Consider the following 72,089-nt stretch of genomic DNA (forward strand, 5'->3'; position numbering starts at 1 on the left):
CTGCGCATAGACAGTAAGCCAGGGTACTCTGGAGCCATGAAGGTGCAATGCCACCCAATGAGTAACACTACCTGATATCATAGACCTATTAGACATGTGATTCATAGTCATACAACATTACAGTAGACCCTTCCATGAAGGGAAACCTACAACATTTTGAACCCTCCCTTGAAAGGAAAGCACCTTGTGTAGTTTTTTTAATTTTTTATTTTTAAAACATATCCTCCAGAAGGAACAAATCAAAAAAGTATCTTAAATTGCACTACAAAGTACCTTTTCTTTTTCCTAAGAATGTACTTAATTAAGTTGAATGAACTGCAGTGTAGTAATAGACCTATTAGATAGCCACATATGTAGCCATGCCACATTTATATCTATCTATCTATCTATCTATCTATCTATCTATATATATATATATATATATATATATATATATATATATATATATATATATATATATATATATATATTTAAAGTGTGTGTGTGTGTAAGTGTAAAACATTTTTTTGCATTCACCATTTCATTGAAAATTTACATTTTGATCGCGCGTGCGCATTCTGCACGTTTTGAGCGCGGCCACGTGTGCGTGCGCGCTCTCGTTAACTGTTTATTTCCAAAATGGCGGTCGCCGCCGGATCAGGTAAATCATTTCCCTCATTTTCAGGTCTGCTTTAATGCCTCGCATGGGAATGTTAAAGACCTTCTGATAACCAGGAGATTAAGGCTGTGTATTTGTTTAGGCATGTTTACAATAAATACATTCATAGAAGTGTAAATGCGCGTCAGTTCCGCTGAGCAGCAGCGCACTTTGCTGGTATTAGCAAGGCTACCGGCTAACAAGCGGATAAATTAATGTTGGCTATCTTATTTCTGCGTTCCTTCAGCAGGCTTCTTGGAGAGACAGATTTTATTTTTTTTTAAATAGTGGCTAAATGTGAGCTGACCTCAACTGTAAAACTGCTTGGCAATTAATTAGAGGAATGGGGTGTGTAAATGAATCGTCAGCTCATTGTCATGTATGTGTTGTGCTAGGTTTATTTATTCAGCTGCTTTGTCCCTTAAGCTTTGTTGATGCTACTCAGTGAATAATATTGGGCGTTGGATTTGATACTTTCGTAATTATAGTTGTATTGCTTGTAAGTAAGCTTATTTAATAATGAAAAAAATAAAACACCCAGTGTAATAACCGATTAATGGTAACAGCACTGCAGCACCATTCATTCAGTGTGAATGATGTAAGCCTTAGTCAAGTGCACGCGTTTACCTTATTAACCTTCATTTTATATTTAACCAAAAGCATGCATTACAAGCATTATTTCTTTAAGTAGAATAATCAGTGCCAGTGGTTTGGCAGTATTCACACAGCTGATTCACATATGAGTGCCATTTTCTGCAAAGGCACTACCCAAAAGCCTCATCTGAAATCATGTGATACCTTAAATGTAATTATGGGTTTCATTTTGTAACATTACTCTAAAGCATTTATCCTAATGTACTCCATTAAAAAAAAGAAAGAAAAGTTAGTATGATTCAGCAATATTTTTTTAGGCCTCTGCATCTTACTCAGCATTTCTGGCTATGTCCTTTCCTTATCTTGTGTTTTTTTTTTTTTGTTTTTTTTTTTTTGTGAAAACTTTGATGTATATTATACTGCAGCTTGCACATTAAACATTTCATCACTGGAATTAAAATCAATATGGAGCAGAAGCCAAAGTCAGCAGCTTCACGTGCCTCTTAATTTGTGGAGTCACTCTGTGAAAAAGTTCTTGCCAGTTTAGGTGTGAGCTAAATTACTCAGGAGAGACTTTGCAATGAAAGTTTAAAAAAAAAAAACCCACCTTGTTTGCGTTTGCATGAAATCGGACTATATAAGTGAAACGAAATGCACATACCCTCACGCTGTCGATGCGACTGTGGTGTGCACAATTTACACTGGTCGTGTACGCTGCTGGCTTTACAAAATCGAGGGACTGCAGTCGAACTGTGTGTGTGAAAGACAGATGAGGTAATGCAGATGGCATCCCAGCTTTCCGGTGATGCTTGTGCAAACTTGCAGGGGGGAGAAAGAGATGAATGAAGTGCACCATGACAAATGCACGTGGCTGATGTGTAAAGAAGAATGTCACAGGTTTAGGCCTCCTGGGACAGATGCCCTTGAAAGAAATAGTGAAGGTCCTTTACGCCCGCAACAACAAAACACTGCCACTGAGCTGAATCGGCTACAACTTAACCTTGCCTGGCTGGATTCTGCTTTTAGCTAGAACGTGGTGATCAGCAGTGTTTGGTTGATGAGCAAGTGAACCGTGATGCATTGCAGGAGCAGTTGGATTTTTCCGAGAAATTGAATTTATACATCAGTCCGTACAGGATTTTGCCGAGTTTTTTTTGTGTGTGATTGTTGCGGCAAAAATGCTTGATTTTACTGTGGCTTTTTTTTCAAAATTGCCGATGCAACTTGTGGAGTGTGTTGTGCTTTTTTTTTCTCAAAATTACTCGAATTGACAGAATTGCAGTTGCGCAAGATTGTTTTGCATGGCCCAAATATCACAGTGATATTTGTTGGTAAATGAGAGCTTTTAGCTGTACTCATGTTCGACACATGGGATTCGAAGAGGGCTTTGGCTGAATGTGCGTTATGATGATGTCAAATGACACGTCTTGGCCCAAATCTGTGGAAGAAGATCTGCAGTAATTTTGAAAAAAATTGCAATCTCCTCTGACTATTGCAGCGTTCGCTTGATTTTGCGTTAAATTCACTAAATCCTGCGGGTCTGATGCATGCACTTAACTCTATTTAATAAGACATTGCAGCTCCTGAGTAAACAATATGAGATGCTTTAAAGTCTGAGTTTGTTATTAGATAGCTTTGGTAATTCTAGCTACTTTTTGAAGCTTGTGTTTCCAAAATGTTGTGATGTGTGTTTCTGTGGTCAGGCGTGAAGGTGCCACGCAACTTCCGGCTGCTGGAGGAGCTGGAGGAAGGCCAGAAAGGAGTGGGGGACGGAACTGTGAGCTGGGGTCTGGAGGATGACGATGATATGACCCTCACACGCTGGAGAGGCATGATAATCGGACCACCACGGGTAACATGCTACTGTCATAATTAGCCTCCTATGGGTTACACGCTTTCATAAGCATACGTAGTTATGCTGGGTAATGCACAAACACACTGTTTTGGTAAAGAAACAACCATTAAGTCAATATTAGCTCACAGCAAATATGAAAATGATTTGGCCACTGTAGGAAACATGCATGTGTAATTCAGGCATCTCCTGCTTCTCTTTGCCTCCTGTTTTTTTCTGTATTATTGCAAATAGTTGTAGACTGGCTTTTGCTGTGCTTAAAGTGCATTCAGAAAGTATTCAGAATTCAGACCCCCCCCACATTTTGTTGTGCAGACGAATGCTAAAATGCCTTCAGTTATTATTTGTTTTCACATCAATCTACACTCCACACCCCATCATGACAAAGCACAAACCAGATTTGCGATAATGAAGCAAATTTATTAAAAAGAAAAAAAAAAATAACATTGGCATATAACATTGACATAAGTGTTCAGACACTTTGCTATGTCTCTTGAACTTTAGCTCAGGTGCATCCCAATTCTCTGGATCATCTTGGAGAAGTTTCTACACTTGGATTGATTGGAGTCCATCTGTGGCAAATTCGATTAATTGGACATGATTTGGAAAGGCACACCTGTCTCTGTAAGGTCCAACAGCCGAAAATCAGGGAAAAAACCAAGCCACAAGGTCAAAGAAACTGCCTGCAGAGCTCAGAGACAGATCTGGGGAAGGCTACAAACCATTTCTGCTGCATTGAAGTTTCCCAAGAGCACACTGGCCTCCATAATTCTTAAATGGAAGAAGTTTGGAACAACCAGCACTCTTCCTAGAGCAGGCTGCCCGGCCAAACTGAGCAATCGTGGGAGAAGGATCTTGGAGAGTTGACCAAGAAACCGATGGTCATGCTGGTTGAGCTCCAGAGATTGTATGTGGAGAAGGCCAGCCATCACTGCAACACTCCAACGATCTGGGCTTTATGGCAGAGTGTCCAGACGGAAGCCGCTCCTCAGTGCAAGACACATGAAAGCCTGTTAGGAATTAGAAATTGTTTGTAGCCTTCCCCAGATCTGTGCCTCGACACAATCCTGTCCCTACATTCTGCAGGCAGTTCCTTTGACCTCATGGCTTGGTTTTTCTCTGATATGCATTTTCACCTTATATAGACAGGTGTGTGCCTCTCCAAATCGTGTCCAGTTAATTGAATTTGGCACAGGTGATCAACATGTAGAAACTTCTCAAAGATGATCCAGAGAAATGGGATGCACCTGAGCTAAATTTCAAGTGTCATAGCAAAGGTCTGAATACTTATGTCAATGGGATATTTCAAATAAGAAAAAAAATAAAAGAAATTTGCGGTATGGAGTGTGCTTTGATGTGAAAAGAAATTAAGGCATTTGAGCATAAATGAGGAACATAAAATGTGAAAAAAATGAAGGGGTCTGAATACCTTCTGAATGCACTGTATATGAATCAGTCTGTTTTAAATAAATGTTTGCTGCAGCAGAGCCCATTCGACACTGTTCTCACAACAGCAGTGTCATACCAGGCCTGCATACTGTATGTTAAATACAACTTACTGTTATACAGGCGGCATTTCCCTTGACCATAAGGTAGGAGCAAGGTTTATCGGATTACTTATGACGCTGAACATTAAATGATGAATTATATTTCTCCTTCACTAGCCTTGGTCTGATTTAGTTCGGTACTATATGACTTAGAGACTGACAGTCAGTACGTTTACATGGACAACAATATTATGATATTAACCCGAGTAAGATGATACTCTGATTAAGAAACTAGCATGTAAACAGCGATTATTGATGACCTTAATCCGACTGAAGTCATACCCGAAGTAAACACAAATTGAATTTAGACATTTGGAGTATTCCTATTTTAGTCATATTATCGACGTGCATTACATACATGTACACACCTTAATCACACTATTAACATCATGTGGGAGTTTTCACCGTATTTTGCTACAGGACATGTACACACATGGCAGCGCTCAACCGTTTGATGGCAAACGAGAGCACGGTTGTGTCCGAAATACATGTGAAATACACATATTTCAGCTACTGTATAGTAGGTTAGTACGCGGTTTCGGACGCAGCCCATGACTTCAATCAGTGGTTTATTTGCAATTGAAGCACTTGCGCTTATAGCATGACAGATGATTAACTGCACTTGAAGCTTTCGTAAAAATTAAAAATGAAACAGCCAGAACACTATATGGTACCATAACGAAGACGAACTGCATGTTGAGACGTAAAATTCTGGACGGAACATTGGACGGTGTGGCGTGGGGACGTAATGAAGTGTGCCGTTAATTGATCTATGTTCTATAACATTTTAAAACGGGAACATGAAAGGAGTATTCTAAAAGCAACTCACATAAAGTCCTAAATAACAATATTGTCTCATTCAGAATAAGGTCAATAATTAGATTACTGCTGTCCATGTCCATGTAGTCAGTGTCAAATGGGTTCAGTTCTGAAATGTGCTTATAAAGATGTAGGAAGTGAAACTTCCTGATGAAAGTGAACATACTGTTTCTCTGGAAACTTTGTGTATTATGCTAAAGTAAAAATTCTCTACATTTACTACTAAAATACTCTGCAGTTGCTTTCTCAACATTTCTGTGCAAAATGGCTATCAACGTTTCTGACAACTCATTCAGAAAGACTAGTGTAATGTGGATGAAAGATATTGTAATACAGTAAGTAGCCCCCACTTTTACTCATTTGCACTTAAGCAAGAATAAAGGTGTTCTTTTTCTTCCTCCTAAAGGTAATTCATGTTTCAGTGTGGTGGAATCAAGTTGGCTTCTTTTTTGGACAGTCTATGCTCATATCTAACTACATTGAAAAGTTTTCTTCTTCTGGGTTTAACACAAAATTCAACTGCTCAAGAAGCGCACTCTGGCCCACTGTTATAAAGTGTCAAAGTGTTTGACCTACAAACTTTTTCGATGTTGGCCTCGTCGTCACTGGTACTTGTGAGATCTTCCCACTGCTCTCTTTTGTAAACTAGGAATTCACTTTTCTTAGCCCTTCCATTGCTCTCTCAGACCCTTGACTTGTCATAGGGATCTGCTAGTCATATGGAACACTTGTCACCTGCTTTATAAAGAATGATGACTCACATCCTCTGTGTCAGTTTGACATTTCTGATATGAACCAAGCCCAGGGTACCAGAGTGTGTGAAATCGAGCATATCTAACTTAACTTTTTATTAAGGCTTAAAATAGATTACTAACCCATTTTTTTTGTTTGATGATTCTGACCTTTCCTGTTTGCATACAACAAAAAATTACCTGGTCTAAAACATCAACATGGCCTTTTCTTGTATGACTGGCTCTCTGATTAAAGTGCAAATTTTTTTCCCTCTGCTCTTCTTTTTAGACCATCTATGAGAACAGGATGTACAGTCTGCGAGTGGAGTGTGGACCCAGATATCCAGAAACACCCCCGTTTGTGAGATTTGTGACAAAGATCAACTTAAACGGAGTACACAACTCCAGTGGTGTGGTGAGTTTCTTTTTTCTTTTCCACTTTAGGAACATGCTGAATTATTTGTACTGTTCTGTGGTGCCAAAATTTGTTGCACTGGTTACTGATTGAGCCTTTAAAATGTAGATAGAAAAAAAAACAACATCTAAAGTGCCCATGAGATTGATGTTTCAGTGCTTTGTGTGTGGTTCCATTTGTGTCATTACATACCTCTGTATATGGAACAAATAGCTACAGTTATTGTAGTTATTGTCATTTTAATTGTGAAATGGAAAAAAATGGTGCGCGAATCTGGATGACTCATCCTGCTCTTCATGGACTAAATTTGTGTTCAACTGATCGCTCACTACAGTGCTTATATTTGATGTGATGTATCTTGAATGTCATTTGCTGTTGTGGAAATACAGTGAGGGGAAATAAATATTTAGATACTTTTGTTTTTGTATATACTTCCACTTTATTTAATGTACTTCCACTGCAGGTACAGTGCCATCCACTAATAGTTGCACTCCGGTTAAATATAAGCAAAGGAGGCTGTGGAAATTTGTCTATATTGTTGAACCCTTTGAGCTTTTGTTAAAAAAAAAAAAAAATCACAAAAATACTATGCTCTCATGGATATCAAACAATTGCAAACACAACACAGGTTTATATATATATATATATATAAATATAGATGTGCAACAATTATTGCCACCGCTATGAATTCATTAGAAAAATATATTTGAAGTATATTCCCAATTATATTTGACATTTTTGAATTGGATTTATTTTTGTTAGCTTTACATGTATATTTGTAATATAGTGTCCCAATACTTTGTTCCCTACGAATGTTTTTACCTTCTTAATTGCAGATTTTGTTTATTGCACATTTTAGAATGTAACCATCTATTGTATATTTTAGAATTATACACATTCTTGCAGATTTTTTTTTTGTTCTGTTGCAGATTTTAAAATTTCACCCTTTATAGCACATTTTTATAATTTCACACACTAGTGCACAATTTAGAATTTTGCCCTCTATTGCAAATGTCAAACATTTAATCTTGTTACACATTTTCAAATTTCTCCCTGTTGCAGAGTTTAGAATTTTATCCTCCTAGTTGCAGGTTTAAGAATTTCACTCTTTATTGCAGATTTTTTATTTTTACATGCTTTTTATTGTACATTTTTGAATATCACCCATGTAGTTGCACATTTTAGAATTTCACTCTCTTAGTTGCAGATTTAGAAATTTCACCCTCTAAGGATGACTTTGCACTTTGCTCTCTAATGAAGATTTTAAAATTTCACTTTATTTATCGCAGATGTTTAGAATTTTGTCCTGTTGCAGATTTCAGAATTTTACTTTCTGTTGCACATTTTAGAATTTTACCCTCTTTATGGCAGATTTCAGAATTTTATGTTCTCTTGAAGATTTGAGAATTTTGTCCTTTATTACAGATGTTAGAATTTTCATGCTTTATTGCACATTTAAGAATCCCTCTATCTTTGCAGATTTATTTATTTATTTATTTTAAAATTTTTTCTCTTTCTGCAGAGTTTCACCCTCATAGTTGCAGATTTTAGAATTTTACACCGAGATAGACAGAGTACTTTATTGATCCCTGAGGGAAATTTTGTTGCAGCAGTACAATAAACAACAAGGACACAGACAATGGACAGAAAACACTGATTACAGTACCCATACATCAGTGAACTACCCTTAGTGCTACCCTTAGTAGCAACAAAAGTAAGTAAAGTGCTTGTAGTGTAGGTGATGACCATCAGGTGACTGTCATTAGAATGTGCCAGTAATTAATAAAAAAAAAAAAGAATAATAATTACAGTGCAGTACCCTTAATTGTAGATTTGTAATTTCACTATTATAATGCAGATTTTAGAATTTCAGCCTATTGCAGACTTTTAGCCTTTATTTCAGATTTTAGAATTTTACTATCTGATGCAGATGTTAGAAGTTTTTGGCTTCTCTGTTATAGGTTTTAGAATAATCTTTGCAAGTTACTTTACTGAAGAAGATTTAATAATGTTCATCCACTGCATGCATTACTCTTACAGCTGCAAGTACATGCCTTTGGAATTGTAGGATTTAAGGCACTGTCCCAAACCAATGTGCAGCAATGGTGTAGTGACATGCAATACTACTTGTATTGAGTGTTATGAGAAAATGACTTTATTGTGCAGACCTGTCACAGGTACTGAGTAGGCTACCTGATAAAAGATGAAAAGCTCTGAACAAGAGCTTGTCTTTTTGCACTCGCCTTTTTTTTATTACAGATTTTAGAGAAGTTGCTGCAGTAACATCCTGCTAACTAGTGACAAGAACACTGTAGTGATGCTGTTTAGCCAACTGCACATCTTCCCACACAGCAACAGATAAATGCTCAGTGTTTTTACATAGTTCTGCAGTAACGTCTGTGAAGGCAGTGTGTTTCTTTATGATTAGAAATATGTTATGGTGGTGTGATTATGTTTCTATGTGTGTTTTAAGGTGGAACCGAGGGCAGTGTCATCTTTGGCAAAGTGGCAGGACTCCTATAGTATCCGAGTGGTGCTGCAGGAGCTTAGACGACTCATGATGTGCAAAGAGAACATGAAGCTCCCACAACCGCCTGAGGGACAGATTTACACCAACTGAGACTGTACTATACTGCAAATACACACACACAGTCTGCCTTTAGCATTTTGTTTTCTTCTCATTTGTATTCATTTTCATTCCTCTCTCCGATCAGTCATCCTTGAATTCATAAATGTGCAAACTCTTTCTTGCTCTATCTGTCTCTTAGACTTTTTCTGTCCCTCATGCACATATACAAACCCCATCTGGAAAGAATTCATGCCTCAACTCGCACACATCCCACTACTGTCCCTCCCTTTTCTCATTTTTCTGAACGAAAGATGAGTGTTCAGTTCTTTGGTTGTCTTGGGACAAATCATTTGAATACTGTGCATCTTACTAATCTTTGTTTTTGTTATTGTTTGTTATAAATTCAGATTGTATAATATCATAAATAATCTTATTGAGTGTGACTTGTGGTTGTATTTTTGTCATTTTCATATCGAAAATCTTTTGCTTGAGTGCAATTCAGCTCAGCTTTATGCATTGTAATGTCGTTGTAGATGTTCGGTAGTAAAGTTGGTATTTGCAATCTGCAGTTGTCAAATGATATTTAAACCTGGGTAAATATAAAATGTGTTCTCTGAACCTCAGAAGTCCATACACGTTATGTTTGTCTTAACGTCATTTGCAAATGTGCACATATTGCAGGCAGAAACTTGATAAACAAATGAAATAAAAAGAGAAAAGTTTAATAAAAAGTGCCTAAGAAACAAATCATGATTGCGAAAAACCATTGAAAAACATTATTTTTAGAAAGTGTACCGTAGACCAGTTTGTACTCATGTTTCAAATGGGCCTGCCGTATGAATCGACAACATGACATCAAAGCTGTCTGCGCACAGGTTTTCTCCGGGTTCTCTGGTTTCCTCAAACTTCCCAAAAACATGCTGCTATGTGAGTTGGTGAGTCTAACTTGCCCCTAGATGTGAATAAATAATGACTCATTGAAAAAGTATTTAAAACAGTTTATTGGTAGAATGGTCTATACTCTAAGACCAAGTGCCGAGCTTAATAATATCACATTTCAGTTAACGTTATTTGGCCGACCTATTTTTATGGTGTTTTTAGGTCATTGTTCACCGAACTATAACTGTCAGGTTTATTTAATAATTGGTGAAATATGTTCAGCCAAGAATGACAAAATACAACCCAGTCAAATATGAAACAAGTTAGTTAAGCAACTTTCCAGTTTGTGCTTGTCTGAAATCCAGTGCTAAGCAAAAAAAAAAAAAAAAAAAAAAAATAGTTAAGGTGTGTCATAACAATTTCAAAAGTGTCCACTAGGAGACAGATCTGATGCACTGAAGCAATGTTCCAGTTCACTTGCCTCATTTCAAGGCTTGTTATAAATGAAATCCTGGAAGACAGTGAGAGTTAGAATACATACATTGGTGTGTGTGTGTATATATATATATATATATATATATATATATATATATATATATATATATATATATATATATATATATATATAGGTATGGTTTCTAAAAGGAAACCCTCTATGGCTTCAGAGTTCCCTCTGAAGAATGCTAATTGGAATTGTTTTTGAGCATACATACATATGTTTTCCTTTGCTAAATGAGTGGGAAGATAAACACAATGTCCATTATATATATGGTCAATTAAAAATGTTTTTCTTCTCAAGAAGTTCAGGGTGTCAGTACTCACACGCCATACTCACCTTTTCAATATGAGTTATATACCGAAGTTTCCCTTGACAGGGAAAAAAGGAGTTGCACAGAACTGCATATACACCTTTCAAAATCTTTGGAACTAAACTACCTCTCTCATAAATCTGCATACCTATATGCAGGCAATGTGTCTTGCAATTCTAAAGGATCTTCTAACTATTGTAATTAGAGCACAAGAGTAGAGAACATTGTAAAAGAAAATAAAACACTGCCTGGATTGGCATGTCTACTATAGTCATACTATACTATAGTCATACTATAGTCAAGTGTAAATTTTATATGTCTAATCTTTTTAGAAGCTGGCCATAAAAAAGTGCAATTTCATTAAGTATAGGCTAATATAGTATACATAGTCATGCAACAGTGCTATAAATGTAGTCATAAAATAAGGTTAATATTGAATTGAATGCTACACTAGTAGTAAAATAAGAAGCAGTCACTTACACTCCTCCTGCCATGCTCCAGAATCCTAATTGAATATTTGAGAGCAGGATGGTCGTGCTACGTTGTTGTGGTCCTGAAGGTGTGTTGGAGTATTTCCTCACTTTTGCTGCTGTTAAAACTCAACAGTGCTGTGAATTTGTGTGACCTAACACAGGACCTCTGGACTTCGTTCCTTCCACTATCTCAAACTGTGAGTAAGAAATTTATGAGCTGAGAGTAGTGAAGTGAAAAAGGTCCAAAAAAAAAAAAAAAAAAGGAATTGTATTGTAGATTATTGAGATTTTTATAGTTTAATTTTTAAACAATATTTTATACATGTCTTAGTCACATGTAGAATGTGTGGCTCATAATCACTATGTGCACAGGCCAGATATATTGTTGTATTTGACATTGGGTTCTGCTCAAACATTTCCTTAAAATATTTATTTTCTACATCTAGATATCCTTTTGTTTATACAAATGGATCTCATGAGGGGCCAAGTTACTAGAAACAAAATTTCCATCAAGCTGAATATATAAGATAAACAATATAAACACTATTATGTTTTACTTTGAAAGTAAGCTGATGTTGGAAATAATACAAGTGAAATTGTTCCCGTTTGAAATAGAATAGATCGCATTTATAACAAGAAAGTTTCTAGCAAGTCATTTCATACAGTATGTTCACCTGGTTGACTGAAATATTTTAGTCCTCTGAATGACAAATCTAGCCAACAATCTAATGTTTGTACAGTTTGACACTGATATGAGGTCTACTGCTTGTAGCTGGATTTCACAAAGTAACAGAGGGTGACAAATTAAAGGAAAAAACATTGTGCATTAATAAAGTGTTGTCATTGTGAGCCACTAGAACAATTCAATGTCTCTGGAACTGTACAACAGGCCAAACGCCATTTCTCCAAAAGAGAATATCCTTAAATAGTGCTTTGATGTTGGTTGTTGAGAACGCTGTGTACCATGTTGGTTCAATATCTCCCTTAGGTTTTCTGTTGCATTAAGAAGGTCATAGCATATGATTTGCCTCATTTTCATCCTCATTAAACAGTGCAGTGAGTCCTCGTGCCCCTTGTCATCCTGGAAGAAACCAGTCCCATCAAGATAGAAACATTTTATTGTAGGGTAAATGTGATCAGTCAGAAGAATATTGCCAGCATAACAGAGCCACTGGTTTTTGCTTTCATTTGTCACTTGTTTGAAGGTGCTAAATAAACAGTACAGTGGTGCAGTGAGTAACATTGCTGCCTCACAGCTCCAGGGTCCTGGGTTTAATCCTAAACTTAAGTTACCATCCAAAGATAACACATGCATATTTTGAAAATAGTCATTTTACAGTCACTTCATTTTATGTTACTCACAGCTCCTTATTGCAGAATGTTGTTACTCAGTAACGATGAGATATTAATGTCAGTGAAACTGATCAACTTTGTCTTCATATTCATATATCTTCACTTGGTTCCAATAGTTTCTTTGGAGAGAGGAAAGAAAAAGCATGGCATGCCACACACAAGCCCTTATTGCAGAAAGTGGTTAATAAGTAATAAGGAAAATAAAGAAAATCTGAAAGGAGACTTTAACACTGCTAACCTCTGTAAAAGTGATAAACACTGCTGGTGCCCTTTCACCTACTTTTGAGGCAGTAATTCAGAGGCTAGATTCACCTTCTATACACTCACGTCAATAATGTTCACATCAACCATCAGAATGATGAAAAATTTGATCTCAGTGACTTTGACTGTGGCATGGTTCTTGCGACAGGCTGTTTTGAGAGTTTCAGAAACTGCTGATCTCCTGGGATTTTCATACACAACAATCTATAGAATTTACATAGAATGGTGTGAACAACAACAACAACAACAATAAATCCAGCAAACAGCAGTTCTGGGTCAAGGGAAAATGGCCAGAATGGTTTAAGCTGACAAGAAGGCTATGGTAACTCAAATAACCACTCTTTGCAAAACATGTCAAACCTTGAGGTGGTTAGGCTACGACAGCAGAAAATCACATTGGTTTCCACTCATGTCAGCCAACAACAATAATCTGAGGTTACGGTGGGCACAGGCTCACTGAAACTGGACAGTTTGAAGATTAGGGAAAAAACGTGATGTGTTTATAGAGACTATGGTGTGTGCAAATCCCAGAAAACCAGCAGTTACTGAAATACTTAAACCAGCCAATCTGGCACCAACAACCATGCCAGGGTAAAAGTCACTCAGATCGAATTTTTCCCCCCCATTTTAAAATTTGACGTGAACATTAACTGAATCTCTTGACTATCTGCATGATTTTATGCATTGTGCTGCTGCCACATGATTGGCTGATTAGATAATTTCATGAATGAGCAGGGGTACAGGCGTTCCTATTAAATGGACCAGTGAATGTATATTAACAATATTTAAATGACAGCAGCAGTAGGATTTTTGAACTTGCTTTTTATAAATCTGATCCTATGAATATGGGTCATGTATGTTTCTGAGAAATGGAAATCAGTTCCAATTTCCAAGGTTTGGTCTAACCACTTTTCCTTCTGAACAGTGAAACTGTTGAAACAAACTGATAATGAAAAGGTATAGAGTAGGACTACTGACACCCTGAACGTCTTGTGATACTTCAGAAGGAAAAAAATCTAGTGGACCATATTTATAAAGAAAATTGTGTGGAGCTTGAAGCCATGCACCTGCTAAGTCTCAGCCTCCTGGTTATTTATGATCACTTTTTTCTAGTTGGCTCTCCTTGAAAAGCAGTGTAAGCATCTATGTGATATCCTCTGGGATCTTTTCTACCCTTTTTCAATAGTTTCTATTCTTAGTAAAATTCTCAAGGGTTGCCTTAAAATTTATTACTCTGCTCTTCTTTCAGGAGTGGTGGACTGATATCTTCACTAAGCAAACAGACAAATACCAGCCATACAAAAAAAACAACAAAAAAAAAACATTCCTGACATCTCAGACTATTATTCAGTTTTCCCATGATGTCTCTGTATATCCACGTGCTGGCCTGCGCCTTTGGCCTTGGCTCTTGGGTGGCCGTTAATGGAATGTGGGTGGAGCTGCCACTAATCGTCAACGTTCTACCAGAAGGATGGGACTTACCTTCGTACCTTACAGTCATCATCCAGCTGGCCAATATCGGCCCTATCCTAGTTACCCTTGTGCATAAACTATATCCGGGTCGACTACGTGAGAATCTGGTGATCTGTGCAGTGCTGATGATTGGTATATTAGCATGCATCCTACTGACAGTGTTCTGGAAGAAGACAACGGTGTTTTTTGGTCAACCGAGAAGCACTGCATTCTTTATTATCACATTCTTTCTGTCTCTGGTGGACTGCACATCCTCTGTCACCTTCCTGCCTTTCATGATGCAGCTCCCAAACAAATACATCACAACGTACTTTATTGGTGAAGGATTAAGTGGGTTTTTGCCTGGGCTGGTAGCTCTGGCTCAAGGGGTTGGCATGACCAAATGTGTTGATGTCTCCCAAACATCAGGGAACCTCTCAAACCCTGGCCATGAGAACTTCACACTAGAAGCTCAGTACCTTCCTCCTAACTTCTCCACAGAGATCTTCTTCTCGTTTCTGGTGGTCATGATGGTGATAAGTCTTGGTGCTTTTGGCTTGCTTAACCATGTCCCTTGGTCGTTAACACGTTCCACTGAAGATCTGGTGTCTGAACCAGGTACTGTGGTAATGGTTAGTGGCGGTCTGGAAAACCAGGCAGCAAACAATTCAGGGATGAACAGCCAGGAAAGGGCCACTGGAGACCAGCCCAAGCCTTTGATAGTGAAGTCATACTATTCCAGATATGAGCTTGCCTTCATCTACTGCATGGTGGTGTGTGTGAATTGTGCAACCAATGGACTACTGCCATCAGTACAGACGTTCTCGTGCATGCCCTATGGGAATATGGTCTATCACCTCTCAGCTTCTCTGTCATCACTTGCTAACCCACTGGCCTGCCTTATTGCCATGTTTGCTCCCAAACGGTATGCTATGATATCATAATCACTCACAGTGCATCCGGAAATTATTCATAGCGCTTTACTTTTTCCACATTTTGTTATGTTACAGCCTTATTCCAATATGGATTAAATTCATTATTTTCCTCAAACTTCTACAAACAATACCCCATAATGCCAACGTGAAAGAAGTTTGTTTGAAATCTTTGCAAATTTATTAAAAAAATAAAATAAATAAAAGCACATGTACATAAGTATTCACAGCCTTTGCTCAGTACTTTGTTGAAGCACCTTTGGCACCAATTACAGCCTCAAGTCTTTTTGAGTATGATGCCACAAGCTTTATTTTTGGGTGGTTTCTCCCATTCTTCTTTGCAGGACCTCTCAAGCTCCATCAGGTTGGATGGGGAGCGTCGGTGCACGGCCATTTTCAGATCTCTCCAGAGATGTTCAATCGGGTTCAAGTCTGGGCTCTGGCTGGGCCACTCAAGGACATTCACAGAGCTGTCCTGTAGCCACTCCTTCGTTATCTTGGCTGTGTGCTTAGTTGCCCTGTTGGAAGATGAACCTTCACCACAGTCTGAGGTCCAGAACGCTCTGGAGCAGGTTTTCATCAAGGATGTCTCTGTACATTGCTACATTCATCTTTCCCTCGATCCTGACTAGTCTCCCAGTTCCTGCCGCTGAAAAACATTCCCACAGCATGATTCTGCCACCAGCATGCTTCACTGTAGGGATGGTATTGGCCAGGTGATGACTGGTACCTGGTTTCCTCCAGACATGACGCTTGCCATTCAGGCCAATCTTTGTTCAAACTTTGGTCTGAGAGTCCTTCAGGTGCCTTTTGGCAAACTCCAGGTGGGCTGTCATGTGCCTTTTACTGAGGAGTGGCTTCCGTCTGGCCACTCAACCATACAGGCCTAATTGGTGGAGTGCTGCAGAGATGGTTGTTCTTCTGGAAGTTTCTCCTCTCTCCACAGAGACATGCTGGAGCTCTGTCAGAGTGACCATCGGGTTTTTGGTCACTTCTCTGACTGAGGCCCTTCTCCCCCGATCGCTCAGTTTGGCCAGGTGGCCAGCTCTAGGAAGAGTCCTGGTGGTTCCAAACTTCTTCCATTTACGGATGATGGAGGCCACTGTGCTCATTGGGACCTTCAATGCTGCAGAAATGTTTCTGTACCCTTCCCCAGATCTGTGCCTCGATACAATCCTGTATCGGAGGTCTACAGACAATTCCTTGGACTTCATGGCTTGGTTTGTGCTCTGACATGCATTGTTAATTGTGGGACCTTATATAGACAGGTGTGTGCCTTTCCAAATCATGTCCAATCAACTGAATTTACAGGTGGACTCCAATCAACTTGTAGAAACATCTCATGGATGATCAGTGGAAACAGAATGCACCTGAGCTCAATTTTGAGTGTCATGGCAAAGGCTGTGAATACTTCTGTACATGTGCTTTTTTGTTTTGTGCTTTGCAAATTTTTAATAAATTTGCAAAGATTTCAAACAAACCTCTTTCACGTTGTCATTATGGGGTATTGTTTGTGGAAGTATATATTTTGAGGAAAATAATTAATTTAATCCATATTGGAATAAGGCTGTAACATAAAAAAATGTGGAAAAAGTGAAGTACTGTGAAGACTTTCCGGATGCACTCTATCTTATGACATTGATATTTACCTATTGACAATATTGATATTCTAGACTCTTAGAAGATAGAGTGGTGCTTAAAAGTTTGTACTTTAGAAATTTCTATATATCTGCATAAATATGGATATATATATATATTTTTTCACACAAGTCCTAAAAGTAGATAAAGAAAACCCAATTAAAAAATGAGACAAAAATATTATACTTGGTCATTTATTTATTAAGGAAAATGATCCAATATTATATATCTCTGAGTGGCAAAAGTATGTGAACCTCTTGGATTAGCAGATCATTTGACGGTGAAATTAGAGTCAGGTGTTTTCAATCAGTGGGACAGCAATCAGGTGTGAGTGAGAATCCTGTTTTATTTAAAGAAGAGGGATCTATAGAAGTCTGATCTTTGATACACATGTTTGTGGAAGTGTATCATGGCATGAACAAAGGAGATTTCTGAGGGCCTCAGAAAAATAGTCTGAGATGCTCATCAGACTGGAATAGGTTATAAAACCATCTCTAAAGAGACTGGACTCCACCAATCAGTTAGACAGATTGTGTACAAATGGAGGAAATTCAAGACCATTGTTACCCTCCCTGGTAGCGGTTGACCAACAAAGATCACTTCAAGAACAAGACCTGTAATAGTTTGCAAGATCATGAAGGAGCAATGGTAACTTCCAAGCAACTGAAGGCCTCTCTCACATTGACTAATGTGAATTTTCATGAGTCCACCATCAGGAGATGACAGGGTTGCAACGAGAAAGCCACTGCTCTCCAAAAAGAACATTGCTGCCCCTCTGCAGTTTGCTAAAGATCATGTGGATAAGCCAGAAGGCTACTGGAAAAATGTTTTGTGAATAGATGAGACCAAATTAGAATTTTTGGTTTATATGAGAAGTGTTTGTAGAAAGGAAAACACTGCATTCCAGAATAAGAACCCATCCCATCTGTGAACCATGGTGGTGGTAGGATCATGGTTTGGGCCTGTTTTGCTGCATCTTGGCCTTGATGAAACAATGAATTCTGAATGATACCAGGGAATTCAAAAGGAAAATGTCAGGACATCTGTCCATGAACCGAATCTAAAGAGAAAGTGGGTCATGCAGCAAGACAACAACCCTACGCACACAAGTCAGTCTACCAAAGAATGGTTAAAGAGGAATAAAGTTAATGTTTTGGAATTTCCAAGCCTGACCTTGGGTCAGGAAAGTCCTGACCTTAAGTCAATAGTTCATGTGAGGAAACCCACTAACATCCCAGAGTTGAAGCTGTTCTGTACTGAGGAATGGGCTAAAATTCCTCCAAGCCGATGTGCAGGACTGATCTATAGTTACCCTGAAATGTTTAGTTACAGTTATTACTGCATGAGGGGGCCCACACCAGATACTGAAAGCAAATATTCATATACTTTTTCCACTTACAGATATGAAATATTAGATCATTTTCCTCGATAAATAAATGACCAAGTTTTTTTTTGTCTCATTTGTTAAATTGGTTTCTAGTTGTCTACCTTTAGGACTTTTGTTAGGATGTTTTAGGTCATATTTATGCAGACATATAGAAAAGTGTAAAGGATTCATAAAATTTCAAGCACCACTGTAGTTACTCAAGGGTTCTTTGGGGGTTACCACAACCTGTTCTTTATGGGGAACTCACAACCTAGTGGTCAGTGATGGTTCAGTGATTAGGGATTTGGACTACTGTTTCCATCAAGGCGGGCCCTTGGTGAGGTTCATAACCCTTATCTGCTCAATCTATCTGTCAGTTTGAAATTCCTTCAGATGAAAGTGTCTGCAAAATGAATAAATGTAAAACTTGGAAGTGTTAGTGATTCTTGCAATTTGACAGAGCAAAGAAGCCTTTATTTTCTCTAAGGATCTAATTTCATTCCACTGCAATTTCACCATCAAATCTTCATTAGTGTGACTGTCCTTCAGTGTGCCTGTAATAATTAGCTAATAAACACTATTAGGTGCAATGTTTTCATGTTCTTATGTTCTCATTGTTTTTCATAGCTCGCTGGTGTTGCTGGGTATTCTGTGCTTGCTGGGTACTGGTTTCGGTGGATACAACATGGCTATGGCAGTCATGAGTCCTTGTCCAATTTTGCAAGACTCACCACTAGGAAAAATTCTAATTGTAAGTCAAATACACCTGAACCACGGTGACTTCTGCAAAGTCCTGTGATAGGCTAATTCAGGGGTGTCCAATCTTATCCGCAAAGTTCCGGTGTGGGTGCAGGTTTTCATTGCAATCAAGCAGGAGCCACATCTGATTCCACCTGTTTAATCAGTTGATCTTGGCTTTCAATAGACACAGGTGTGGCTTCTGCTTGGTTGGAATGAAAACCTGCACCAACACCGGCCCTTTGCGGATAAGATTGGACACATTCATTATAATTCTTTACATTTACTTATTGTACACACATTAAGATTCAGCCATCTGAAGTAATCTGCAACTTGTTGTTCTTGTTATTCTAGCAAAATAGCAAATTCTAATTTGTCCCTTACACCAGTCCCTTGTCCCTTACACCAATGGCTTCTGCTAAATGGTATGTGATTGGTAACTAATTACATTGGCTGCACAATGCAGCATCTGGTACTCAGTGTTCTCAAAAATGCCCAACATCTCAATCCACATTATAATGCAATCTAAACATTCGTACATGTGTCCTAGGTCTTGTCATGGATTCTCTTCACTGGCCTGTTGTCCTACGTAAAGGTGATGGTGGGAGTCATTCTAAGGGACCAGAGCCACATTGCCTTGGTGTGGTGTGGAGCGGCAGTACAGGCCGGATCTCTCTTAGGATCATTCATTATGTTTCCCCTGGTCAGCATTTATCATCTGTTTAAGTCAGGGGATATCTGCAACAACAAGTGCACATCATTCTGATCCTTTCCTGTGTGCATAAGGAACATGATGTGATATAGAAAACGGATGATTATGAATGAATGATGAATTATAACAATGTAATAATACAAATACAAGATACATTAGACTGTGTACACTCCAACTGTAGGGTGACATTAATACATGATTGACACAGTACAGAAATCCTGTACTTGAGTAGAAGTAGGATCATCCTTTGTGGTCTATTTAATTTTTGCACTTGCTTTTAAATATGTGTTATTTCATTGATCTTCAGTAACAGCTTAGTCAAGATAATCATGGGAACAGTGGGCACAAGGCAGAAACACACCCTGGATGGAACTCTAGTGAATTTATGAAAGCAAATATTTTAAAGTTAGAAAAAATACATTTCATAGTTAACTCAGTTTGTTAAGATTTAACACAACAAAACACATTAAATGTTAGATTTCATTTTTAAAAAATGTTTTTTTCCTTATAGATATTTTTTAATATGTTCTTTAAAATATACCACTGGTTTGTAGTGATGTATTTACACTAATGTATTATATTGAATGAGACTTCACAGGCTTTGTTGATAAAAGTACCTTATATTGACCATTTAAAAATTTTAAATTAAAGGCCCCTTGATCAAATCAACACTTAAATAGAACTTTTTCAACAGCATGAAGTTTGGTAAACGGTCTTACCCAGAAACACACAGAAATGATGAGGAAGAAGGTGATTGAAATACATCAGTCTGGGAAGAGTTACAAAGCTGTTTCAAAGGCTCTGGGACTCCAAAGAACCACAGTGAGAGTCAGTATCACCAAATGGAAAAACTCGGAACGGTAATGAACCTTCCCAGAAGTGTCGGACCTTCCAAAATTCCAACAAGAGCATAGCAACTACTCATCCAGGAAGTCATAAAAGAGCCAAGGACAAGATCAAAGGACCTACAGGCCTCTCTTGCATCAGTAAAGGTCACTGTTCATGACTCCACTATCAGAAAGACACTGGACAAAAATGAAATCCATGGAAGAGTGGTGAGGTGAAAACCACTTCTAACCCAGAAGAACATTAAGGCTCGTCTGAATTTATCCAAAACACACCTTGATGATCCACAAAAAGAGGATCATACCTACAGTCAAGCATGGTGGTGGAGGTGTGATGGTGTGGGGATGCTTTGCTGCTTCAGGGTATGGCAACTTAAATAATTGAGGGAAATTGTACTCTCTACCAGAAAATCCTAAGACCTGTCCGGTCTTCAGTCTGTAAAATAATGATCCAAAGCATAGGAGTAAATCCTAGTCCTAGAAATAAGTGAAAGACTAATTTACAGTTATCGGAAGTGTGTGGTTGCAATTATTGCTGCTAAAGGTGACACAACCAGATTTTAAGTTTAAGGGGGCAATTAGTTTTTCACATCGGTGATAGGTGTTGGATAACTTTTTTTTTCTTCAGTAGAAAAATAAAATAAATAAAAACTGTATTGTGTGTTTACTCAGGTTGCCTTTGTTTTATGTTATATTTTGTTTGAAGATCTAACTATTTAGTATGAGATATACAGAAGAAATTACAGCATTGTATGTATATATTTGTGTTTTCATATTGGTAGGTTTTAAGAATAGAATCAGATTTTTTTTGTTTAATAGTCTGGGTTTTTTTAAATTTATTTTTATTATTTATTTATTTATTTAATTTTTTTTATTGTTTCATAGTATGCCTGCAGTAGCATGTAATGAAAAAAGAGCTAAAGCTAGAATGTACATGACTTAGCGACAGAACACTGCTCACATACCTCTATTTAAAAATGCAAATACAGATAAACTTGCAATAATAATTGCAGAAAGTTTTAAATGATTCATAAAGCCACAACATGTCAGTTACTGATGTACAGACTTCAGAATTTCCATATGATTAACTTTGCTGCTAAGGTAGACATGTAAGTGCCTGATTAATTTCCTGACTGGAAATAGGCCTCATGTGTGCAAAGAAGCCTTCTTCATGAGAGGTGCTGGAGTCATCACCATCATCATCATCATCATCATCATCAAACCACTGCTGCAAGAGCTCATTTTCCATACGGCCTTTGATGTAGTCCTGACCTGAAATGGAAATTTCCCTTAGGCTCCAAGAATCATTTGAAACCTTTTGCAGGGTTTCAAGCAGAACCTCTTTAGGACGCGAAGAACCCTTAACTATCCAAAGCACCCTTGAAAAACTCTTTTTTTTTTTTTTTTTTTTTTTTCTAAGAGTAACTCGAGACCTGTGGCTGAAGAGGGCCCCACATACTAATTTGTTTTATTATTATTATTATTATTATTATTATTATTATTATTATTATTATTATTATTAGTAGTAGTAGTAGTAGTATTAGCATCATTAGTATTATTATTGTGAGATCAGAATGCATAACTGTTTACAGCTTTGTGATATTTATTCACTAATTCTAAATTGTAAGATCATTGGGTTTGAAACAACAAGGGGAAAAAAAGACAACATATCTACCACAAGGTGGCAACAAAGAATCACTTTGGTCTATTCATCTGACCGAATCTTTTTACAGGAGAAGGTTATAACTGAAAAAAACAAAACAAACAAACAATACAAACAACAACAACAAACCCAATATATTAGGGTGCTGAGATTCAGGTACTATTGTTCAGATAGCTCTATTTGGCTGACTTGTGTTAAATGTGCTTGTTTTTCTCACTGGATACCATCACAGAAGCTGCAAAAACCTTCCAGTTGAGGTCTAAACCACTCGACAAGTGTGTTGAAACTTGTCTGGCTGTGGATTTCTCTTTCTCCAAATGAAGATGATGGTCTGATCAAAAGTGAAGACATGATATGGCAATTTAAAAGCAGTGTCTGTTACAGATGTTCAGGCAGGCTTTGTGTATGGGGGAGGTATGATTTTATATTTATTTTCTATCCATTTCCACAGGGCTTTTAGATTGTAGGCATAGCATTAATTAGCTGCTCTAATAATTAATGCATTGGAAGGTCCTCACAAGAATAGCAAGACAAATGTTTGTGTGTGTGTGTGTGTGTGTGTGTGTGTGTGTGTGTGTGTGTGTGTGTGTGTGTGTGTGTGTGAGAGAGAGAGAGAGAGAGAGAGAGAGAGAGAGACTGGGGGTCTAATCCCTAGCCTGTGTCACTTGTTGACCCCATTAAGCATTAAGATGATACAGCTCTTACTGCTGTTCCTGCAGACAAAGTCTCGATGGGAACTTTCCTCTCTGCTTGTGAGTGTCCGGTCCACAGCTGCTCTGCTTCCTCTTCCCATCCACATGGGCACATGGGACTGTACTGACTCATGGGAGGTGGGGGTGTGACAGACACACTATAAGAAAGAAAAATGGCAGCATAGTAGCAGATTTGGAATTATGAAAAAGTAGTCATGCATTCAAATCAAGCAGTCGTGAAATGAATCAAAGATTTAAAAAGCACTGATGCAGTCATTAACAAGGATGATTAGTATGTATAAAAGCATGAACATTTTGCTGTTGGATTTATCAGCTGGGAGCAATCATTGACAGCAGAGCTTCCACCAATCCAGTATTTTCTGATAAGTTAGATGCCCTCAATCTGTGTTCACCCACACCCATTCTCATCTCAATAACAGGTGGATGGGACTCCATGAGAGACTGATGGGGGATTGATGTCAGCTGCTGACCCTGGCTTCTGGTCACTCGGAAATGCTTGACTAACCCTAATACCGGGCTTTAAAAAAAGACTCCCAAACCCATGCTAATCTTAAAGGTGAAAAGGTCATGGAGATACCACATTCTCACTGTAGCCAGGGTCCCACAAGACTTGGAGCTTCTCCTGGAATCACTGCTGCTCAGCAGCTAACAAGCTAAATGAAAAACAAGTCTGTCTGCCACGTCACAACACCACCCATGCCATCATAACACAATCAGTGTGACTGCCATTGTACTGGACACCACAAACCAGATATCACTTAAATGCATTTAATTAAAGGAGACATTTAATTACTGATTATATTGTGTAGTGTGAACCTGTAAGTATTTAAAAAAAAAAATGAATTGCTGCTTTTTGTCTGTCTGTAGTACACCGGCCTTCGCTCTATATCAGTTTAGTGCAGATATTGTTCATTTACATTATGGGTTTGTTATCTCATTATCCTCTTGGCACTGTGCTCTGTCTCGAGTGCTCGATTGTGCTCCGATGAAAAACAACTTTAAAAAAAAGAGCAGACTGTCACGATAATTAGCTCCATTCCTTGATTGGCCTCCCTTTTTCTGTCTGTGCGTTTTATTGTGCCATGGACGTATTGACATGCAAAGTGTGCAGTGTGGAAAGTGTATCATTTTCTCCCTGAATGTCAGATGGCCCATCACTCTCGCAGCTGGTCCGAGGGGCCGAGGCCACCTGGCTCCCCTCTTGCTGCTCATGTGGGACTGCAGCGGCCCTGTTGAGGGGCGAGGGGTCCCCCTGAAAAATGCTGCTGCGAGGCCCATCTGCTCCGACCATCCAACACCTACACTACACTAACACAACCTGACGCTTTCTAGACAATCTATGGCGCTCAGTCAAGCTGGGAGTCAATATAAATGCAATTTTCCTGTTTCTATTCATTAACTCTGACTTAATAAGAGCTGAAAGTGTACAGAATAATATGGATGCTGTTAACTAATTGCAGATTGAACTGAGCCGAACAAACTTTTTTTTGAACCTGCACTTTGTAATGCACCGTGTTCTGGACTGTCATGTCTTTACAGATGTTTATGATGTTGCTATTACAATTTACAATGTGAGATTTTGCACAGTTCAGTTTGTGCACATTTGTTTTACTACTATTTATGAATTTATGACCTTATACATTTTGCAATTTTGCTCATCTCTTGCACAGAATGCTACCAGTACACCCTCCTGTGCTTCTGTTATACTGTGGGTTGCACCATGGTATTGGGGATATATATATATATATATATATATATATATATATATATATATATATATATATATATATATATATATATATATATATATATATATAAAAATCTGACAGAGGCTGCCAACCTAAGAACAAGCTTCCATACAGGTTTCGAATGGTGGCATTTATTCTGCATGGCTGATAACTGACATTTACAATACTGTAGAAATTATAATATTGAGCATCACAACTACATCTGCACATTGCTGAGCTGGTTTGAGTGTGAGAAACAGTAAGCCTGAGCTTTCCTGGACAACATTGACAAATATATTGATGGTTTAGTCATATCACATCATTACACTGAACATTCTTTACTACTTCAGCAATATATCATAATAAAAAGAAATATGTAAACACCTACATAATCTACAGTACATGTTAAATATATGGGGTAGTAAGGACTGTCAAGCTAGAAGAATGATGAGGCTGTAATATACTGTAGGCTGTATTACTCCTGATTTAACAGCTCATCCTATTGTTGGTATTGACAGCACTGCTCATTGTTCTGTATGTGTACAGTGCAGTTAGTTTAGTTTATATGTGTAAATGTTTCCCCATTCTATAGTGCTGCACAGGTTCAGCAAAGGTCAGCACTCTTCCCCTGGGAACCTTTATACTGTGAAGGTTTACAGTACCACATATGGGCTCTGCTTATGGTGTGACACAAAAGGGGAGGGAAAGAGAATGTTTAAAGTCTTTGTATTGAGCTCATTATTACTCCATCATGTTGTCAAAAGCCCAGATTGGTCCAACTGTGCTCGAGGATAGCCTTTCAGCAAGAACCCAGTATTTTACAATTTTACTGGATAATTGTCTCTGGAGAAGCATAGAGAGGATAGAGTTCTGTTTAATGAGGTGTAGCATGATATCCTTCATCTTTACCTACATAGCATTTGAATTAATAAGCCCAATACCCAAAAGTAAACACCACAATAAACACTTTTCTGTATAATTAAATTTAATCCATATTGCTCTCAATTTATCATAGTGAGCTCAGAGTATACAGGCTTGCTGCCACACAGCAGTCACAATTTAATGAGTGTGAAACTCATAACTTTGAGGCCTGAATATCTTCCCAATACTGAAGATTTATAATTGTTAATACTACACTGCTACTGAATTTTCAAATCTGATTGGTCAGAAGGTGTTGATTATTTTTTAGCTAACAACACAGCTTTTACAGCAGTCTTGGCCCCTAGGCAAATCACAGCTTTATATTAACACTCATGCTAATACGTAATTGTTTCTATAATAACTACTCATTCACAGGGATTTGAATGGCGGATGTTTCACAGAATCTAAACCTAATTATAAATAAATTAAAATGTGCTGTTATTTAACAGACATTTACTGTGGGTATATAATCACTGATAATGTAAAGCTTTATGAAAAGAAACATTTATTTAACAATTGTGGAAGGAGGTGCTTTCTAAAAGTTTTTTTTTAAAAACCCCTTAAAATTGCTATGCCATAAGAGGAATAAAAGTGAAATAATAGAAAATAATACAACCGTATCTCACAACCCTTGTTGACAATTTTCCTGTAAAAACATCCCTTTTGTTTTGTTTTATTCATTACAAAGCTTATAGACAAATAACAACTGTGTATGCAGGAACAGTGACCAGAAAATGCACTTTATCCTACTGGGAATTAGCTACGGGACAATGCCAGCCAATGCTTACATTGGGTCAATTCATTGTGGAAAAAAAACTGTCATCCACAGATTGTTTAATTTTTAAATTGAAAAATGGCTGTTGAAACAGTTAGTGAAAATTCACCTTGTCTCACAACAACACTATTACACAAATACACGTAAATCTAGAAAACCCTTGCAACTACACATACATGATTGTATATCCACATAGGAAACTCAGCATTGCACAATACACTGCAACTATTGCATCTTTACCCTGTATTGCACAGTAGTTATTTACACACATATAACTATCTGTCTAAACAACTGCCCTCTTATAAGCAAAATAAGATTATTTGAGTAATATTTCCTAAACCTGGATGTCAGGACACTTAACAGGACATTCCAGGAAGCTGTCTTAAGCTGACATACGATCTTGGAGCAACATTTTGTAGTGATCTAAATAGTCTTGCCTTCAATTTAACTATACCACCTTGTAACCCAGTATTGCAACACATGCAGAATTACTGATGTATACACTTGAATTACTGAGAGTTACTGATGGTATTGATAAAGAGAGGGTTTATGTGACACTATTTCACTAAACTATTAACACGCTAAACTCAGGCAAGTAAAAGGACACACAGTGTCCACATCTTGAGACCTACCATTAGCTCAAAAGGGTTTTTTTAAACACCATATAATGTATGTGTATTTATATATGAATAGCCATTTTTTTTTGTTTTTTTTATTGTACTATTGGAAATCCCAACCCACCATTATCAAATTTATTGTTGTACAGTTAGTTGCCTGGTTGACTGGTCACTTGGATTGAATGACTCGGCAAAAAGTAGTCCTATAAATGATGACATTTTTAGTGCCAACATCAGAAATACACGTTAAACAACTAACTTACAGTCAGAAGATGCAAGAACCATCTTGGTCTCACTGATCAACGAAGTGGGATTGAAATCAAATATTAGGTGTCTTTGCACCTAAATATCCCAACATGAAATGCATTTCCTAGTGATGCTCTGTAAACCCTCAGAATGTTTTATATTTTCCCACAATGCAAAGTACTGTAAAATGGATGTATATTGCTAAAACTTGCAAATACAGTGTAAATTACTAGGAATTTTATCTACATGAAAGAAACACAAGGGAGACAGAGATTGCCCAGTGGTTAAGACATTGCATTAATGACTGGAAAGTTGTGAGTTCAAATCCCAGTGCTGCCACTGCTGGGCCTTTGAGCAAGGCCCTTAACCTTCCACTGCTCAGTTGCATAAATGAGATAAATGTCACTCTGAATAAGGGCATCTGCCAAGTGCAATAAAAGTTTAAGTTACACACATAAACTTTAAAGACAAACTTGAGGAGGTGCAGTGTTCTTAAAGCTTTAAAGATACAATTCATAACCGTATCTTAAAAAGGAATGAAAAAAGAAGTGAGTATCGACCTAATGTTACAGCTTGTCAGAGGTGCAGTGACCTTTAAATTGCATCATCAGGCATTGCAGGACCGGTGGGGTTCAGTAAAAGCTTGTTTCTTACTGCATGCACTGCACTACTTAAATAAAACATACTACTTCCATTCCAGTTGTGTGGTCCATTCCATAATTAGTCCCTTACGTAGCCAACAGTCTGCTGACCTATGCGTGTATGTTGGATTCATGTCTGTGTGAGTATATGTATGTATGAGACAAATAGAAGAGACCATCAGTCTTCCGTCGGCACTTAACTGCATTCCCAGTGAGGGCGATTAGAGACAGGATGGAGGAATTGTGATGGGGAAACAGAGGAAGTGAGCAGCTGGGTGGTTGTATTTCATACAAGTTTCTCAAAGTCTACAAGATGCTACACTGCAGAGGTGATGGCTGAATAAATCCTTACAATTTAAAGTTGAAGATTTTGTTTCAGAGAGTGTGTTTGGAGAAACAGATGGTTGGGAACAGTGCATGAACATCCAGAAACCTACCTGACCTCCACAAAGAAATGCTTATCATCACAGAAGCACTTATTCTACACGTTGTTACAAGTCCAACATTACTCTGTAATCACATCAGTGCACTTTTATAATGTGCACCCTATTTGTGCAAGCATGTTTCTGCTAGCATAAAAAATTCTCCTTAGACATTAGCCTGAAGCATCCTGAATGCTAATCATGCTTTATTAGCAGGTAGAGACAACCTTGAGGACATGCACATCTGGAGAATGCTACATTAGAGAAACGCTAGAGTAGTGAATTAGTGTAGCATAACCCCATTCATTTTCTGCTGACCATCATGCTTTTCTCATCAATTCCATCTCGCTTAGGCACATTTAGCAGGGCGGGGATGTGTCTGACCAGAATTATGAGCAGGTTCTGAAGTTAGTTTGCATTGCCATCACTGTATAAATGGCTTCAGTTCACTTTTTCCTTCAGAGAAGCCTATCACAGCTTTGTGTTTCTGTGTGTTACAAGGGCAGCAGCCTTTTCTGCTGTTGGTTGTATTTGGGCTTATGGCTCAGCACTTGTTGATTGGGCAGTTTTCTTTAAAGACATAATGACAAGAAATTTCGGATTAGATAACTAAGCATGAGGAATGAACTGAATAACAACAATGAACCATCACTGGACTGCAAAGTCACAGTCTCCATGCCCATGCCTATGACCATCCATCCATCTTCTATACCGCTTATCCTTTTCAGGGTCACAGGGAACCTGGAGCCTATCCCAGGGAGCATCGGGCAATAGGCCGGGTACACCCTGGACAGGGTGCCAATCCATCGCAGGGCACAATCATACACACACTCCCACACCCATTCATACACTACAGACACTTTGGACATGCCAATCAGCCTACCATGCATGTCTTTGGACTGGGGGAGGAAACCGGAGTACCTGGAGGAAACCCCTGAAGCACGGGGAGAACATGCAAACTCCGCACACACAGGGCCACAGTGGGACTCGAACCCCCGAATGCCTGTGACCATGCCATTATTTCTTTTAACAACTTTCAACTTTCTTGGAACTTCTTGCAAAAAATATCTTATCAAGTGAAAACATCTTAAATATAGTTGAATTCATCAAATATTTCACGTTATGAGATGTTTCCAGATATTTGTTCTAATTTCACATGTGAAATTGTTCTTGTTCTATTGACAGATATTTTACTTCTTCTAATAAATGCTTGAAATAAGCAAAAATATCTGCCACGTCAGACCATTTCAAGATTGAAAATGAAAAAAAAAAATATCAGAAAGAATGTTTAGAATGTTTGTTTTCTCATATTTGCTTTATCACAATAACAAATATTTGTATTCATTTAATGAGTTTTCTGCTATTTTTACTGTTTTGATACTATTTAGCTTCTCTTTATCTCCAAACCTCAGTTCTTAGCTAATGTTCTTAATATTTGGTAATGCATGTGAAGCTCAGTATGATTCGTTTTGCAATTGGATGTGTTTATTATGATATGACTAGCTTGACAATGTAATGTAAGGCTTCTAGTCATGTTACCTTTAACTAACATTATGTTACTTGACCAATTTATGTTGAATAAGTTGTTGTATAGGTATTTTTACACAAAGCTTGTATATTGTGGTTTTATGTGTGATTCGTTATTATTGATTTCTGTCATATAAATTTACATCACCTGCTATATACAGAAATGCATAATGCCTGTAACAAAGTAATTTTTAATAAAAAAATGTTCAATTCAAAGCAAGTTACAACCAATTGCAGGATCCTTGAATGCTGTTAATCACGTACAGTGCAAGCGTGACTGAAATCCTCCAAGTGAATCTTATGAACATCTGAGTTGTTTGGCACAACATGACATTTTAGAGTGAGAATGTTAAGATGCATTTTTTTTAAAACTCTTATCTGCGTGAGTGATTCCTGCAGTGTAGTGCACTGATGAATAGACAGGAATCTTTGTTAAATTCTCATTTTAAAGTTAAGCTCAGACACAACAGCATGATAATGTTAAAGCAGGAATGCTCACTGTATTTGTCAATGCAACGATGAAGCACCGTGCTGGTTTTAAATGTTATTTATTTGATAACAAATGCAATGCAAAGTATGATGCTATTTAGATAATCAGAAGGTAGAGTAAGATTTCATTGAACAATTTAAGTGATAGACAGGCAATGGTTATCAACTTAGGCAGTTTTGGAAAAAAACTGGCAAAGAGCCATTTGGAACTCTTTCATTGCATTCCATAGTGACTATTGAGAACCATACATGTAGTACTTTTTGACCTTTCCAGAAATCAATTCACTCAGATCTAAAAGGTGACAGGAAGCCAAGACTGGCCTCCATTTCTCTGTCAAACTTTTCATCCCTTTGTCTCTTCTCTTGTGTTTTCTGATTTATTCCCAGAGCCGGGCATCTGGAAAGGACATGGGGTGATTTTTAATAATCACTGAATGGAGAGGGTCCATTTGGACCAGAACCAGATGAACATGGTGCATCATTATGAGCGGCATGACTTTGAGAGGCAGCCTCACCTTACAGGTTTTAGATTATGCTCAGAGTCACTTTTACTATATATCATTTTTAAATTTGATTTACTATCAAATACAGGGTGCCAATCCATCGCAGGGCACACAATCACATACACGTTCACACACCCAGTCATACACTACGAACACTTTGGACATGCCAATCAGCCTACCATGCATGTCTTTGGACTGGGGGAGGAAACCAGAGTACCCGAAGGAAACCCCTAAAGCACGGGGAGAACATGCAAACTCCGCACACACAGGGTAAGGGGGGGAATCGAACCCCCAACCCATATATATATATATATATATATATATATATATATATATATATATATATATATATATATATATATATATAATATGGGACAATGCTGTTTCTCAGAGTACATTGGGTTTGGATTAAAGTCATCCAGTGCTGGAGTGAGAGAAAGTGGTTGCGTGTTAAGTCTGGAAGCCTGGAAGTCTTTGGTCCTTTGGGTTGTATAAATAATGTAGCCTGTACCACGTTCAAACCAACTGATGCACAACAGCCACACAGCTGAAAAATTGAAAAATGCTGGGAGCAAAAAGCTTCCTCTCAGAGACTGCATGACACACTTACATGCACAAACACACAATAGCAGGGCTATATGGATATTGACGTTAGTTTTCAGGCTGATTTGTTGTGCAGGGATATTGTTATGTATGATGATTGCAAGTCTAGAGGTGAACCATTAGCAATTTGAACCAATTGTGCTTCACAGTTCAGACACACTCAAGGTTTATGGTGTCAGATAAAATCTTATCAGCGATTAACCTCTCAGCTTTCAAACAATAATTGAACAAAACATTTTTTTGGATCCTCCCCCTCCACTCCCACTGTTCCTCAGTTTGGTGAACTGCCAATTCTCACCTGCCAGCTTTCCTTGATCACATGACTGGTACCAACTGGGGAGGGTGAAGGCAGTTTTATGAACTGCTGTTCATGCTGCATCACAAGGTAATGTAACACACTCTTGGGAAAGTGCTTTCTGCCCTTTTCTGCACACATGAGCTCACAGACACCCGTGATTGCCAGTAATGCCATCCCTCACACACTGGCCATTTTTGCTCTTTTGACTCCTGGCCAAGGATGGCTGTGGGATTGCTGGGATTTGAACTCATGGTCTGCTGACCATTTGGGAGTCTAATGGCTGAAATTCTTAAAGAAATATTTGAACTTATTTTGTATCTTAATTTTACAGTATGTTAAGTGTGTTTATATAACAAGGTCAGAAACCCATTAAGAGCAGTCACTCATGGTTGCTATTGGTGACAAAAGATCATCCTGACTGGGTGGGAGAAGTGAAGCACCAGACTGTTTTTCCACCACACTGGCCTTCTGCTTGAGTGCTCTGACGAAGCTGGCATGGGCATGACTTCCTGTGAGGTCTAGATTAATAAACACCTGTTACACAGCCTGTCTGCGAAGCTGTGCAATGCAACTACATACTCTATATGACCAGGCAGGAGAGACAAACTCTCAATGTATTATATATACACTGTAAATGTGTATGATTCTGAGCTGAGTTTTTGAAGCTGCTTCTGTTTGTTGAGGTGCACAATATCTAGTATTTTAGCAGACAGAGAATGCCAGGCTTCGATGGATAACTACATGCATAGTATAATGGACACAAATTTAACTGGAATAGTTTGTAATCAGATCTCGGCTGTCAAAACAGAATGCGGTGTTCCTGCAACACAGTTAGTATTGAAATGCAATTTTCTCTTTCTACATGCAAAAGAGAAACATAGCCTGTAGTTTTCAGAATGAGTTTTCCAAGGCCGCGACGTAAATATACTTCAGCTGCCAAAGAGCAGCTTAGTAGCTTCCCTCCCTCCCTCTCTCCTCTCTCTCCTCTCTCTCTCTCTCTCTCTACTTATTTTGTACCTTTGTCCTCTACACCATTGCATTTACTAACAACACAGAATGGGCTACTTGCTTTTATGCCATTACTAAACACTACAGAGTGTTACTAAAGGCAGAACCAGGAAGGTAGACATGTGGACAAGTAATATGATTAAAGGATCATTTCAGAAAAAAATAATATATAAAATAATTCAACTTTGGGAGAAAGATTACGTCTGAAGCTCCACCTTCTTACTTAATTTCCTATAAATTCCCCCCTCTTCTATTTGCTCTTCATGAGTTTCTACATTCACCATCTCCGCGTCTTTTTTCTAGTTTATACTTTCAAGGATTCCTACATTAGCCAAATGAAACTTGCACAAGTTTCCACTTATCACAAATGTACTTGTTTAGCTAAACCATTTCTGGTGTCTAAAGTTTGCTTTTTTTAGATTTGCATTGAGGCTAAAGTAGATAACAAGTAAGACAAACTTTTAAACTCCAGTGTAGTACTGTGCAAACTGCATAAATTAACACACACACACCTTAAACTGCAGTTTTGAGACAAAGTTTGATTTAGTGATTTAAATGATAGTAAATTTCTAATTTACATATTTTATTATTTTACTGCAAGCCTTTTGACTTTCTATGTGTAAATGCTATTACGTAGCCAACAATGTGTGATGATTTAGGTTTTCAGGTTGCACAATGCTAAGCTTCCCTTTCTTGTTAGCAACATTAGCCTTACAGCTCTGAAGCAAACTTCAGATCTTATAAATGTTTGGGTTAATTGAATACATTTGGAGTAAGGGGAAAGTTGTGTAAATTTCTTTCTTTTTTTTTTTTGCCTGAATTATTTCTTTAATGTGTTTACATTTTGCTACATGGCACTTATAATACTTTAATTTCCTTTTTGAAAAAAAAAACATTTAAAAAGGTAGTCAGTTGCAAAATGAGCCTCTGAATAAACATGACTGAATGTGCTAAACATTTTTACTCACAGCCACATTGTGCATGTTCATTAAAATTTACAAAATGTCATATCAGATAGAAGGAAAAAAAATTAGGTTGCTTTAATTGATGAATGAGGGTAATGGTTGCTGTGTAAATTTCCCTTAGGCTGCTACTAACTCAAACGTGAGACAGTGCAAAAGTCTGTGACAAAATCCATCACGGATGATTGCCTGCTATAAGTAGACATGGTGGTGGGAATCAGCAGCAATCGGGACGGTCCTTACAGCACTGACACACAAACTTACATAGACCAGTGACACAAGCTTTTCCATTTCAGCCATTTTGATATATGAGGTTAACGAAAAAAAACACAAAAATGGCAATAAAAAGTGTTGATTCATTTGACATATTTAAGATTTAAGTATAGGGTGGGTTAATAGTCAGTGTTTTATTTGTTTGTACACTATATGGTCAAAAGATTGTGGACACCTGATTTTCACACCCATATGTGCTTGTTGAACATCACATTCCAGATTTAGTCTCTTCTTTACTGTTATAATAACCTCCACTCTTCTGGGAAGGCTTTCCATTAGATATTGGAGCATGGCTGTAGGAATTTTCCCATTCAGCCACAAGCACATTAGTGAGTCGGTCATGATGTCATGCGAGAAGGCCTGGGGTGCAGTCGGCATTCCAGTTCGTCCCAAAGGTGTTCAGTGAGGTTGAGGTCAGGGATCTGTGCTGGCCACTCAAGTTCTTCCACATCAGCCTTGGTAAACCATGTCTTTATGGACCTCAGCAAGGCACTGTCATGCTGGAACAGGTTTGGACCTCTTAGTTCTTTGTGAAGGGAAGTCGTAACGCTACAGCATACAAAGACATCCTATACATTTGTGTGCTTCCAGCTTTAAGGCAACAGTTTGTGGTAGACCCACATATGGGTGTGACCGTCAGGTGCCTACATACTTTTGGCTATATAATGTATGCACAGCTCAATATCCACTTGAAGATTATCCTACCAGCTAGTAAATATTGTTATCTGAATGTCTAGGTACAGTTGGGGAAATAAGTATTGAACGCATCAACTTTTTTTCAGTAAATATATTTCCACTGAGGTTATTGACATGAAATTTTCACCAGACATCAGTATTAACTCAAGAAATCACACATACAAAGAATTCACAAGATTAAAGTCCATTAATGAAGTTATGTGTAATAAAGGGGAATGACAGGAAAGTATTGAACACGCTAAGAAACAGCAGTTCTATAAGGTAAGGCAAGGAACTAGCTGAAATCCCTAAGTAATTATACCCCTAACTGTGCAAATTAATGGTCTATAAAAAGTTTTTTTCATTACCATGGTGTCACACAAGAAACATCTCATGATGGGTAAAAGCAAATAGCTCTCGCAAGACCTTTGCAACCTTATTGTTGCAAAACATATTGATGGAATCGGATATAGACATATTTCAAAACTTCTGAATCCTCCAGTAAGCACCATTGGGGCCATTATCCCCAAGTGGAAGCAACATCACTCCATCATCAACCGGCCATGCACAGGAGCTCCTCGCAAGATTTCTGACCAGGGAGTCAGAAGAATAGTCAGAAAAGTATCCCAGAGCCAAGGACCACTCGGAAAGCGCTCCAGAAACACTTGGAGGCAGCAGGTGCCATCGTCACAGAGAAAACAATAGGCAATGCACTCCACTGCTCACACTCACCCCGCAAGACTACATTACTAAAGAAAAGGCACGTCGAAGCTCGTTTAAAGTTTGCTACAACTCATTTGGACAAGCCTATGAAATACTGGGAGAGTGTAGTCTGGTCAGACGAGAGCAAAATTGAACTTTTTGGCTGTCATACTACACACCCTATTTGGAGAAGAAATGACACTGCACATCAACCTAAAAACATTATACCAACAGTGAAGTTTGGAGGTGGAAGCATCATGGTGTGGGGCTGTTTTTCATTGCATGTTACTGGCAGACTTCATATAATTGAAGGAACGATGAATGGAGCCCTTTACCGGGAGATTCTTGAGAAGAATCTGCTGCCATCCACCAGGATGATAAAGATGAGACGTGGGTGGACCTTCCAGCAGGACAACGATCCAAATCATATAGCAAAGGAAACTCTCAATTGGTTTCAAGGTTTCAAAATATCAAGGCGTTAGATTGGCCTGTCAATCACCTGACTTGAATCCAATCGAACAAGATTTAAAGACAATATGTTTAGAAGAATGTGCCAAAATCACACCTGAATACTGCGGCCGATTAATTTCTTCATACAGGAAGTGTCTTGAAGCTGTCGTTACAAACAATGGCTTCTCCACTAAGTATTAAAAACATTTCAGTTAGCCTGTTCAATATTTTTTTCCTGTGTTATTCCACTTTATTACACATAACTTAATTTATGGACTTTATATTTCCAGATTTCTTGAGTTAATACTGATATCTTGTGACAATTTCATGTGAATAGCCTCATTGGAAACATATTTAATGAAAAAACTTCTGACGCGTTCAATACTTATTTCCCCCACTGTACATGTAGGTATATGTGTAGGTTTTGTGAAGATTAAGCTTTAATTGTACAAAACTAAACCCTTTGAAATGTTCTGAAGACATGCACTGTCATGGTTTGCTCCACAATGTGCTTAACCCATTACTGAGAAAACATTCACAGTTAGACCCAAACTAATATTATAGAATGTTAAATGTTAATTTACTCCATCAATGTTGGAAATGTTTCCAAACATCATTAAAAAAAATCTCAAAACGCACATAAAATGGTTAGATTCCCACCTCTGCCCTCTGTGCACAGAGTTTGCATGCTGTCCCCATGCCTCAGGGGTTTCCTCCAGGTACTCTGGTTTCCTCCCCCAGTCCAAAGACATGTGTTGTAGGCTGATTGGCATTTCCAATTTGTTCATAATGTGTGAATGCAACTTCAGTGGGCCCCCCACCTCGCGCCCCAAAATCCCTGGAATAGGCTCCAGGCTTAAGCATGATCCTGTGCAGGATATGCTGTACATTTGCTTATTCTGTTCACTCATAAGGGATGCACTATTATTATTATTATTATTATTATTATTATTATTATTATTATTATTATTATGTCCCAGAGGATCGTGAAGCACTTTTTAAAAAAGTATTTCCCCTTCTTGCTTTCCCTGAGCTCAGTTTGGATGATTTCCACTAACTCCATCTGTAGATTAATGCTTCTTCATGGCAGAGATGGGCTTAATTGGGCCTGGATTTCTGTAAAAGCATCTCACCTCTTTTTCTCTGTCAGTGTGTCAGGCAGGGAAAGTGCTAATCTGTCAGTGAGAAATCAAACAGGTGTTCTGGTAGAAGGAGGGGGTGGCGGGAGGTGACATGGACAGATTGGATGGATGAATGCAAATAATTGTGCAGAATAATAGAACTGTAGCATATGTCTCATGTGTTTGTGTATGTGTGTCTGGGAGTGTTTCCTGTTTGTCCTTGCTGTCTTGGATATTTCAGCATGTGCATTTAAGGATCTTAACTCATTTTCTTTTCTTATATCCTGTTCTTCTATCCATCATTAAATCATCTGCAGGGTTTTTATGGGAAGGTTTTTGTGTCCGATGCCTGAGGATTGCATCCTCCATTACTTTCTTAACCATTTGCGTTGATTTTATCATCATTACACAGTGATGTTATTAATGGGTTGATGCTTAATATTTGCATTTTTATTTATTGTTATTCATCTAGAAATTTCCCGCTTGAGGCATTTTATGGCTGGAAAGCATGTAGAAAAGAAAACGTACCGCTCCCATGTGGCTGTTATCCAGTTACTCTGACAAGTCAGTACAATTGTGTTTTTAAATAGTTTGAGTTTAAAATTAGAAAACATGAGCCATTGAATTAAAAAGAGAAATTGTTTAGCGCCAATTTGCACAGTCAAGTAAGACAAATTAATACTTAGCTAATCTCAGGAAGCCTATTTTTGGCAATATTGTTGTTTGCTGAGAGCTTGTCACTGTGGACTATTTTAGGCTTTATAATAAGAGGCTCAGCAGCTGTCAGCTACAAGTTCACTGTTGCAGAAAATAATCCAAGTGGGAATTAGCTTCATGATTTATTAAACAAGGATACAGAATAACTGGCATTCAGAAAAAAAGGCCACTCTTAAAACTGTACTTGTATGTAATTTCATATCATATTTAAAGATTAATACGCACACCACGCTTAGCTTGTTCTCATATTGATTAATCACACACATCGCTTGCTCTGACTTCTAACAAAACTCACCTTCATCCTCTCATTCTTCCTCACTCTTTTCTAAACCATTCTTAGGTCTCAGTCACTGACTGTAATGATTTGGCAGCCCGAGGTACTTTCAAAGATCATTATAGTAATTCATACTTTGGCAAAGTGTTGTAAAAATCGTGACTTTCCAAGGTGAAAATCTGGTAAATGGGTGTGTTTGTGCTTGTGACTGGATGTCTATGTGTTTTGTGCATCTGTCTGGCATTTTACTGCATGTTCAGTCGGTACTGTAATTATTCTGAAGCCAGTTTGATTGCTGTACTGTCACTATGGAAATCTGGGTGAGTTATGCTCCTATACGCTTGCTTTTTTATGTGCGGCTGAGTGTGCGAGAAGCAATCGCATGAGTTACCAAGTCAGAATGAAATGTCACTCCATCATTAGGCTACATGGAGCTTTTTGTAGAAATAATTCCTTGTATATGTAGGATATTTAGGTCTGTTTGTGCATGCACTCAGGTGGGTGTCCTGGGATATTTACATGTGTGTGTGTGGAGATGTTTGTGTGTGGATAGCAGGGTTATACCAGGATAGCCTGAGTCTCAAAGGACCAAGGCAGCCCATCTGGGCTTGAGTAATTGGTCTGCTATTCTTATTGCAGCAGTATAATGGCCTAAGGCTACACACACACACACACACACACACACACACACACACACACACACTAGTGTGTGCTAGTTACAATGTGCAAGTGTGCTAGTTACAATGAAGACAACAGAAGCAGAGACTGACCTTAATGTCCTAAAACTGTGAGAGAAACAGAGCCCGAGAGAAAAAAAAAGAGGATAATTGTATGGGGCAGAATGGGGCAAGTCTCCTTAATGACTGGCCTTTTAGTCATATCTGCTCTGGATGGCATTCAAAAAACTCCTCTAAATGAAATAAATAAATAAATAAATAAATAAATAAATAAATAAACTGCTTTAAATATGGTTAGCCAGATCCTCAGTCCGTTTCTTGCAGTTTGTTACACTTTGAGAAAATATTATAGACATGGAAAGTGGATAAAAAAAATCAAAAGTCAAATAAACAATTAAATGATTGTTAAATTATTGAAGGAATTATACACTTTTATACTGCTTCTTATTTCATGTTTCTCTCGGCCACTGTCTAGGCAGCACCATTTACGCAGAATGGTGCAAAAAAACAAAATACATCTAGTGAGCAGGACTATGGGTAGAAATGCCTTTGCTGAGAGAGGTCAGAGGAGAATGGCCAGACTGGTTCCAGCTGACAGGAAAGCTAAAATAACTCAAATAACTACTCTTTACAACTGTGCTGAGCATAAATGCTGAATTGTATTGCAGATGAGCTATAACAGCAGAGGACCACATCAGGTTTTTTCTCCTATCATCCAGAACAGGAATCTGAGACAAAATTCTAGACAGTTAAAGATTGCAGAAACATCACCTGGTCTGTTTTCCACTCTTGAACTGTCCAGGTTTGGTGAGTCTGTGCCCACTGTAGCCTCAGATTCTTGTTTTTGGCTGACAGAAGTGGAACCCAATGTGGTCTTCTGCTGTAGCCCCAAGGTTCTGACTCAAGGTTCGATGTGTTTTGCATTTTGAGATTCTGCTGGTGCCCTTCTGGCACCAACAATATACTTTTAAGGATTGTGATAAAAAGAATGAAAAAATGGTGAATGGTCTGCACTTATATAGCGCCTTTTAACCTTAGAGGTTCTATAAAGTGCTTTACACTGGTTCTCATTCACCCATTTACACACACACACACCCCACACTCACACACACCAGTGACAGCAGAGCGGCCATGCAAGGTGCTAGCCTGTCATAGGGAGCAACTTGGGGTTCAGTGACTTCGTCTAGATCTCAATGTCAATTCAATTCAATTCAATTTTATTTGTATAGCGCTTTTTACAAAGGTCGCTGACTCAAAAGCAGCTTTACAGAAATATATAAACACAGGATACAGATTTTAAATGTGTGAATGTATCCCAATTGAGCAAGCCGGTGGTGACGGTGGCAAGGAAAAACTCCCTTGAAATGAGGGAGGAAGAAATGAAATGAAATGAGGAAAAAACCTTGAGAGGAACCAGTCTCAGAAGGGAACACATCCTCATCTGGGTAACAATGGATAGTGTGAAAGTAAAGGAAAGTTCATTATGGTTTTATATGAAGTCTGTTTGTTGAACTAGTCCACTGTTCAAAGGAGACCCGAGTGCAAAACTGCCTGTGGTGATTGCAGTCCCAGGGCCACAACAGCAACCGCAGTCCCAGCAACCACAGTGAGAATATCCATCTGGAATTGTAGTTGAGCTCCATCCTGAGGTAGGGCATCCGAACAGATCAGGCAGGTCCGGAGAGCAGAAAGGATCAGGATCACTAGAATCTCCATAAAATCATGTGTGGCTCGACAGAAGGAGAAAGGGAGAGGGAGGTAAAGAGAGGGAGAGATTGTTAAGTAAGACTGTGCTTTGCATAAAATAAAGTTTATTCATGGTAAGCTTGAGTAAACAAATACGTTTTAAGCCTCGACTTAAACGCTGAGAATGTGTCTGAGTCCCGAACACTAATTGGAACACTGTTCCATAACTGTGGGGCTTTGTCAGAGAAGGCTCTTCCCCCTGCTGTAGCCTTCGCTATTCTAGGTACCAAAAAATAGCCTGCACCCTTTGATCTAAAACATTAAGACCATCCAGAGTTACTATGTAATTAGAAGGCTTACTTCTAGCTGCACGTGGTCCTAGCACAAGTACTTCTGTCTTATCAGAATTAAGTAAAAGTAAATTATTAAGCATCCAATGTCTAATGTCCTTTACACATTCCTCAACTTTATTAAGCTGCTGTCTGTAATCTGGCTTTGCTGAAACATACAGCTGTATATCATCAGCATAACAGTGGAAGCTAATTCCATGTTTACGAATAATTTGACCTAGAGGTAGCATATATAAAGTAAAAAGCAGTGGGCCTAAAACAGAACCTTGTGGAAATTTAACCTCGGTATGCGTGGAGAAGTTTCCATTTACATCTAAGAATTGATAATGATCTGTCAAATAAGACCTGAGCCAGGAGAGGACCGTCCCCTTAATGCCAGAACACTTCGGCATGTGAAGGAATGTGGGCTGGGGATCGAACCACCAACCTTGCGATTAGTGAACAACCTGCTCTACCACCTGAACCACAGCCGCCCCATAGGTGCTGTGACTAGTAGGAACAGTACTATTTTCATCTGTTACAATGAAGGATGTTTTAAAATGTATTTATACAGTTATACAATATTCAACAGTTAAACCTACAGGCTGCTTTGCCACAAGTGGTCAACTCTATGGTCTCTCTCTCTCTCTCTCTCTCTCTCTCTCGCTCTCTCTCTGTGTGTTAATCTCTCACTCATTCCTTACCACTGAATCTGGTGGTCAGTTCATTGAGAGGCACTGAGTGTTAGGTTAGTCTGGAGTGGTGTATTTATTACCGTCTGTGGGGGTGCATGTGTGTGTCTGAAGTGGTTTATTTTACATCAAGTGTGTGGGTGGTGTCACACACACTGGTTATTCTAAGTGAGAGACACAGATAAAAAGTGAGACAAAAGGAAAGGGGGCTCCTGCCAGACCATTACCAGCTGCAAAAAACAGAGAAATACTCATCACACACACACACACACACACACACACACACACACACACACACACACACACACACACACACGTTCTTAGAAAATCTGATATTGTCTCTCAGACCATCTCGGCTTTTGTGCTGTTTAAGCACTTATGTGTACATGAAAGTCCACACAAAGCACAAATATAGGTAATGAGTGTCAGTCAGTGTCCCTTTTATTCTGCTTCTTATTCCTTGTTTCTCTCTCTCACTGTCTAGTCCCCCCCGTCCTGTCCCCCCACACCAACATACACATACATCTTCTTTGCTTTCTCACTCTTGGTTTGCTCTCTCCTCTTTGTCAAGTCCCAGCAGATGGATTTTTGGAAACAAAGGGGGTGTGTGGGCCCCCCTTATACAAACCCAACCCTCTACACACACACACACACACACACATCCACATCCAAACACATAGGCACACACGCACATGCGAGAACGCACACACACACACACACACACACACATACACCTACAACATGCACAGTATTACTACCACAATGACACACATTACATTCTATTACACACACACAGATAGATAAATAGATAGATAGTTTGTCCTTGCTTTGGCAATACAAATGTACAATTATTTGTCATGCCTATAAAGCACATGAAAACTGAAACTGATAGATAGATAGATAGATAGAGAGAGAGAGAGAGAGAAAGAATGAGAGAGAGAGAGAGAGAGAGAGAGAGAGAGAGAGAGAGAGATTCCTTATCACACTCTCTGCAGGCTTTATAAGTGCTGGGCAATCACCCAGATAAAATCATCACATTTTCCCACTCCCACACTGACCCGATCATTCTCTCTCACTCTCCCCCATTCTCTCACTCTTCCTCATTTGGTTGTCTCTCTCTTTCTCTCACCCATCTTCTCTCTCTCTCTCTCTCTCTCTCTCTCTCTGCACCATAATTGTTTCTTTTTTAAACAAGTGTTTGCTCACTTGTGGGGGTGTGAAAGCAGTAATAGGGGTGTTGTCTGTTTGACAGCTGTTGTGCATGGAGCATTCTGGATTATCTGTGTGTGGAAGATGGTGTGTGTGTGTGTGTGTGTGTGTGTGCACTGCCTGTTGGGCAGCTGGTGTGTAGTTCTCCAGGTTAGCAGGTCAGCAGTAATATAATGAAGAAGACAGAAGTTAATCTGCTCATCGACAAGCTGTACATCAACACCCTCAAGCTCTGATCTCCATACGCCCCGTCACCCCTAAAAAATCCAGCCCACAGGACAAAGGGACTCATCCAATACAAAATTAGAATCATTTTAATAATAATGCCTAATAATAGGAACTCATAGGGCTACATTATAAGTCATATTCGGTCAACTTTTTCAGTCGAATGTGCTGAATAAAAATAAATAAAATGCAGATTACATATGAAAAATGAAACAAAATAACAATATAAAATATTAAAAATGATAAAATACAACTAAATACTTTTGATTGTTAAGATAATTCAAAGAATACAAAAGTTTATTTATTTAAGCATCATATCATATATTGAGTGACCAGAAAAAGACATATAAAACTTTATAATCTCAAGTTGATGATAACCGGATGAATACAGTTTTAGTGTGTATTCCTAAATCCTATAAAGTATTTCTTATATAAATAATATGCAATAAAATGGACTCCTTTTCCAGGTAAGTCTCTTTTCCATGCATTCCTGAGCTTTTTAGTGTGTATGTTTGGGAGTTGAACTGCCACTATGCTTCACTGTAGCCTGTACATTTACTCTAGGCATTTTCCTCTTTTCCAGAAAACGAGTTTCACATGACCTCAAGGTGAATACACTGTGTTTAATAGCACACACTCTTGGACTCAGATATTCTAGAATGTTTAATGTGTTCTAGAACAGTGGATAATTGAGGAGAGGGAGAATGTGGCTTTGATGTACAGAGGTCACTTATTGATTGACGTTGGGCTCTCTTGGGAATTCCGGCCTTTGATCCTTATTGTATGAAAAAGGTTAACCAAAGCAAAGAAGCTAGCTAACATAAAAAAAACCCCATAACACCATGTCTACTGTTTACATTCAAAGACTATCAGTGAAATGTCTGAAGTTCAGGACATGATTCATATATTGAATAAAAAAAAATATATATATTGTAAGTTAACATATTGCCTCTTGTTGCCAGATGTTAGATCCTAAATGGTTAAAATTTCCATTTCAGCTACAGGAAACATAATACTACTGTTCATTTATTGGGCCTAGTTATCTTCCCCGGATTCCTTTCCATGTTTGTTTCTAATCTCCAGAGGGATATCTGTGTTTCATCTTGATCGTCCCATGGAACATCTTTAAAGTTAGTACCTTTCAAGTTACATTCTTTGTTCTATGCAGGCCTCAAGGGCTCCTTGTGACTATCAGAACCATGAGCTGAATTGTCTTTTTGTAAAAAAACAAACAAACCCAAAACCCCTCCATATTTGTAGGACCCCTTAGCAACTGTATATCACTTACAGCAAGCAGCGGGCCTGCAAGCGCCTATACATTTCTTTTATATAATGGTGTTCTGTGTATTAGATTCTTCACCAAAAATACTACTCAAACAAAAAATAGCAATAACAAATGACAAATATCCAAGCTGCACACTTCACCTTTACTGAAAGGAATTTAATTTGTCGTTGAAGATACAGTCTTTAAAAGAGCAGTGATTAACCAAGTGGCCCATCAGCTGCTTTATCAAAAGCTCTGTTCTACCTCTCTAGTCAAACACAAAGACACCTGCATACTGACCCTCCCTCCCCTCCTCCATCAGTCCTCCTTCAGTAGCCTGTTAAAATATTAAGCACGTACTTAAGTGCTATTGGCCCGAGAGCGGGTCACTCTGAAGGGTTCTCCAAGCTCTAAATATGCTTCAGGAGACTCAATCAAGAAGTGAGTGAATTGCTGGAATAAAACTGGTACTATCAATTATTTAACACAATACTGAAACATTTATGCCATTTTATTGCAATCTTGAACGTTTGTACTAACAACAGAAGAAGAAATGGAAGCTATAAAACTTTTGTTGGAAGGCTACAGGTATCAGTAAAGTATTGCTTTCTTTCTTTATTTAAAAAAACAAACAAACAAACAAACATTTTTTTTTACCACTGATAACCTGATGAATTCTACAACCACAATGATACAACAACAATAACAGTATATATCAACAACTTTACAACAGTATATATCTTTTTGCTGATAGAAACACATAGATGATAATAAAGCCATACAATATGCAAATAACTGACTTTTCCTGGGCATAAAAGAAAAATAAAGGCGTTTGTTGTTACATATACTGTATATATAAGTACTGTAGAGTGGGATTATTTTCTTTCCATATCCCATACTGTGGATTAGATGAAATACCAGAGGTAATAGAGAAGAGTGTGCTATTTGGCGTGAGTGCATTAAGATTTTCCTGTTATTAGTGTATTCACATCCACCATCTCTCCTAACAACAGCCGAACTCAGACAGCTTTCACAGCTACAAGCACAAGGCCATTATGTTCTCACAGTGAAGAGGTCTCGTTATAGCAGGTGGGTGTGTGTTTGTGGGAGAGAATGAGAGATGGGGTAGACTGAGTGCATTAAGCGCTATTGCTATTTTTTGACCTGTGGCTCTTGTATATATACTACCAGTGCAAAGTTTGGACACTCAAGATTGAATATATATTTTTCATTATCTTAGAGTCAGTTTGATAAAGGTGTATGGTTCAAATTTGTTTGTAAAGTTATTTCTGAATTAAAGTAGATTTAAACTTAATATTAGAAGAGTAGATTTCATTTGGAACTGAGGAGCTTGGGTGATTTGGGAAAAGCTAATTATTATTATTATTATTATTATTATTATTATTGTTATTATTATTATTATTATTATTATTATTATTATTATTATAAAACAGTAGAAAATTGTACAAATGAAAATGAGTAAAAATGGAAGAAGACTCTTCTATGAGCAGGTGTGTTCAAACTTGTGGCATGATATTTCCTGCTGGCTGTGATTTTTTCAAACATACTCCTGTGGTTTTCAGCTTAATCTCTAATTACCATCTGTAGCCTATGTGTGATTATAACACACAAGAATTTTGACACATTTTACTTTACTGAGAAAAAAACAACAACAACCTTTTATTCAAAACACACTTATGAGGATGTCTGAGGGCAGCTGTTGGCAAAGTTACGAAATGTTTAAGCAAAACATATTTTTGTAGAATGTTTTTATAAGTTACATATTTAGTTAATGTTTTAGTTAGTTAGTTAGTTTAGTTTATGAGCTGGCACTACTTTTTATACTTTACATTCTTGTTCTATTTTACTCCTCCTAACCTGGATAACTCCTTGTGTGTGTGCTTATGCATAGCACAAGTCATAGAGTGATGTATGACACAGTGTTAAAAATGTAAATAATGCTGTCGTACAGCAATATTTCCTTTTCTTCATTGCGCCAGTGTTAGAAGGTTTAATAAGAGAACAGAAGAAAGCTCTGGTTACTGCCTGAGTTTTGCATGTTCTCGTCCTGTTTGCATGCTACTAGGTGGACTGGCCACTCTAAATTGCCCCTACATGTGATCACTTTACATATATAATAGATAGCATAGTGATCGCAAACTTTTGGCCATGACTGTAGGTGAATTCTCCAGTCTTGTGCCTGGGATAGGCTCTGAATACACAATGACCCTGACCAGGATAAAGTGGTTACTAAAGATGACAGCTTTGGTATGATTTTCTCTTGACTGCCATTTAAGACTTTCACTTTCACACATACTCACTTATTAAAAAAACAACAACATTTTTTTTTTTTAGAGTTCAACTAGCACCCTTAAAACTCCATTTTGAATAGAACATTTTGTTTAGTGTCCCTCACGGAAATGTCTTGCAATTCTTGTCCATGGTGATTGCACTGATGTGGTGGATGGAAATGAGTAAAAAACAACAACAACTGTAATATTTCTTTAATGTTTATTTCCATTTCAGGTGCAATTTCTCTCTTATGGGAGAGGTTAAACTAACTGCTTAAAATGTTTCCATCATCATGCCTTTTTAGGATCCACAGCCTATGTTTTATCCACTAACCATTTATAAACTCTCAGCTTATTATTTAACTATTTGCCTGAAAGTATATTATGAAGTTACTACTATGAATTATGTTGTAATTATAGTAAAACTAATAGGAAATGACTTAGTTGTAAGAGCAGGGAATGTAAGTTTACGGATATGCAAATAGGACCTTGGTCTATAATGTGGTCTTCTGTGCTTGGCCTGAGGAATGTGACTAAAGATGCTAGTTCGCATTTGTCTTTGATTACAACTGATGAACTGGGATACTGTCTGTCTCTATGCGACCCTCACATTTGGATTTTTCCCAGCATCTGTGACATGGGGCCTCATGTTCCCCAGACACCCCCTACCATACACACACAAAGACAAAATGAGGGAGAGGGCACTCCTGATTGATGAGTGGGTGAATGAGACAGCGAGAAAGATGGAGAGAATCTCCTTATCAGGGTGGAAAATGAGTGGATTATAATGTAGTTGTAGGCCCCCCTCTGGATAAGGCAGGATGCGGGAGCACTATCAGCAGCAAACAGACGCCTGGGGTGTCACCCCAACACACACACACACACACACACACACACACACACACACACACACACACACACACACACCAAGCTGATAGATGTGAAAACACCTGATTCACTGTTATGATCTCCGAAAATTCTCTTTTATCCACACAAAAAAAAATAAAAGGGCCACTAAAAACTGAGCACTGCATTATGGTTAGTGTGAAATGCATTTCAATTAACATTAAAAAAAAAAATACTAACACTTACTCCAGCTAATATCTTCATATTTTATAAACATTTGGTTTCTACATCTGTCAAGATTTCTGGGCCATTCAATTTTTTTTTTTTTTTTTTTAACGATATATTAAAACACATCACTGCAACATATCTGTAATATTATGGTGGATACAGTATATGGTGGAAGGCAAAAACTCTATATGCTTGCTGTTCAAGTGGTTAAAGTTGTGAGAAAATAATGCTATAGGCAAGTAGGAAATCTAAACACTGAGCATGAAAGCTAGCAAATGAGGCTAATGAATGTTTTAGCCAGCACATAGCTAGCATGCTAAGCCTTTAATAGATGACATAAATGCATACTGTTAGTAGAAACAAGTCAGAATGGTCAGGAATATCAGCATTTACCTCAGTTGTTTTGGTAAATTATTAAGATGATTAAATTTAGAGTGTAATAGCACTTTGCATTCACTGTAAACCAAACTTACACAGGTTTCACCCCATGGTCAAGTGGAAGGCAGTAAACATAACCATATAGTTATTATTATTTTTTTTAAATCTAGTTTGTGGATTGCATATGAGACACATTGTGAAACAAACTATCAGAACATCATGTTTTCAGAATATTGCACAAATGTTATTTTAGTAACCTTACAGTCCAATCGTCTGCCAAAAACAATCGAAACAGCAATTTGCTAATGCTTAAAAATAATACAAATAAAAACAATCTGCAGTAAAAGTAAACTAAAATGGTGGTACTACAGCATTATCTAAATTTCTCTATATACACTGCACTGCTTCATATTGCACCTGATGATTAAAATCCCAGAGCAGAGTTCTTCAAGTTCTAGTTCTGTCATACCTGTTTTAATAAGAACCTTCTGAATCCATGGCCTTCTGATTACTAGTGTGGGCTATATCCACTGAGGCCTCATAAACCACAGTAATGAGGCCAGTAATGTGCGAGAAAGGCTGAAATGTAACTAATGAGGGCTAATTCATGAGAGAAAAAAACACAACTCTTAACAAGAGAGGCAAAAGAAGTGGCAGAGCAGGACAAGAGAATAGTGGAGAAGTAAGGAGAAGTGGAAAAAGAGTATAGAGGACTGTAGTGGAGAGTAATTATGTGGAAATGAGCTATCTCCCAGAATGCCTTTCTTCCTCAGTGAGGTAGACAGGAGCCATTTGTCATCTGGCCCAAAATGGCATCTCTGGAGCCTACTTTAGAGAACGAGGAATTAGGGAGGAGTGACGCTCATTCTTTCCCTTATTTCTCCTCTCTGTCTAACTCATATTCTTTCACATACGGTTATTCTTGCCCTCTGTCTTCACTTCTTTCTGTGATGGGTGTTACCACTGCTGTCTGCTCAAAGCGAACACAAACAGAAGGGTTTTAGTTTATAGGCTGCAAATTTGTGTGCATGCACAAATGGAGCACAGGTCATTTGTAGGGTGTGTGCTGCGGAGCATGGTTATGGCAGCCAAGTGCTGGCAGGTGTTCCTCTGTTTGTGTGTGTGTGTGTGTGTGTGTGTGTGTGTGTGTGTGTGTGTGTGTGTGTGAGTGTGTATGTGTGTTTCATTCCAGCTATACCGTTAAGCTTCACTGGTTGCTTCACTGCATGTTAACAATAACGTTTAAGCCCAAATGTGCTGAGACCTGCAAAAGCATATCAGAGTGGAGACCTCTTTCTGGTATTTCTCATACATACATACATACATGCATGTCAAATACAAAACACTACTTGGTCATGTAAACAATCAGTATGTCATTTATATGATCTACAAGGTGACATGTAAACTGGCAATTGTGTGATTCTGGTGGATGTTTGAGCAGATCCTGTTACCAAAGAAGAAATTCTCTGCAGCAATAAAGACATACCATAACAAAAAACAACAATTGAGAGCAAATGGAGAAGTATCAAAATGTAAACTGTCCCATTTCTATCCACCACCTCATAAAAAAACAGGTTGTCAGTGACGGCTGGTGGTGATATTAGATGATAAATATCTATATCAATATCTATCAATGGCTTGACATTGAAACTACTAGGATTGACTTATGCATCATGTCACAAGGTGTAATCAATGGCATAATAATGCTGCATTCAACTAAAGTTGGTAACTATGAATTTCTGACATCTAAGAAAAAATAAAGAAAATGCCCCTCACCTCAGAATTCCTACTCAAGAACTTGGGATGGTCTCCTCAACCCCACGTTCAGAAAGTGACACAAAATCAACGTGGCTGCTAACAGTATCAACAGTAAAAAAAAAAAAGTAGCACTTCTTACCATTAAATGGATTATGCTGTATACACAAGTATTTGCTCTAGATTAGTTAATGTACAGACATATTTGCTTGTTAAATCCCATAAGATTGATTATATTCGTTATTTTGAGGAGGAAACTTGTTGCCAACAAAACAAAAGATGAACATGGAGACATCCATGTTTTTCCCACTTTGAAGCTCAAATGCAGGAAATGACATAATTCCAACTTCCCACTTCCGAGGTAAGTCAAATTCAACATTTATAATCGACCTCATTCATGTTCATTTGGGACTTGACTTGGGAAAGCACGGAGACAATATAAATGATTGATTCAGTGCAGCTGATGTGTGTAGTTTCTGAATAATACCTAGTGTTGCTCCAGAATTCTAACATTACACTGATCAACAGAAGTGACACTGTTTCCTTCACAAAATAGTTAAAACACAAAAATAGATGTCCTGTTTTTGAGGTTTATTTGGATACATATGCACAATTTTGTATCACATCTTATGCATGTAATTTTTAGATACTTCACATGTTATGTTTCATACATTTTTCATATGCAACCTTTTAACATGGGATTTATTTAGTTATTTATTTATTTATTTATTTTTACAAATGACTCATTATTTCACATGTAAAATGTTTTGCATATAATTCATTATTGTCATGGATACGCTGGAATTGGTGTCAAACCACAACTCCCAGAATACAACGTGGCCTACAAACATAGCCGCCAAGGACTACAACACACCGCCATCACAAAGGCTACGTCCGACATCGTGTACTGTGACAGTACATACTGCATTCGATGCAGTACCTATTGTACAACTGTTGAAACAGTATGTACTAGTATGTACTAGCTTGTATGTGTGTGTATCCCGGATGTACTACATCCGCCATGGTAGCATTATTATGTGACCTTCAATGTCATCATAAACACAAAAATATTAAAGAGACCACCAGATTAAAGCAACAGCACTAACGGCAAAATACACATCAGGAAAGTTAACTAAATTAGTTATGTAATGTGGGCGGGGTTAACAGGCTGAGATAAATTCATTACCGTTAGCTTGGTCGGCTAAGGCATGATGGAGATCGCAAAAAGGTTTCAAACACTGTGACGACTGCTTTTTTGTTTAAACCTTTTACAAGTTAACAATTTATTCAGATATTGTTAAACAAATCCTGATTAACCAAGGTTTAGTACTTAACAAGAGCAGGCGTTGTCTTCCATGTTTTTTTTCTGAGCACGTCCGCACCAGTCTCTCTGCATTATGGGATTTTTGACTCGCGTAGTGTTCATTGATCGCATACTGCAACATGTCGCCGGAAGAAGTATGCCATCCGGATATTTCTCACCTACTGAGTATTCGGACATATTACCCCTCTGGCATACTGCTTTTCGCCTACTGTGTAGTAGGGTAGTACGCCATTTCAGACGTAGCCAAACACTCTCACATTCCCGTTCACCTGATTACTGATTGCACACACCTGGGACTGGATTCACGAAACATTCTTAAGAATACAATTCTTCTTATGTGCCATTTTCTTCTTATTTTCTATCTTAAGAAAAAAGTTAAGAATATTTTGTATTCCTCAAAATTCTTCTTTTTCAGTACGACTGTTCCTAAGACAAAACGTAAGAAAAATTCAAACTCTTAAAAAGAATGTTCTTTTAAATCACTGTAAATGACATCTTAAAGTTAACTGCCAACTGCCAATTGCAAAGGATAACTGCCAACTTGTCATAGATGCCCAAAGGGTAAGATTTGTAATGAATTTTTTTGGGTTGTTTCAAATATTAAACATAAAAAAATTATAAAGCTTGAAAGATATAATAAATACAACTACTACAGTATTTTACTTACATAAACAAGCATACTTGACTTATTGGTTTCCACTTACTAGCAAGTAAATCCTATGATGGCTAATGTCGGTTAATGCTGTTAAACAAACACACATTTACATTCGAATAAATGATCAGGAGATGATTGCTACTTAAAAAAAGATAATAAATAGATACCTTTGAAATTTAGCAGTATATAATTTTTCTGTAGCTATTATACTACTGTAATTTTATTCTTAAGAAAAATCAGACATTCTTAAGAAGATATTTGAGAACTTCTTAAGAATTTTTCAAGAATTACTTTGGAACATTCTTACAAACTGCTTAGAGTTTATCTTAAGAACTTTCTTAACTTCTTTCTCAAGAAGATTTGTGTGAATACAGCCCCTGGGCTCAATAACAACCACAGCCATGTTTCTGGTTGTCATGTAAACATTGGAGAAGGACTAGAGACTATGATTCCCATCAGTCACTGCACCTCACCTGATCATGCCACATGACTGTCTGCACCTGATTCATGTTTTGGGTGAATGAGCACTTGTATTTGAGTCACGTTTTGCACTGCACACATTGTCTTGCATTTGTCATATTTTGCCATTATTTCTTGTTGCTGCGTTATGGCCATTGTTTTATGTTTGTTTCCTAGCCTTTGTGTTTTTGACTCTAGTTCTATAGTTCCTGCTTTGTGTTTTGATTTTTGTTAAATTAAACTTTATCTTGCATCAGTCTTCACCTCCATAACCCTGACACTGGTTTTCTTGACTTGCTCTTGCCTTGCCTAGCCTAGTTTATACTGTTTGTTGATTGCTTGACCCTGACCTTGAATCTTGTTTTTGCTTTGATTGCTTGGATAATAAAAACCCATCAACTGGCACTTGCATCCTTGCCTGCATACCTGACAGTTATGTTTATTTTTCACATGATGTCATGTGCACTTTGTGTAGTTCATGTGTGTAATTTCAGGACATGACATGTGATCACATACTACTCAGATGTGAAAAAAACATATGAGTACTTGACATTTATTTGATGTATTTCTTATTTATGTGTATTTTTCTGTAAGGGTAATGTCCTAATGTGTAGAAAGCTTGTCTGAGAGTGTAGATTAGATTTCTAGTGTAAAGTATTGGAATAATCCTGCTCTAGGTTGCTGTTCAGTCCTTCAGTCTTCACTCCCCCTCAAGGATGAGCTGAGCTTCAGATCAAAGTGTGTCCTCTGAAGCAGAGAGGGGGGATGGAAGGAGGACAGCGTGGACTATACTCGTTTTTGTTCATCCCGCTTTCCTTCTTTAAGGTAGCAGACATGGGTAACTTGTGGAGTAATAGACATGGCAGGTAAAGAGAATGTTACATAGAGAGCATAGAGACACACAGAGAGATGTAATGGAGACTAAGAGGTGTTTTGACAAGTGTCATTTGGGCTTGATTAATGGAAGAATAACACAGAAGCTATTGATTCTTCTTTCTGCTCTTCACACTCTGGAAATGTGAGCTCATAATGAGTAAAGCATCGTACTCATTACTCAACTCCAAAGAGTTCTGTATGAAAGAATATGTGGTGTGTGAATATGTGTGTTTTTACATTTCAACAATGGAAGTTGAGAAACTTCAGATTCAACAATGATAAATCACAATCTCTATGATATTGGAGGTAAGGGGCAGTTATCTCACCCTGCAGTTCAAGTGTGTGTGTGTGTGTGTGTGTGTGTGTGTGTGTGTGTGTGTGTGTGTGAGTGAGAGAGAGAGAGAGAGAGAGAGAGAGAGAGAGAGAGAAATTGAACGTGAGAGGAGGCTTTTATGTCGGTTATGGAGGATGACTCAGAGCCAGATCTTGCTGATGGTAAGCCAACGGTCCCTCGACATCGTGCCAACATTTGTCACACGTTTAGCATTCATGCCAACTGCATTGTCTGCGCACACACACACACACACACACACACACACACGCACACACATACATACACACACACAGCCTAATATATGAAGCATATTTATTGTGACCATTTCCAAGCCTTATTATTTATACACCAATGGGAATATATATATATATATATATATATATATATATATATATATATATATATATATATATATATATATATATATATATATATATACTGCATATTAAAATATAGTTCATGTGCATGTTTACTTCTAGATTTTCAGATGTGCATGTGAAAATGTGTGTGCATTTCAGCTGTTAAAGACAGCATGATCCTTCGCCAGCACACGTTGAAAATGTCATGTTATTGATATGCAACAGTATTAGGAACTTTGCCATTTCCTAAATATGTGAGGCCCAGTGAAGTGCCGATGCTGCTAAAATTCAACAGTCTATTCCGGTAAATAAACAGCACAGCACAGGGACTCACAAACTGAAACGATGTGTGGGCTTATTCTCAGTGGAGCGAGGAGCAGCCACACTTATTCAGGCCAGTGCGTACTCATTTAGTCCTCCTCTCTTCTTTTCTTCTCAGTCATTTCTGGTCATGTGATATTTCACGTTTTGACGTGTCCACCGTCACTCCTTTATTTATCTTGCACGCATACATGCTCACAGTACTTCGCTACTGTCTTCCTCTCATTCATCCATGACGGATGGAACATGTATTCAACAGACTGATAAACCGTTTCCTCCTCATGCTTCACAGATCCACACCTGTTTACAGCCTGTGCTGTACAAAAAGTGCCTAGATAAGCAGAGAGAGTGAATGTGAGACGGTGCAGCCCTGTCCCAAGTGGCGTGCTTGCAACACAGCAGTCCTCCTTTGTGCAGTCAAGCTAGGTCAGTGAGGTCATAGGGGGACCCATTTCACATTTTAGGCTTCAGAAAAGTGCCAATGAGCTCCCTCTATGCACATTTAGTATGCCTCTTTGTCAAAGCCTGCATGGAAGCTTTTACATGTCTTACCCAAAACCCTTTGTGGCTATTTGGACCAATCGCAATCACTGTGAATGGGTTCGCTGAGAGCAAGTATATTCAATTAATTTAACTTGTCATGAAACATTATGTGAAAGAGACTCCATGAAATAATTGCTTAAGTGTAGTAAGTTAACTAATTTATGTTTGCCACAGTACAGCATTTCATACAGTACATTTAAATGTGTCAGTGTAATCTTACACAATTTTTTGTTTTGTGGGATTGATACAATGATTATGAATGTAATTTGAAAATGAAGTGTAAAATTTTATTTGTCATCATATCGCACCCATTATCTCCATTTCTCTTATAAACAGCACAAGCAATTAAGTGAATAATGACTGTAATTTCTCTGCCAGTATCACAGAATTACAAGCCATATTGAAAGCACTGCGCTGAACACAACTGGAATGTAATGAAGCCTTAGGATTGTCTCAAATGCATGCTTTTACACCCTTATACCCAGATAGCTCTTGAGAAGGATAAGGTTTTTTCATTTGTATATTTTCTTAGGGCGTTTGTATGTTCTTCTCGTGCTCTGGAGATTTCTCTAAATTGTCTGTATTGTGTGAATGTGTGTGCGATTGTGTACCCTGCAATGGGTCCCCCACCTTGTGCCCCAAGTTCCCTGGGATAGGCTTCTGGCAGACCCCTAGACCCTGTGAAGGATAAGCGGTACAGAAAATGGATGGATGGATGGATGGATGGATATTTTCTTAGAAAAAAAAAGATCTAACAAAATCCACCTACATCATCTTAGTTTGTACAAAGTTGTACAAATTTCACTTCAGGCACAAAGATCACTTCGGGGTTTACCAATTGCCAGTGTGCTTGCAGTATTCTGTGCAATTATAGTTTGGTACTGCAACTCATAGAATTTTTGGTTTCAGTCCTGGCCCCTCAGCTGAATCTGTTCACTTTACCCTACCCCTTAGCCATCTGAATCTGATTATTATGCCCAACCCCTTCATTCCTCTGAAGTTGTTCACTTTACCCTGCCCCTTGAGGCTGAATTTTTCTTGCTTTAACTACATGTATGTCTACGCAAGCTGTCTGCCACACATATTCTGCAGTTGTTTGGAGCATCAGCTGTACACCTCCTCAGAAATTTCGTCTGCATGGTGCAATACAATTGTAAATAGTGGGGGCAGTATAGCACCGTGTGACCCTGTAACTAAGCAAACTAGCATTGTGACTTAAATTGCATACTTATGTACTATTCTAGACCATTATTTAGCACAAACACGAACCGTTTTTTCTATTATAGATAGTATTTGAATTTTAAAAACCTCTCACTTAACCCTTCAAACCTACCAAAAGGTCTGTGTTGTGTACCAGTCTACTGTATTTTCTAGATTAGTACATACTTTTGAATGTAAAGTCTTATTGATTTGAGACACAGCTCATGAAAACAATCACAACGATGGTAGAAAATTTGAAAGAAAGACAGAGTTCTTCAGTGTGTTTAACACTGCTGCGTGTGGAATTGCTAAACATTGCAGTTTTGACTTGGAAACCTGACAGAGATGATTTGCCTCTGACAGGCCATATAGATGTCACGTCTAATCCTCCAGAGGCGAGTATGTGAACAATGCTGCTCACATTTCCACTCCTTGAGCACATGCACGCAAAGCCATATGTTAACTCTATGACAGTACAGGTCTTCAGCTATCTGGAGCTAGGCAGTTTGCCCTGACAATCAGTTCTCTGAAGTTGTTCATTGTAGTCTGCCCCTTAGCTATCTAGAGTTGTTCACTTTACCCCACCCGTTAGCTATCTGGAGCTGGTTATCTGGCTCTGCCCGATGTAAGACAATTTATGAACATTTTTACATTTACAGTTGCCGATTTAGAGTTCCGATTATAGATTTGGAATTTATAAAAAATTACAATTATATTGTTGCATTTACATACCTTTGACAGGAAAAGAACTTCACAGTTACTGTTTCCATTGAATTCCAACTGTACATGTGCCAGTGCAACCCTAAAATTAATCATGTACATCACATCCTTGGTGAACACTGAATCTGTCTGGACAAAAAAAACCCCTCTCAGAATAGGAACAAAAAGCCAGTCTGCTTCATTAGTATGGAAGTCTTGGTTTTGTAATTATCTCTCCACAATTAGCTGACACACACACACACACACACACACACACACACACACACACACACACACACACACACACCCAAGGGAATGGAGGGTCTTCTAGGTTCCCTCCTTTCATCAGCATCACCCCCCTTTCCTTCTCAACCTTAGCCCCTGAAGCTCTACACCCCACCAACACTACCAGCAGTGTGAACAGCTACACTTATAATAAACCAAAAACGTATGTTCTCAATATATATGCAAATGGTAGCAGGTCCCAAGGTGAAGCTGTACAGGCCCAGTGATCTCAGTCTCTACTTTGTGTGTGTGTGTGTGTGTGTGTGTGTGTGTGTGTGTGTGTGTGTGTAAGTGTAAGTGTGAGTGAGTGAGAGAGTGTGTGTCTGTCTGTGTGCATGCATGCACATACAGATTTTATGTTCATTTTGTTTTGCTCATTTGCAGTGATATGGAGGAGAGTCAGCAATGAGAAGACAGGGGACTATTTGAGTATTGGAATAAGCTGTGTTTCCCCTCAGGAGCCTCATATTTCATAGCAATATCTCCTCACCTCCCGGAGAGAAGCTTTTAAGTCTAGAGGCAGAACACACCATTCCTCCTACGCTCTTTAGTGTGTTTACCTTAATTTGCTTTTTTTCCACCAGTATATACAATTTGATAAATGACTAGGCAACCCAAAATGCAGAATAGCCTTTTGTTTGCTTGGATACTTTATACTTCTGCCTTAGGAGTTTGGGAGTACTTCAGGGAATACTTCAGCATTTTTCCGCGAAATCTATACCATATCTGTAGCCTATGTGCAATTTCCACAAGAATTTTACATTTGGTTGTACTAAAAACTCATTTAGAACATGTTATTGATGGATGGCTAAAGGCGGCTGTTGCAGCAGTTAATAAACATAGTATGTAAAATGTATTTTTGGAGAAACTTTCCATGCAGTCTTAAGAAAAAATGTGTGTAAACGATTTCTAAATTTGCACAGTTCATCCTTTCAGAGAGGGGACTACTTTTTCAGAGTGGATTACCCACAGAGTTAGTTTTCTCCTGTGAATGAACACCACAAAACGTTTTAAAGGAATTACTTTTTACTGCATTGCACCAATGTTGGAAATTTAGATAAAACTCCTTTGGTAAGACTTTCTCTCATGTCTGTCTCATTCTAACACATTTATTTTCAGAGAGTAAAGGTTGTAGTTGTTCGTTACAACTGTTTTATTTTATTCTGTACATTTGTGTTGCTAGCCAAGGCTTAGGACGAAAAATCTATTTTTTCTCAGTTCTCTGTTTCTCTTCCAATGTGCTGATGTAATCTTACACTCCGTTCCACGTCTCTGTTTCAGTGGTGAGCCGTGCACATTTTGTCCCCAATACATTGCGCTCACCTGATATTAGCTGTCAGAAACTCTGTAATATATATATATATATATATATATATATATATATATATATATATATATATATATATATATATATATATATATGTAACTCCATATATACAGGTGACAAATTCAATGAAGCACTATTATTCGATCAACTGGTATTTGATGATCCAAAACCTCTCATAAATGTTGATGACTGCGAAGGCAACAGCATGTTATTTACTTCATTTCCATCCTCATCAAACAGTTCAGCGAGCCTTCGTATCTTGGTCATCCTGAAAGAGAGCAGTCTCATCACGTTGGAAAGGTTTCATCTTAGGATAAAGGTGATCAGTCACAAGAAATTTGAATTGATTTGCAGTGATGCTTCCCTCTAAGCAGACAAGTGGACTTGAACCATGCTGGCAAAATGTCCTCCATAGCATAACAACATAAGAAAAGTGTTTTCCTTTAATCTGTCACCTGTCTGTATGTGTGTGTGGGTGTATATGGATGTGTGGGTATGAGTGAATGTGTTGCTGTTTCTCCACTTCTGTACCATGCACGATTACCATACAAAAAAATACCAATGTACCCTCACAGCATGCATTATCAAATGACCTGCCTGCTCTTTTTGTCAGAACACTGCTCTTTTAATGATTAATTTACCCGATTAAAAAAAGAATAAGACTTGTGACAGCATCATTTAGCGATAACTAGAGACAAGGTACAGAGATGACCAATGTAATTATCATTGAATTTGCATTTTAAGAAGGCCTGCCTAATGCATATCTCCAGATCGACTTTTGAGGATAGCGTTGTAGAGAAATGGTTGGCGACTCTGACCATATTAAAATGGTAATCTGGAATGATGGATTTGTGTACCGATTTGTCAGAGCAGGTTTGTGGGTGCGTCTTAGCCCTGTGGGTGAATATTAGGGTTAATTGGTTATGGTTTCGTGAGGGATGTTAAATATTATAAAAATATGGTGTTTAGCTGAGGCAGAAAATCTGATATACTATATCTGTGGTCAGGTTTTAGCTTTGCTGACGTGTGCTCCTGATTTCAGCCCTTTTCCAATAACACAGTATAGCAATTCATGCAATTTCTGCTTTTATCTGCCATCCTATACCTCCGTCTTCACGCAGACACACACACACACACACACACACACACACACACACACACACACACACACACACACACACACAGATCCACTTTCAATTCCTCAAACCTTTTTTCATACAAAATCAATTCTCTTAGGAGCTGAAGGACTGGTCCCTAAAGTTGTCGCCTGGTGGGAGTTTTGTGGCCTGGTGTGTGGTGAGATCTAGCTCCAGACCCCTGCATGGCTGATGACAGTGGTGGAACATGCTTATTACTCTTAAACACAACCCTCCAGATGGTGTTATTTATGAGCAACACCATGACTACCCCTCTGCATGTCTGCCATGTAATCAAAGAATTTACACTGCTGCTACAGCCTTTTGGCTTAGGGCATATTATGCATATTATGATGCATTATACATGCACCATGCTGCAAACCTATCCTGTCTGAGAGAGGAGGCTGAGAGGAGGATAGAAGAAAAGAGCAATGGAGGGGTTAAGGGTTCTTTTTAGGGGGGGGGGGGGGGGGGGGGTGCCACTGTTTATGACAATGAGGGTGGTTTCAGGAAAGGTGCCGCGATTTGAGAGATGAGGGGGTTTTAGAGAAAATAATGTTATTTAAGGGGTAAGAGGAATGTTAGCGAGGGTGTTATTTGAAGGTGGGGGAGCGAGCTATAGAGGAGACCCTATTAGCATAAATTATCAGTACTCCAACATCAGCTCAGCAGCTTTTCACACTTAATTGGGCATCTCAGTGCCAGGCTGCCTGAGTGGGTAACAAAAGCTCAGCTTTTGCTCACTAGGCACCAAGCTGTGCTCAGACAAATAGGGCATGAGTGATCTGACGCATGCTAACATGTTCACATGCAGCTGATCTAGCTACAGCAGCTTCACTCACTTCCTGTAGCTCGGAACGGAGGAGTGAGAAAATGAAAGGAGGGGTAAGAGAAATTTTATGGATGCCATTAGTGCTCGGTCTACCATGGAAATTCATTTAGAGGTTGTTAAGAAATTATGATGATCAAACGGAACCAATTTTGGCTCTAAATGTTTGGTTGTTTTGAGCAGCAAACCTTGGTGACCAATGGAATAAAAAGGGAAGATTATTTATAAAGCCTGAAATCATAAGCATGTCTCAGTGTGCTTTAACTGTTAGCAGCTCCCAGCTATAGACTAACCATGCTAATAGAATTCAATGCATGCACATAACTGAATCACATAACATGCATGCAAATATGAAATTATATACAGTGATCAATGGTTCCTGAATTATTTTTCTTTTTCTTTTTTACAGTTCCAGAATGTGGGATGGATGCAAAATAAGGCTGAACATTAGATTCCTGGAGTTTGTAAGGCATTACGGTGTTTTTGTTGGAGAAGTGGGTTTCGATCCGGTGTGATCTCAGGTTCCTCTCTCCCACGCCGTAAGGATGACAAGCTGTTACAGCAAATGTCTCAATCATCATAGTCAAGAAAGCTTCTCACATCTGGCCTCACTTTCACACATCAGAAAGTTTTAGTCAAATCAGAGGATGATCTCACTCACAAAGATGACAAATGTTTGCATATAGAGTAGGTATTAATTCCCATCATAAAAACAATGCTGGGGTGTGTAATACGACTGAAGGAGAAACAGAGCGACGTCCCACACTTCCCACAGTCAATTATTTTTCAATAACAGCATGACCAGACATGTTTTATTCCTCTTATGCCACAGCATTTTGGCAATAAGCATATTTTTAAAATTAATTAAAGAATGACATCATACTTTTCCTTCCATTTTGTTTAATATTGGGGGTACATCCATGAAGCAAGTTAATTCCTGTTATCACTTATATAATAGCAGCTAATTCCCTCACCAACCTCTCTTTTTTTCTCTTTATTGAATTTAATAATAATAATAATAAAAATGCTAACTAAAAGTCTGCTCACAGAACACTTCACCATATGAACAATTACACACTTTCTTATGTGGAGTGTATGTCATAAAGTAACTAAATTGTTATTACAGAAATGATATAGAATGTTTTAGAACGAGCCCATTAATATAAACCTTCAGCTGGAATTATTGTCAAACTGCTGTTATAGAAAAGGAATCAGTACCAACACCACTTCTTCCATCCAGTCTCAATCAACAATTCAACAGCAACTTGATATAAATTTATGTAAACCCCACAGATTCAGGTCTTTTGTAATGTTAATGAATATTATAGTTGATTTATATTTATGCACAGGTCATTATTAAATATAAAGTCTGTACAGTACATAATGGCAGAAAGAGTACAAAACATACTGACGAATAAAAGTACTGCTACTAAAGTAATAATTCTCCTGAGTATAAGTAACGTTATGATCAAGAAAATATGAGTAAATAAGTGTTTCACATTACAAATGTCCATAATCCGAAAACATGAAATATCTTAGGAATGTATTTTGAACTGTTGTTAACTAACGAAGTGAACAATTCTTAATTGAACACCACGTCCATTACCAACAGTTTATAGAAAAAGGTAACATTAGCTAGGTAGCTAACTAACCAAATGAGATTTCAGAAGTTTGCTAGGTTTGTTAGCTGGCAAGCTAGCTCATGTAAATGCATACATGTTTTTAGCTACATGGTTAGCTAACTAGCAAACATGCCCCTTATACATTATCCGGTGTGTTACCTACAGACTGTAGCAGCACTTATATAGATATATTTAAGACAGCATAGAAGTGACATCTTAAGTTTAATACAGAGCTTTCTTACTGTTAAAAATCAAAAGATCTGGCTAGCTAGTCTAGCTTACCTGTACATGTGTTTTCCATGGGTTTTGGATCACATAAGTTTCAGATCATCATCATGCTGTTTCCTTTGAAGCATTTTAAACTGAAGATACCTGATAACTTGGGCCAGGGATGCTCATCTGTCTCCACTGTCTCAGACACTGCTGCTGCTGAGTACTTAGATAATATTTGGCTCCTGAAGCATAGACTTTCAACAGGAAACTGCTTTGTTTTGATTGTGTCCCAAAAGAGAGTTATCTAGAATTTGCACCTACTGTCTTTTAACTGGCCTACAGAATTTCAGGGTTAAATGCATTATTATTTTTTACTCTGTAATTCTACACACACACACACACACACACACACACACACACACACACACACACACACACACATATATATATATATATATATATATATATATATATATATATATATATATATATATATATATATATATAGTACACCACATGAACTCATAATAAATAGTGACACTTTATGTGCATCATGATTATAAGTTACCAAAGAATTACTTATAGCACATTATTATGGCTTTATAAGGCATTATTACAGTTTGTAAAATGCTTACATGGAATAATTGCCAGCTTACAAAGAATTATATGCACAGTTATAATGATTTAGGAATATGGGCTTCACAGAAAGTGTTAGCTAGTCTTGTGATTCTGTTTTCCCCACTAGAACAGGTGAAACATTCTTCCCTGTGTTCCTCATTTATATTTCACCCTACTCCACTGCAGAATATTCTAGTTCCACCCTGTAACTGTGAGGATCCTGCTGTACAGCAGTGTCCAAGTCAGCAGTCAGCAAAAAAACAAACAAACTGTTAATTACACATGCACTTAATGGACACAAATCTTCACCGAACAGGTGTGTGAAAGCAGATGTCCTGACTGATATCTTCACGATAGATTTCATTATGCGATAAGAGTAGATATGATATTGCTGATAGTTGATAATTATGCTTCCATTGTTTAGTGGGCCTTTGCCAAAGACTGAATTACAGTTGAATGTGGTTTAAAACATACATTTGGATATTTATTTGTGTTAGCTGATGCTACATAGTGCAGTGCTGTTCATTTTGTAGTGCTTTTCTTATGTCTTTCATTGCATTATTTGTCTGTTCTTGAAAATGAAGAAAGTGAGAATTTGTGGTTCTAAAAATGTTGTTCTGTTTTCTTTTGTGTATCAGGTTGATATGGGGCAAATGATATTTTGAACAAATGATTATTAATGTGATTAGTTTTGTAGGGTGTGGTGAACCCTCGCACTTTTTGCTGCATATGAAGGTGGCATGAGCTGCGACCTCACCTACTCCTGTGCACCTAAGCAACAGCATATAAAGGCGAGGCTGCTGCAGAGCCAGTGCAGAGGAAACTAGGGCAGCTGAAGCTCTGTTTCATCAATATGGATGAAGAGAAGGAGCAACAAGCTAAGCCTAACCCTTATCTGCCCCATTCAGAGAGAGAGGGAGGGAGAGAACGTGAACGATAGAAAAGAGGCACATTAATATTCTCAGATGGCGAGCTTTCTGTGGTTCCGATTATTTATTTATTTATTTATTTATTTATTTAGGAAATTCAATGTTCAGCATTAAATCTATCATTCTGTTTAACATTATGCAATGCTGCCAATGCTGAATTGACACATGTAATCAGCTTTCTCCCAGATGCTCATTGAAATGTGCAAGGTGCTGGAACCCATAAAAAAAAAATAAATAAAACAGGAAGAATGTGAATTGGAAGAAGTACTTGAAATAATTTGTTTGCTCTCCATTTCATTTGGCTGGAAACCTTTTGACCTGTGGTAAAAGATGGGTCTAGTTTCTTATGCAAATGAAAATCAATTATGTCCCAGAGAAGAAGGAAGAAGTACATCTAATTAGAGATAGACAGAGTAAGAGAGAGCGAGAAAGAAAGAGGGAAATAGAGAGAGGGAGTAAGAGAGAAAAAGCTTTAATGGAACTTCCTTTTAACAAACCTTTGATGGTTATGGGAACTAAAAGATAGAGCGAATGTTTACAGTTTAAGTGGAGCTTATTAAATATAAGTAGGAAAGTTCTGGTGTTCTTCACAGAGCTCTGAATGCTCACTAACAAGCAGGATAATTAAAGAACGCAGCATTTTCCAGACAATACAAAAAACGTTTCATCTCTAGCAGAGGCTCAGACACACACAGAAATGCACATTCATGAGCAATAAGCAAAGCATTAAATCTTCGGATGCGTGCATTTCTGCCACATTAGAGTAAATTTAGATTTTAGTATGTTTATGCATGAAGATGCAAAAAAAAACACCACTCAAAGCTTTTGCTTTCCATACGATGGACAACAAACATGTCTGAAGAATGAATTAGGGATGATGAAGAGTGGGCAAGAGTGAGGGAGAGTTAGAGAGAGGGGAAGAGTGCCTCCCAGGTGGGTTTTGAGTTTCCCCTCCGAGCCGGATGAAGAAAGTAATCCGGAAGAGTGAAACCACAGCAGCAGTAACGTGAACCGGGTACCTGGAGAGATACAGAGATTGAAGGAAAGAGAGATGCAGAGGGGAAGAAGCATGACCCCTCCCATTCCTTTCCTATCATTATAAGACCCATTCAAACAGTTAAAGTGAGATGAGCTGAGAGATGTAGAGATAGTGTTGATCATGCCCCTCCTTTTACTTCATCACATCAATCTGTGTGTATGCAACCCAAGCTCCTAAGACACAACAGCAGGCCCATCCATCGCCTGAGGAGGACAGAGGGGAGGGTAACCATGGTAACTCCTGTCCCGGGGCACTGACCAGATGCTTGAGTGAAAGACGGGGATTTATTTCCCTTTTATTTGCGAAAGGGGGTCAGGGGGTGGTGGGGAGATTACACACAACCTGTAACATTTCACTTGTTGATGACTGAAATTACAGACTTATTCATTTAGGCTTTTAATATTACAATCAATCAGTGTAGAAATGTTACAAATCTCACAAAAGAAAATGTATAATTATTTACTTTTTTTTTACATTATGCACAAACCAAACCAGAAAAAAATGTCAAGCTGTCAAAAGCATTTCAGTGGAAACGACAGTGCTGAGTTATGCACTACAGTTAACAAAGTCTAAACCCATGAAAGGATGCTAGCACATCAGGAGGCCCCTAGCAGGACTCCAGTGGGTTTTTTTCTTTTCTTTCTTCACATACTTCACACATAAATTCTTCGTGTTATCAGCAGGAGAACATGTTGAAATCTAGTGTGTGCTCCGTTGTGCTCAATAACTAGGTCATTTACACTGAGGTGAAATTCAGGTCACAAACACAACATGACTTCAGTCCACCAACATTTCATATTCACTTTTGGTTATGCTATAGAGAAGGGATTATTTATCCATAGAGACTTACCTGAATATTTACAGTATGATGTGTAGTAAAGATTAATGTAAACCTGCTTTGTCCATATATATTATTGAACAGTAAACTGAATAATGACCAGAGTTGTGTAACACTACTTCCTATTATGGCTGGCAAACAGTTAAAATAATTAATCACAATGAATTGATTTTTTTTTATTTGCTAAAATTTTACACTAAAGGACAATTTTCTTCTTTGTGACTTAATATTTTGCTACTTACCGTTACATGTAATTTAATTCAACGGTATTTTATTTGTATAGTGCTTTTAACAACAGCAAAAAGCCTAAAGAAGCTTTACAGAAATCTGGCTCTACATTTATATTAGATCCCTAATGATCAAGCCAGAGGCAACAGTGGCAAGGAAAAACTCTCTGAGTTGATATGAAGAAGAGGCTTTGAGAGGAACCAGGCTTGAAAGGGAACCCATACTCTTCAAAGTGACACCTGATGGTGGGATTATAAAGCATTGCACTTTTACAACTGTATACCATAAAGTCAAACAGTACTAAGTATGTTGCAAGGATGTTCAATATGACCATATTGTGAATAGAAGTCATGGTATAAAGTCTTTATGCTTAAGGACACAACAGTGGCATCTTGGGATTGGGATTTGAACTCATAGCCATCCCATTATAAGCTCAAAATCATAACCACAGGGTCACCATTGCTATTTCTAAAGCAATTGGTGTGTTTGAAGATCCTAAGAGCAAGTCTTAAGGTGGTACAGGCCAAGTGAATGTGAAAAGACAACATTAATTATAACTCTCGTTGGAGACCAAGACAACTTTTGGTGAGACCAATGCCTGAGACTGAGATAAGTCCTAGTACAAATGCCAATAAGTCTGAGATAAGTCTAATACAGAGACTGGACTCTATTGTAAAGAATGTGTAAAATTGTAGACTGCACAGGGCAGGGCAGATCCTCAAAAGCTGTCCCACATTTGCAATTATGTTCCTTTCACTATTTGCTAAATCCATTAAATGTTTGGTGCACACCTCGCTATATTTCCTTTTTTTCTGTTTTCATTGCAATTAGAGCATGTTCAAGCTTGGGTAATTGTTATAGTTACTCACCAACAGGTAGGAGTCATCATTTTACCCCTTAAAGTCCCAGATTGTTATTCAGTTATTTATTTTAAAGCACATAATTCAGTAACTGCTATGCATTATTCAGTAAATACAGTGAAACTAATAAAAAAGTTAGTGCGCATTCAGTGAGTTTTAGGGGTTCTAAAAAATTTAATCACAGCAAGTTGCGTTGCACAACCAAGCTAGGAAAATTTGTTAATTGGGTCAAAAATAGAGACATTATTAACACATTATCTCCTTCTTATACAACATTCAGTCTAGCTCAACAACCTGTTTGGATCTGGTTTCCAAAGACTCTTTCATTGTACCACAAAATCAAGTCTCAGTTGCTGCTGCATTCACCAAACTGCAATTTGATCGAGAGTTTGGGCTGAGAGTCAAATCTAAAGGAATCCAGAATCAATATTTGCTGTATCCATGTGGGATTCACATCTTCACTTTATTGTCTTCATTGTCAGTAAAGCTGTTTTATGACAATATCTTGTTAAAAAAATACACTATGCAAATAAAATAAGTAAATTCAATTGAACAAGTGCTTTCCTGCTGTATGTGGCAAGAAGAAAGCAAATTTTAGACCATCTTCATTGCACGCACAGCCTTAAAGAATGTGTTTAATTATATAGATATAGACCAGTGTTTTCTTATATATGAAATGGAACTGAAGGTACTCACGAATAAGCCTCAAGCCACCCTCTTTTTTCTCTTACAATTCAATAATATTATTTTACCTCCAAATTCTATTCTGTACGTCTGATACAGAATCAAAAAGAGAGTACAGACCGAAAAAGAGTGAACGAGGTGCTCAAACACTTAATTAAATGTAGAATTTACTGACAAGGGACGAGTGAATTGAGAGGCCGTCCCTCACTTGCTTTGTGCGCACAAAGAAGCAGCCGCCATAATGGCACAAAAGAGGCAATGATGGAGCAGATGCCGACATCATCCCATTAAATAGAGCCGACCATTCAGAGAGAGAATGAAGATCACACCCAACACCAGCAACCTGCTAAAAGAGGCTCTTACTCTCTCTCTCTCTCTCTCTCTCTCTCTCTCTCTCTCTCTCACACACACACACACACACACACACACACACACGAGCAAGACCCTCTTCATTATCTCTGTTATTCATGCAGAATTATGGTAGAAGCTTTGCTCATACAGTCTTTATTAATTACAGTTTAATGGTTTCAGACATTTGGTGAGGTTACGCTGTAAATCATCCATTGGTACTATGTTGTGTTTCGAATCATCAGCACTGTGGGAGGTTTGATGTCTTAAGGGATCAATTCTACAGCAAAGCTGCAGTATAGCAGCTCAATAGATGACATTTGATGAAAAAACAGAGATGGAGTTGCCATAGCTTACTATTAGATATCGTCTTTGATGGATTACTGTTTATGCAAAGCTTAACACAATGCCTTTATGTTTGCAGCTTGTAAGACTCACATAAAAAGAAATGCCAGAATCTAAAGATATTGTTGTACATTGTAGTGACAGTTATATTGAGACTAGATGCCTATAACCACTGGTCCATTATAAAAAAAGTTACAAGCCCAATATCCAGCCAATATTGAAACAGCTCCATTCGAGCTCAGCATTAGGTCTCATTCGCCAATGCCAGCGTTTTTGATTCAGAGTGGCATCTCGGCACCACCCGCACGCTGAAGTCGCAGTATCTTCATCATATCTGTCATGTTTGATTTGCAATAGTCCGTAGCATGGATCTTTGCTCCTCTCTCAGTTCTAGATGAACGACACAGCTCTGTTTTCTTTTAGATGCAAGTGGCGTGCCGTTGCTGGACACGGTTCTGCCAGTTGATTCCACAGATTGATGAGTTGCTTGTGTCAGACCAAGAGTTTGGCAGATTGACGTCACTGGTGTCTGGTTGTTCTAAGAGCTGAATCAAGACTTATAAGAGCTCATTAGGGGAAAACCAGATCGTCTAACTCTGACTTTTTAACTGTAGTGTAGGTCAAAAGGATGGCAGTATAACATTTATAAGTTATGTTATTGAATGTTCCAGGGTCCGGGGTTCGAGTCCCGCCGGGGCCATGTGTGTGCGGAGTTTGCATGTTCTCCCCGTGCTGTGGGGGTTTTCTCCGGGTACTCCGGTTTCCTCCCCCAGTCCAAAGACATGCATGGTAGGCCGATTGGGGTGGCTAAAGTGTCCATAGTGTATGAATGGGTGTGTGTGTGAGTGTGTATGAATGGGTGTGTGAGTGTGTATGTGATTGTGCCCTGCGATGGACTGGCACACTGTCCAGGGTGTACCCCGCCTTGTGCCCGATGCTTCCTGGGATAGGCTCCAGGTTCCCCGTGACCCTGAAAAGGAGTAAGCGGTAGAAGATGGATGGATGGATGGATGTTATTGAATGTAGCACAGAGAATATGAGTAGCACAAACGTCTGGCAAACCAGAAGCCTCCTTGCAGCACAACTGTTGTTAATGAACCAAAGAGAGAACCCGATCTGATCATTGACCCTCACACTTTATCTTTCTTTCTTTTCATGTTTTTACAATTATTTGACCTTGTGCTAAAATATTCATGTTAGCATGTCTTGCATTTTGTGATATACTTACTGTACAGTTTACTGACAGCAGTGGTAATCCAGTAAGGACTCTACAGTTTGACATTACTTTCTATTTTTCTTTTCACAAAATAAGTTGCATTTCTTTAAAATGTATGTATCTAAATTGAGCTAGCTACCCTACAAAATACACTACTGAAAAACAATAGCGGAACTACTTTGAACTTACATCTATTCTCAGAATAATTTGTTCTTGTAAATAGTTTCTTTTTAGTAGCTAGTATTAACCTGGAGTCATTTGTTTTTTTTTTTTTTTTTTTCCAATCTACAGTTACATAGCTGAAGCAGCTACATAAATTGATGAGTTAAAAATATACCTTTGAGAAAAATTATTTATATTGCTTAGTCAGCACTACTCAGCTACTCTGGTGATAAAATACCCAGATAGTAAAATTGCTGTGGCCCAGATCTGGTCCACGCCTGACACTTCTGGCCCACACATCCACATACCGCGTGGAATGATGGCACTTGGGTGATCTGCTTCTGTTTGCCATATTTGGGCCACAAGCAAGCCATAGCAATGCCACCTGTGCCACATTTTTGCCAAAGATTGCCCACATTTTCTTTTGTGATATTTGGGCCATATTCACCATTTACCACATGGGCCACTTTGGGGTCACATCAAGATTACACATTGCCGTGAGCACTGCATCTTTGCCTAAAAAGGCCCACTTGTGATTTGGAATACTTGGGTCATATTTGCTATTTTACATGTGGGCCGTTTCAGGCTGATATCCATTTTGTCTGGGCCAAAATAAGGCCAACAGTACCGAATAACTGCCTGAAGTGGCCCACATCCAGATGCTATCTGGGTATTAAATAACTGATCCTGCTCGTATTACCACCTTTGGTTAACTAGCTAGCTAATAACTTTGCTAGCTATGCTACTAGCTCTTTATGTTTATACAGTACATAGCTAGTACTGATGCTGAAATCTAATCAACAATCAACAGATTTTAACATTGATTACAACCTTCAGACAAGAAGCAACTACTTAACTTTATGGAATAAAAAAAATTATAACAATGAAATATAGTGCATACTCAGCACTACTATGTTGATAAAAATAGTAAATATCTGACCCTGCTAGTAAATGAGTACCACCTTGCTACTAAAAATGTGGTTAATTAGCTTGCTAATAACTTTGCTAATAACATGTATGCTCTATTATGGGATCATCTATTTAGCATATAGCTAAAAACAGCACAATTTAAGCTTGTTTCTTAAAAATTGATTTAAAACAAACAAAAAACAGATGTATTTTTACATGTTAACCCCAATGCCCATAAATAAATAGCAATTAGATTGTAATATGTACATTACGTCTGCTTTCTGTTAATAACACACTGCATTGGCTGAGAACCTTTTGACTGGTACTTTAAAGACTATTGGCATGGTGCAGAGAGGCATCCTCACCATATGTCAAGGTAATCTGGGAGCTCCTTTATGGCTCTGGTGAGGGACACTAAGATCATTTTAAGGCTTCTTCCCACTTTTAATGATTACTGTTACAAAGCTGCAGCCTCCAGGCTTCAGGCAGAGGCTGATACTGTAATTTAAGGATAACTTGGGCGTTTAAGAACCAGTACTTATAAGCCTTTAGGGAATGTTTGTCAGGCTATAACATGTACGTATGGCAATCTCTGTAAAAGTCATTGTTTACATATTTGTATATTTTTAAATGTAGAATATTTAATGTTTGACAAAATGTTTAAAAATGATCACTTCACATTTCACATAATGACGTGAGCTATTCAATAGATCTCATACGTGCTGCCTTGAAAAAGCAATGAAATAGACTGTGGAGATTTGAACTATTGTTGTTTTTGTCCTTTGGGTCCAGTATCAGAAGCAATTCCTATTAAATATATGCAAGATTTCCATGTGAATATAATCTGAGTTTGCATCCTACGCTAAATCCATCTCAAATTAGCATATGTATGCTTTAATTTTACATGGTGTAGGATGATAGAGATTAAAATTAATTAATTTTATAATTAATTGGCTACACGTAGTAGGGCAGACATCTTGAGGGCACAGTAGGGCAGACAGAAGAAGAAGGTAAGTGATGGGTTGCCGCACTGCTATAAGCCTGTATGTATATAGTGTGGAAAATTGGGTAGGCATTAAATGGTTATATAGTTATCATGATGTCTGTGTGTAGGTGTTTGTACATGAACGGTGCACAGATGCATCAGCAGTCTCAGGGTATTCTAAGGATACAGGGATGAGTGGGAGGAAGGAAGGCAATGCGAGGATGCACAGCGTGCAAGAGTGCACGACATAAACTGTGTCACTTCATTCGAAAACAATAGAGAACAGGACATGGAGCGCCCCCCCCAGCCACATGGCTTTATTGTCTGCCTCCTCCCTCTCCCTTTCTCTCGCTCTCCTTCCAGCCAAGTGAATGAGTGGGGGTGAAAGTAGGGGAGGCGGCTTGTCAGAAGGGGGTCTGGTTGTGTTCCCCAGTCTGTGTGTGTGTGTGTGTGTCTGTGTGTGTGTGTGAGAGAGAGAGAGAGAGAGAGAGAGAGAGAGAGAGAGAGAGAGAGAGAGAGTGTGTGAATGCACAGACGGTTCAGTAGTAATTTGATGTGTGTCCCGGGGGACATTTGATGGATTAAAGCTAAGCAGCTCCATTGCTGAGTACCACCTGATCTCTCTCCCACTGCCGCCCCATATAAGCCTGGCTGACTGCTGATCTCAGCTAGTCTCACAGTCTCTCTCTTTCTCTCTCTCTCTCTCTCTCTCTCTCTCTCTCTCACTCTCCCTCTCTTTCTCTGTCCTCACTCTGTCTTTTCTCTCTCCTCTTCCACTGTCTTTCTCTTTCTCTAAGCGGCCCCCACTGCAGCCCAGGAGCTATCCAGTGCTGAATGTGTTTTCATTTTTCTCCCCCCCCGATTTTTTTTTCCACGAATGGGAAAGCGAGGGAGTGTATGCATGTGCGTGTGGTCCGTACAGTAGAGCGCACACACAGCATCGCATCGTCCGTCGTCTCTCTTCTTGCCTGCGCTCCATTTTCTTTACTTCCATCCCTCATTCTTGTAGTCCCTTTCTTGATCTTGGATCTTTTCCTTCTTTAAGTTGAACAGACACACGGATACACAATTCAGCCGTTTGCCGCTGCACTGCTTATTTTTGCTTTTTTTCCAGGAGTCTTTTTTCTCCAAATTTTATCCCCTCTTCGACGTCCATGCGTAGTGCTTCTTGTGTTTGTGAATCATGCCCCGCTCCTTTCTGGTGAAGAAGATCAAGC

At 38.3% G+C, this 72,089-nt stretch overlaps 3 protein-coding genes across 5 annotated transcripts in view; all 3 read left to right on the top strand.

The window, feature by feature from the left end:
- The first annotated feature begins 570 nt into the window (after positions 1-570).
- Positions 571-9,726, top strand: ub2v1 (ubiquitin-conjugating enzyme e2 variant 1). Of its 2 annotated transcripts, XR_006982462.2 has the most exons (5): positions 571-640; positions 2,935-3,083; positions 6,470-6,595; positions 8,118-8,309; positions 9,069-9,206. XR_006982462.2 is itself a non-coding variant. In NM_001201109.1 (4 exon segments), coding segments are annotated over 4 exon segments (444 nt in total). In that variant the 5' UTR covers positions 581-618; the 3' UTR covers positions 9,216-9,726.
- A 684-nt stretch (positions 9,727-10,410) lies between these two features.
- slc52a3 (solute carrier family 52 member 3) lies at positions 10,411-21,289 on the top strand. 2 transcript variants are annotated; one of them, XR_001812685.3, is made up of 5 exons: positions 10,411-11,522; positions 14,189-15,316; positions 18,955-19,078; positions 19,420-19,490; positions 19,616-19,703. XR_001812685.3 is itself a non-coding variant. In XM_017467710.3 (4 exons), exons 2-4 carry the CDS (start codon positions 14,298-14,300, stop codon positions 19,829-19,831), a joined length of 1,359 nt encoding a protein of 452 aa, XP_017323199.1. In that variant the 5' UTR covers positions 10,411-11,522; positions 14,189-14,297; the 3' UTR covers positions 19,832-21,289. The 2 variants fall into 2 exon arrangements, 1 of the variants encoding a protein (XP_017323199.1); XM_017467710.3 differs by lacking the exon at positions 19,420-19,490 and having other exon boundaries at positions 19,616-21,289.
- Positions 21,290-71,438: 50,149 nt separating this feature from the next.
- Positions 71,439-72,089, top strand: part of scrt2 (scratch family zinc finger 2) — an 11,558-nt gene continuing 10,907 nt past the window's right edge. The window contains exon 1 of the mRNA XM_017467395.3: positions 71,439-72,089. This exon is cut by the window's right edge and continues 141 nt beyond it. Coding sequence (XP_017322884.1) covers positions 72,056-72,089 — 34 coding nt within the window. The 5' untranslated portion in view covers positions 71,439-72,055.

This window comes from Ictalurus punctatus, chromosome 5, assembly GCF_001660625.3.
Source record: "Ictalurus punctatus breed USDA103 chromosome 5, Coco_2.0, whole genome shotgun sequence".
Lineage (NCBI taxonomy): Eukaryota > Metazoa > Chordata > Actinopteri > Siluriformes > Ictaluridae > Ictalurus > Ictalurus punctatus.

Excerpts from the sequence above, each read along its gene's own strand:
- slc52a3 (XM_017467710.3), top strand. The coding sequence starts at position 14,298 with ATGATGTCTCTGTATATCCACGTGCTGGCCTGCGCCTTTGGCCTTGGC. Across the intron at positions 15,317-18,954 it reads GCCATGTTTGCTCCCAAACG|CTCGCTGGTGTTGCTGGGTA; the intron begins GTATGCTATGAT and ends TGTTTTTCATAG. Across the intron at positions 19,079-19,615 it reads CACTAGGAAAAATTCTAATT|GTCTTGTCATGGATTCTCTT; the intron begins GTAAGTCAAATA and ends CATGTGTCCTAG.